General features: G+C 39.8%; 3 gene segments (V, D, J or C); all 3 read left to right on the top strand.

The window, feature by feature from the left end:
* The first annotated feature begins 10,917 nt into the window (after positions 1-10,917).
* Positions 10,918-11,797, top strand: LOC139185130 (T cell receptor alpha variable 21-like). The segment is given in 2 exon segments: positions 10,918-11,053; positions 11,251-11,797. Coding segments are annotated over 2 exon segments (474 nt in total).
* A 43,286-nt stretch (positions 11,798-55,083) lies between these two features.
* On the top strand, positions 55,084-55,979 carry LOC109564262 (T cell receptor alpha variable 26-1-like). The segment is given in 2 exon segments: positions 55,084-55,123; positions 55,567-55,979. Coding segments are annotated over 2 exon segments (453 nt in total).
* A 2,359-nt stretch (positions 55,980-58,338) lies between these two features.
* Positions 58,339-59,333, top strand: LOC109564473 (T cell receptor alpha variable 22-like). The segment is given in 2 exon segments: positions 58,339-58,424; positions 58,617-59,333. Coding segments are annotated over 2 exon segments (372 nt in total).
* The last annotated feature ends 2,583 nt before the right edge of the window (positions 59,334-61,916 follow it).

Here is a 61,916-nt window from a genome sequence, read left to right as displayed (position 1 = left end):
GCGACCCCTTGGACTACACAGTCCATGGAATTCTCCAGGCCAGAATACTGGAGTGGGTAGCCTTTCCCTTCTCCAGTAGGTCTTCCCAACCCAGGGATCGAACCTAGGTCTCCGGCTTTGCAGGTGGATTCTTTGCCAACCGAGCTACAAGGGAAGAAAACGGGGAATGGATTCGAACAGGTGTTTCACCAAAGAGGGGATATGAAGATTGCAGATCAGCACCTGAAAGATGGTCAACAATATTAGCAGCCAGAGAAATGCAAATTAAAGCCACAATGAAATATCACTACACAAATCTCAGTGGGGCTAAAATAAAAAATAGTGATAACACTAAATTCTGGCAAACATGTGGGAAAAACTCAATCATTCACAAATTGCTGATGAAGATATAAAATGATACGGGCATTCTGGAAAATAGCTTGGCAGTTTCTCATGAAATTAAACATGCAGTCACACATTTGGACACTTATTCTAAATAAATAAAAGATTTTATTCACATAAAAACTTGCGCCTAAATATTCATAACAGCTTTATTCACAGCAGCCGAAATGTGGAATCAACCCAGTGTCCCTCAGGGGTTACTGGCTAAGCAAACTCTGGCGCATCTATACCATGGAATACTATTCAGAAATACAAAGACCAACAAGTTGGACACATACAGTAACTTGGATAGATCTCATGATTTTACTACTTATGCTAAGTGAAAAAAATCTCATTGGTTACTTCTATATAATTCCATTTCTAGGGCATTGGTGCTGGTTAGTTGATAAGTCATGCCTGACTCTTTGCAATCCCATGGACTCCCGCTGGGCTCCTCTCTCCAAGAGATTTCCCAGGCAAGAATACTGGAGTGGGTTGCCATTTCCTTCTTCAGAGGCTCTTCCTGACCCAAGGAGTAAGCCTGCATTTCCCACATTGGCAGGCAGATTCTTTTACCATTGAGCCACCAGGGAAGCCACTCTATGACATTACTAAACAACAAAATTGTATGGATGAAGAACAGATTAGTGATTGTCTGGGGTTAATGATTAGGGAAGGGGGTCAGTGTGGCTACAAAGGTGTGCATGGCCTAGGGAAACCTTGTTATGATGAAACAGTTGTGCATCTTGATTGTGGTGATGAACCTATACATGTGATATACATGAATACAGGAATCTGTAGGTGTGTAACATTGAATAGAGTGACACACAAGCACACACACACACACACACACACACACACACATGACTACATGTAAAACTGGGGAAATCTAAAATTGAAACCTGTGGATTTTACTAATGTTAATCTCCTGGTGTAGACACCATGGAGGAGACCGGGTAAAGAGTACACAGAGCCTCCTTGTACATTTTTGGAAACTTCCATGAATCTATAGTGATTTCAAATTAAAAGTATTTTAAAAATGACATGCAATTTTCATAAAGTTCAAACTGTAAATCATCTCTTGAGCTTCGTTACACATTCCTCATCCAGCTCCTGGATTCATTTAGTGTCTATTCTACAAAGAGCTCCTGCATTTATCTTGCAGTTATCTTTCTTATCTTCTTTCTGAGATACACATTCAGGAGCAAAGAAAAGCTGCCTTCTAAATATGATTGTAAGAGAGCTTGCTAAGTGTGGTTAAAATGAATTAAATCAAAGGATGCTACAATGGATATGTTAGTTCAGTGACTTTTAAATCACTGAGAAATTACCAAATTTTCAAATAAAAAGCCTAAGAACAACAAACTCCAAACACTGTTAGTGTAAGAACTTCTGTGCTGCTTATTCTTTCTTGTCACTGAGTGGGTAAAGGATAAGGTGACATCAAAACAGTGCAGCTGAGAGCTGATGCTCTTTTTCCACATTGAAGCTAATGGGGTTGGGGCAGAGTGTGCCATTCAGACAAGTCTTAAGAAAGCTCCTAAAAATGGTGGTCAACTCCACAACAGAGACACACGTTCAGTGACAAGATCCAACGGGGTGTCATAGAACCAGGCACATTGAGCAATGCTAGTTTTGCTGTACTTATCTTCTGCTACCCACTCTGCCCTGTGGCTTTCTGACCTGTCTGATGTCTATATTGGAGAGCTCTTCTTTCCTTCTGCATGGTAGCCTGTTCTGTCCTCCTAAGATCTATTGAGTTCTTGACCCTGAGTTTTAGTTATGCTTGGTCCCTGAAGCCAGGCATAAAATTATTTGAAGAAATAGATTTCTTAATTTATATTCCCAATTCTCTGTCAAAGAGGTTTCCAGTCAGATGCACAACTATTGTATCCCTCTGCTTCTCTCAGCACTCTAGTCTTTTTAAGGTCTCACCTGCTGAGATTCTTGTGTACCGTAGAGGGAAACACAATCCATTACACCAATGCCACTGCTACTGAGTCCCTTCAGTCGTGTCCGACTCTGTGCGACCCCATGGACTGTAGCCTGCCAAGCTCCTCTGTCCATGGGATTCTCCAGGAAAGAATATGGGAGTGGTCTGCCATGCCCTCCTCCAGGGGACCTTCCCGACCCAGGGACTGAACCCATGTCTCTTGCATCTCTTGCACTGGCAGATGGTTCTTTACCAGTAGTGCCACCTGGTAAGCCCCATTACAGTGATGCTTGGGCTCAACTCCTATAACCCTTGGTAGCAGTTTAGCTTTAAAGTACATTCAAGGAACAATGACATGATTAAAATTGCAGGCAGAGAAGGCTTTTCTGATTACTGCATCAGACCTCCTATGTACTGTGGCCACTAACATAAAAGATGTCCTTCCCTGAATATTTGTCTTTGTAGGTGGCATAGTTGGTCCTGTGAGATGTTTGTGTTTGTGACCACCACGTGGCAGTGATTCCATTCTTTTCATTTTTCCAGTGCCTTAAAAGTCAAAAGCATGACAGCTACTAGAGGATTTGCTCGTGACTGGCTGAGCCTGGAACAGCAAGGCTCTCCTGTGCGTTAGAGAAGAACTAAGACACAGGAACAGCTCTTCAGGGGAGAAGACTTGGAATCATTAAGATTTCATCAAGAGTGAGATGGCAGGATGGAGAACATGCTGGAATGTGCATTCATAGTCTTGTGGCTTCAGCTTGGATGTAAGTTGCAGGTTAAGAGATGAGGCCCTATGGGCACATTTTCCCAAAGATGGGGAGGAGAGAGAGAGGAGTTTAGACACTGCTTATCCCAAGCTTTGTGTTGGAATTTTTAAGTACTGCTGAACTGAAAGCTTTGTGTTGTTTCTGATTTTGTTTTCCTGAACAGGGTTGAGTGGTGAAGACCAAGTGGAGCAGAGTCCTCAGATCCTGAGAATCCAGGAGGGGGACAGTCTCAGTCTCAACTGCAGCTACAGCAGTTTTAGAGGGCTACAGTGGTACAGACAAGATCCCGGGAAGGGCCCTGAACTCCTCTTCCTTCTTTACTCAGTTGGGGATGAAAAGCAGAAAGAAAGACTGAGAGCCACCTTGTTAAAGATAGGAAGTTCTCTGCACATCGAAGCCCCAAAACCCGAAGACTCAGCCACTTACCTCTGCGCTGTGCAGACACAATGCTCCCCAGGCACCTGCAGACTGTACCCAAACCCTGAAGCTGGGGCTCTAGAATAAGGGCGTCTTTGCTGTTTTCCTTCCTCCTGAGCACCCAGAGCCTCTTCCCAAGTGGTCCTATGGAGAACGAAGTCTTGTGACGCAGCCAGACAGCAGAGATTACTGGGCATTCTGTCCAGGATCCTAGACAGTGCCCCCTGTGTGTCCATGGATCAGTCTGCTCTTTTAAACAGCCCAGAGCTTCCCTCGTATAGAGTCAAAAGGGATAGTGGTGGTATGGAGTCTTGGTTTCCAGTCTTGGGCCCCTTGAAAAGACGCCACAGGAATTTACCTTCTTCCCTGAAATAAGTTTTTTTTGCATTCTCTTATGATAATCTGGCCACATGTGTGTAAGAGAATCTTCCCATTTTAATATATTCTTGAAGGTCATATCTCCACCAGCCCTATTACTACATTTGTCTTCTCCTTAATAATCAAATTAGCTGACTGTATAGACTTACTGTCTCCATTTCTTCAAGTCCAGTCCTCCCCTCCTTGAACTTGACTTCTGTGAGCATTACTCTCAGAGATGCTCTCACTTAAACCAGTGGCTTTGGTGGTGATAAAGCCAATGATTATTTTTCAACCTTGTCTCATCTGAGATTCTCACTTTCTCATCCTTTTTAAAAATAAAATTTCTTTTTGTTTAATCAAAATAATACTCTCATTTATTTACAAAATCAAATAGCACTCTCTTTTTCTTCCCACTCTTCTACATAGTTTATTTTTGCCTCCTCAGGTGATGACACTGACATTTATCTCAACATTCAAAATGATTCTTGGCTTTCTCTTCTCTCTCTCTCTGTAACTGAGGTTCAGTTCAGTTCAGTTCAGTCACTCAGTTTTGTCCAACTCTTTGCAACACGATGAATCACAGCACTCCAGGCCTCCCTGTCCATCACCAACTCCCGGAGTTCACTCAAACTCATGTCTATCGAGCTGGTGATGCCATCCAGCCATCTCATCCTCTGTCGTTCCCTTTTCCTCCTGCCCCCAACCCCTCCCAGAATCAGAGTCTTTTCCAATGAGTCAACTCTTCGCATGGGGTGGCCAAAGTAGTGGAGTTTCAGCTTTAACATCATTCCTTCCAAAGAACACCCAGGGCTGATCTCCTTTAGAATGGACTGGTTGGACGTCCTTGCAGTCCAAGTGACTCTCAAGAGTCTTCTCCAACACCACAGTTCAAAAGCATCAATTCTTTGGCGCTCAGCTTTCTTCACAATCCAACTCTTACAATACACATAATAAAGTGTACAAAACTGAAGCTTAGAACTCAATGAAAGTTTACACTTGTTAATATCTACATGCATAGTATATATTATATCTGGTTTTCCTCACTCAAAATAATATATTTGCAATTCATTGGTGTCACTTTGCTTATGTCTTATTTGTTCTTTTTTTAATTGATGTGTAGAGTTCCTCTATATGAATATCTAACAATTTAATTATCCATCCTCCCAAAAATAGATATTTGGGCTGTTTGGATTGATTACAGTTTTGTGCTATTGTGAAAAAAGCTGTGTGTGAGGGGAAAAAAAAGAACATTTTTTTTCCTTCTTGTATAGGGAAAAATCCAGTTCTGCCCTATTATGTCCTTCTTTCCTATGAGTCTCCTTTACTACTTGCACAAAACATTTCTGGTCAACAAATGTGTATTTTCCCACACCAAGCAATTATCTGCAATCCCACCCGAGTATCCTATCATTCTACTTGAAATGACACTTTCTACTTGAAAAAAGCATGACAGTCACAAGCCCAAGGGATCAACTGTGCTTCTGAACAAAAGACTGTAGATAGAAGATTCCCAAATCAAGATAAGACAAAACAAAACAAAACCCTGGGCTCAATTAATTCACTAGAGTGACTCACAGAACTAGGAGAAATATTCCACTTATTTTCACCTGTTTGTTATAAAAGGCTATGATAAAGGATACAGGTGAATATCCAGATGGCAGAGGCGTGTAGGGTCAGGTTTGTGAGTGGAACTGTAGAGCTTCTGTGTCCTCTCCAGGGACCACTCGCCCAGCACCTCTGTGTGTTCACCGACTGAAAGCTCTTCAGTAGGTCTGGGGTCTGGGCAGTGGTCCTACGAGATGACTCCCCAGCCCACTTGGCTTTCTGCATTTTCATTTCAACTGCACCCCACAAATGATGCAGCAAGTCCTACTTAACTGGCTAAGATCACCTATAAAATGTTGAATAGAATTCTTATTCCCAAACTCAGAGGTAAAGCATTCACTATTTCACTGTGACTATTAATTATAGTGTTTTTGATAAATATTCTTTATTTATTTAAATTGATTTTTAAATGTGAAACCAACTTTCACTTCTAGAGTTAAGTGCTCTTAGGAATGTTGTTTTGTCCATTTTACATAATGAAACATTGATTTGCTATTATTTTATTGAGCACTTCCCCCCATTTTCCTGAATGATACTAGTATTCAACTTTTTCTTTTCCATGTTAATGTCAGATTTTGGTATCAAGATTGTAATGATTCATTAGGTAACTTGCAATTTAAAGCTTCTTTTCTACCTATAGAAGACTTTGTGTAGGATTTTTAATTTAGAATTAATTTAGAAACAATTTTCAGAAAGTTCACTATAGTGAGGTCATGTAAGCATAGCCTTATGGGAGAAACTTAATAACCCTTATTATGGTTTCAGTTAGTCTAACAGATAAAGGGTTATTTATATATTTATTTTTCTCTTATGATGGTTGATAAACTGTGTTTTTTTCTGCTCATGTTTTATTATTTGCTACCATTAGTTTCTTTTATTTTAACTTGCTACTTTTTCTAGTTCTTTTAGTTGCAACTTTGCCTGTTAAGTCTCAACATTTCTTCTTTCCTGACAAATATAATTTAAATTCATAAATTTGTCTCTGATTACAAATATTCCTTGACTTACAATGGTGTTATGTGCCAAAAACTGATCATAAGCTGATAATATCTTTAGTCAAAAGTTCATTTAATACACCTGAACTCTGAACATCATAACTCAGCCTAGCCTACCTTAAACATGTTCAGAACACTTATATTAGCCAACAGTTGGGCAAAATTATCTAATAGAAAGCCTATCTTATAATTTGATGCTGGCTACCATGTGTAATTTATTTGGCACTGTGCTGAAGATGAAGAGCTGAGTGGCTGTCTAGGTTCAGGATGGTTGTGTGTTGCTTGTTTACCTTTGTGATCGAGTCACTGACTGGGAGCTGCAAGTTGCTGCTGATGTTCAGCATTAAAAGACAGCATCATACTAGCCCATGAAAAGATCAAAATTCAAAACTAGAAGTGCAGTTTCTACTGAATCCATATTATTTTTGTACCATTGTAAAGTTGGAAAGCCATAAGTCAGGGACTTTCTGTACTGCTTTTGCTGCATCTTGCATGTTTTGATATGTCATATATTCATTATTATTCAACTAAAATATTTCCATTTGAAGTGGGGATTTAATATCCTATGGGGATATTGTCAGGGACCTAAGAATGGCCAAATCCTGCCCTGCTCACCACTGGGAAGATTCCTGAAGATGCTGTATATATAGGCTTAATACAAACAGAAAGTGAAGAAGGACTTTTAGCTGACCCCTGGACCTAATTTCCTCCAGGACCTAACATCACTGGTCCTCTGATTACCTCTAGGAAAGGTGGGTTTGAGGTTCATGCCTAAGTAGACTTTTTTACTTTCTTCTGAATCCAGAAAAGCAAGCTCAGAATTCCTATAAGGATGAGGTGGAACGATAGGACACACCTCAAATTGGCCAAGAGTTGATTTACTTTTCAGGCATCTGGGCTGAAAGAGAAAGAAGAGGCAGCCATTCCCAGGGCACTAAATTAGCCCTCTATAGAAATGCATTATCACAAGTAGGCAAAGACTTCAAAATGCAGGAGCTATTAGCAGAATAAGTGGACTCTGGAGTCCTATGTTTTAAGTTAGACTGAGAACTGATCTCCTGGGCTTCTCTGGTGGCTCAGATGGTAAAGAATCCTCCTGCAGTGCAGGAGACACGGGTTCAATCCCTGGGTCAAGAAGATCCCCTGGAGAAGGGATTGGCTACCCACTCTAGTATGCTTGCTTGGAGAATTCCATAGACAGAGGAACCTGGCAGGATGCTGGCCATGGAGTCGCAAAGAGTTGACATGAATGAACGACTAGCATTTTCACTTTTTTTTCAATATCCTACTCATAAATGGACTCTGAATGACAGAATCAGCCCTCCTCACTCTTCCTTTGTGGGTAGAAGAAGAGATAAGGTTTACAAAGAAGGGAAGAAGAAGTGGAAGCTTCCTGATTCATGGAGAGAGACACAGGTATTCTTATCCATACCATCTGGTTTTGTTCAGTTTTAATCTTTTGGGTTTATAGCTGTATAGTCTGCCCAATGTCTTCAGTGGAATAGATCAGAGAATTATCATGAGATTCTTATTTCTACCTGTCTTTTTGTCATTCTCATCTTCAACATCAGAGTCTTTATTATCATTTATTGAACCACTACCATATGCCAAGTCCATTGCTCAGCACTTTAGATACTCCATCTGTAATCTAAAACCCATAAAGTAATATTAATCTATCCTCAGGTAAGGAAACTGAGCCTTAAACATGTTTAAAGATGAAGGGATTTCTGAGATAAATGCTGCAGGCAACATAAAATGAGAATTAAAAAAAATAAAAACTCCAGAGTTAAACAGTTTGAAAGTATTTCTGCTATACAGCAGAAAGTAACATTGTAAATCAGCTATACTCCAACAAGAATTAATTTAAAATTTAAATAACCAGTTTGGATAAGTCCCCAAAATCTTTGCAAGTCAGAAATAAGTCTACTTACTCTTTTGACAACTATACAGTATCTTGCCCCCTCTAGACCTGGAACACTACCACAAAGCAATGAATCCCCAGTTCATAAACCTGCCCAGAGGGCAGTCCTGAACACCAGTCTCTTGTACCTTCCCAGCTGCCTCCCTCACACTCCACGTGGACTCTCACGGGCCCCTCTCCCTTGGCATCGCCCAAATCCAGCCTCTGACTGGCCCCAAGCCTTTTCTGCCTCTACCTTCCCCATGTCAGCCAACGGCAGCTCTGTCCCTGGGCAGTGCCTTCTTGTCCTCATATCCACAGCTGCCAAAAGTTTGGTCCCTCTGTTGGAATCCATCCCTTCCTCCTCTGTGTCCTCAGCCCCACCACTGCCCACCGGGGCCAGTCTATCATCATGTATTGAATATTTGTATTGAAGGATATTTAAATATCCTTGCTGCATACAATATGCAATTTCATAATGTATTTATTAGGCTATTTCTTAAAAAATTCTCAGACAAGTGAAATTTCTGGCCAGTGATATGTAAATAACACCTATGAATCTTATTTAGCTTATACTTCAGTTCAGTTGCTCAGTCATGTCCAACTCTTTGCGACCCCATGAACTGCAGTACGCCAGGGCTCCCTGTCCATCACCAACTCCCGGAGTCCATCCAAACGCATGTCCACTGTGTTGGTGATGCCATCCAACCATCTCATCCTCTGTCGTCTCCTTCTCCTCCTGCCCTCAATCTTTCCCAGCATCAGGGTCTTTTCAAATGAGTCAGCTCTTTGCATCAGGTGGCCAAAGTATTGGAGTTTCAGCTTCAACATCAGTCCTTCCAATGAACACCCAGGAATGATCTCCCTTAGGATGGACTGGTTGGATCTCCTTGCAGTCCAAGGGACTCTCAAGAGTCTTTACCAACACCACAGTTCAAAAGCATCAATTCTTCTGCGTTCAGCTTTCTTTATAGTCCAACATTCACATCCATACATGACCACAGGAAAAAACCATAGCCTTGACTAGATGGACCTTTGTTGGCAAAGTAATGTCTCTGCTTTTTAATATGCTGTCTATGTTGGTCATAACTTTCCTTCTAAGGAGCAAGCGTCTTTTAATTTCATGGCTGAAATCACCATCTGCAGTGATTTTGGAGCCCCCAAAAAATAAAGTCTGACACTGTTTCCACTGTTTCCCCATCTATTTCCCATGAAATGATGGGACAGGATGCCATGATCTCAGTTTTCTGAATGTTGAGTTTTAAGCCAACTTTTTCACTCTCCACTTTCATTTTCATCAAGAGGCTCTTTAGTTCTTCTCCACTTTCTGCCATAAGGGTGGTGTCATCTGCATATCTGAGGTTATTGATATTTCTCCCGGCAATCTTGATTCCAGCTGTGCTTCCTCTAGCCCAGCGTTTCTCATGATATACTCTGTACATAAGTTAAATAAGCAGGGTGACAATATGCAGCCTTGATTTACTCCTTTTCCTATTTGGAACTAGTCTGCTGTTCCATGTCCAGTTCTAACTGTTGCTTCCTGACCTGCATATAGGTTTCTCAAGAGGCAGGTCAGGCGGTCTGGTATTTCCATCTCTTTCAGAATTTTCCACAGTTTATTGTGCTTCAGTTATATAATGTGAAAGTGCCCATTTCCTGATTTATCACACACATTGAATGTGAATATTATGATTCTTAACTCTTTTTGCTACTTGATGGCTGAGAAATGATAGAAAGGGATTTTCAAGAAAGTGTGAATTAAAGAAAATAATTCTTAAGAACTGAAGTGGCAAGAGGGAGCAGTTACAGGAATCTGAAGAGGTTCAGCTACAGCTGTGCAGTAAAACCTATGATTTCTTCTTTTCTTTTCTTCTTTTTTTTTTTTTTTTGTACTTCAAATTGCAAACTTACTTTTTTTTACTGTGTAATTTTTTTCTTTTTTAAAAAAATATAAATTTATTTATTCTAATTGGAGGTTAATTACTTTACAATGTTGTATTGGTTTTGCCATACATCAACATGAATCAGCCACAGGTATACACATATTTCCCATCCCGAACCCCCCTCTCTCCTCCCTCCCTGTACCTACGCTTACATTTCTCTCTAGGTACTTGTGTGTATTAGTTACTCATTAGTGTCTGAGTCTTTGCCACCCCATGGACTGTAGCCCACCAGGCTCCTTTGTCCATGGAATTTTCCAGGAAAGAATACTGGAGTGGGTTGTCATTCCTATCTCCAGGGGATCTTCCCCACCCAGAGATCGAACTTCGGTCTCCTGAATTGCAGGCAGATTCTTTACTGTTTGAGCCATCGGAGAAGCCCCTCTATGTACATACTTAACCACATTCTACAAATCTGATGTGTTAAAAATTGTTTTCCCTAGGAGGAGGGAAAGAGGAGGGAAAGAGATAACCATTTGTCTGGCAAGGCTGGGCTTGGTCCTGAGATGGTGGTGTTTCCATTGCAACCTCCCACTCTTGGCAGATGGGCTTCTGGCGCCGGCCTCCTCCATGCCTATGTGGCTTGCTCTGATTGGCTGGGCTGACGCTGTGTTTCCTGTAGAAAGTTTTGAAAACAAGAGGCAGCAAAGTAGATCTTTTATCCTATGAGTCCTTGAACATTTTACAGACACAAGAACTCAGTTCTCAGTGAGTCTACATAACAGAAGGAATGGACAAATCCCTAAGCCTGCTCATCCTTTGGTTACAACTAGACTGTGAGTTAGAGGGATTTGGAAATGGGCAAAGAATGGGCAACTACCAGATATTCCTCCCCAGGGAAGAGAGGAAGTCTGGGAGTTGTACCTGCATGGTTTCTGGGAGTTCCTGTAGACAGCGAAAAAGTAAACTTAAAATTAGTTTTCAAAGAATAATCAGCCACTAACCAGCCTGTCTGTTTTCTCTTTCTGAACAGGGGTGAGCAGTAAACAGGACGTGAGTCAGAGTCCTGAAGTTCTGAACGTGAGAGAGGGAGACAGCATGGTTCTCAACTGCAGTTACACTGACAGCGCTCTGTACTTTCTTCAGTGGTTCCGGCAGGATCCCGGGAAAGGGCTCACATCTCTACTGTCAGTTCAGGCGAATCAGAAAGAGCAAGCAAGTGGAAGAATTACAGTCTCGTTGGATAAATCTTCAAGACACGGTGCTTTATACATTGCAACTTCTCAGCACAGTGACTCGACCACCTACCTCTGTGCTGTGAGGCACAGTGCTCAGAGGGAACCTGTTCCCAGTACTGAAACTGCAGATGGGGCTCCAACCACGTCCTGTCTTGGCGCTGAGGAAACTTTTTCCATTAAGGGGTTTTCTACGTTGACTTTCCTTCCAGACAGAGGCAATTAGCAAGGGTAGGATGATTTGAGAGAATAGCACTGAAACATGTACATTACCATAGGTAACATAGATGACCAGTGCAAGTTCCATGCATGAAGCAGGGCCCCCGAAGCCCATGCTCTGGGACAACCCGGAGGGATAGGGTGGCAGGGGAGGTGGGAGGGGTGCTCAGGATGGTGGGGACCCAGGTATACCTGTGGCTGATTCATGTTGATGTATGGCAAAAACCGTAACAATATTGTAAAATAATTATCCTCCAATTAAAATAAATAAATTAATTTTTTTAAAATCTGATAAAATGATCTAAAATTATACTATGAATACTTTGATCATTAGATTTTCATCAACTTCAACTTAAATAATAGTTTTACAAACTAAATGGGAAAAGAATTTGAAAAAGAATAGACACACGTATGCAGGTCAGGAAGCAACAGTTAGAACTGGACATGGAACAACAGACTGGTTCCAAATAGGAAAAGGAATTTGTCAAGTGTCAAGTGTCTGCTGCTGCCCTCCCTGTACGACAAACACTGTCCCAGCGGCCTGATTCCTGCTGCCTCCCTTCTCTCTGCAGGCCCAAGCCAGGGCTGGCTCCCTGTCCCACCCCACTTCAGCAGCAGCTTATGTTCTGTCCTGCTGAGGCCCAGGCCAGTCTGCTGCAGCGATGCCTCCCACCCTCCCATCCCTGACCCTCACCCCCGGGTGGACAGCGCTTGTTAATGCCCACTCGGCCTTGTGACACACGGTGGCCTGGGCCAGATGACCCTCCATTAACCTCAAATCTCACTCTCTTGTTTACAGTCTGTTTTACATGTGGGTCACCAGGGTATTTATTCTCTCCTGTGCAACCTTAATCGTGGTTTTTATTCTTTCTTCCTGAGCTCAGAAAGAGTTCCCATTTCCCTATTCAAACTGTATATTGTCACCCTGTTTATTTAACTTGTATGCAGAGTACATCATGAGAAACGCTGGACTGGAAGAAACACAAGCTGGAATCAAGATTGCCGGGAGAAATATCAATAACCTCAGATATGCAGATGACACCACCCTTATGGCAGAAAGTGAAGAGGAACTCAAAAGCATCTTGATGAAAGTGAAAGTGGAGAGTGAGAAAGTTGGCTTAAAGCTCAACATTCAGAAAACAAAGATCATGGCATCTGGTCCCATGTCAGACCCTTAAAAATAAAGTGTCAGACTTTATTTTTATGGGCTCCCAAATCACTGCAGATGATGACTGCAGCCATGAAATTAAAAGACGCTTACTCCTTGGAAGGAAAGTTATGACCAACCTAGATAGCATATTCAAAAGCAGAGACATTACTTTGCCAACAAAGGTCCATCTAGTCAAGGCTATGGTTTTTCCTGTGGTCATGTATGGATGTGAGAGTTGGACTGTGAAGAAGGCTGAGCGCCGAAGAATTGATGCTTTTGAAGTGTGGTGTTGGAGAAGACTCTTGAGAGTCCCTTGGACTTCAAGGAGATCCAACCAGTCCATTCTGAAGGAGATCAGCCCTGGGATTTCTTTGGAAGGAATGATGCTAAAGCTGAAACTCCAGTACTTTGGCCACCTCGTGCAAAGAGTTGACTCTTCGCATGGAAAAGACTCTGATGCTGGGAGGGATTGGGGGCAGGAGGAGAAGGAGACGACAGAGGATGAGATGGCTGGATGGCATCACTGAGTCGATGGACATGAGTCTGAGTGAACTCCGGGAGTTGGTGATGGACAGGGAGGCCTGGTGTGCTGCGATTCATGGGGTCGCAAAGAGTCGGACACGACTGAGCGACTGATCTGATCTGATTCTAAAATAATTTTCTTTATTATTTCCTCCATGTATGTTTAGAGCCTCATTAGACAGTGTTATAATTTATACCAGATATATAATTATATTATTATATATATAATATGCTGTATTTTCACCAAATATAATTGAGGAAATTCAAGAGGAAAAGTCTATTGTATTTATCCATAATTTTGCTTATTGTATTCTTTATTCTTTCTTGTTGTTTCAAGACTCCTTCTTTTATAATTTTATTTCTGTTTATAGAGCTTCCTTTAGACATTATTAGGATAGGTCTTCTGGTGACCACTTTTCTTAGTTTTCCTTCATCTGAGAATGTCTCAATTTCACCTTTATTAGTGAAGTCTTCTGGATTAATGGTATTTCCTTCTGACTCATAGTTAAATCTGGAAACTAAAAAAATTGTAACGTGATTTTGTTTCATTCTAAAAATTATTTTGTATCCAACACTTAAAAGTTGAAGTATAGCTGATTGACAATGTTATGCTAATTTCTTCTGTAGAGCAAAGTGACTCAGTTATACATATATAGACTTTCTTTTTTATTTTCTTTTCCATTATGGTTTACCCATGGATATTGAATATAGTTCCCTGTGCTATTCAGTAACACAGGGAATTTTAAAATCACAATTCTGTGTTTTTTAAAAAAGCCAAATTTAATACAGTTCAAGGCTGACAACATATAAATCCTCTTCTGTACATAATCATAATGCTTTGGAATTCAACCACAGAAGGGAAATAAAAAGGTGGGGCGTGTTAATGAAAACAGTGAACTTCTCCGTAGTTATCTATTTGGCCTCTGGAGGGCACTGCTGCTTAAATTGGAAATTGCTTTTCTGTAAAAGATCATAAGAACCTCACAAAACCCCTATGGTTTAAAGAGATATTCTGATCATTTTTTACACAGTAAGATGTAAAGCATTTTGTTAAGACAGCTTCTCTTCCTAACAACCTCCCTACAACCTCCATCAGAAGAAATATAAATCCTTTGTCATTCTTATTCAGAGAAACCTGGGTTCAAGTCAGCCAGTCTTCAGACTTATTTGTGGGGAACCTGTTAGAAAGGAGCTCACTGCCGCTTCACTGCTCCACTATGACCTTGGTGTTCACCTTGATGCTTGAGATGCTCCTGTTTCTGAGTGAGTACTACTCCATTTTATTCCTTTGTCCACACGTGGAATATTGCTCCGTGTTGAATAGAGACTTTTTGTTTTAGCTGAGTTCACTGATTCAGCATTGATGTTTCAGCAGGAGCTGGAGCCCAGTCAGTGACCCAGCCTGATGACCACATTGCTGTCTCTGAAGGAGCCCGTCTGGAGCTGAAGTGCAACTACTCATCTTCTGTTTCACCGTATCTCTTCTGGTACATGCAGTACCCCAATCAAGGACTCCAGCTTCTCCTGAAGTACATGCCTGGAGACAATGTTGTTTCAGGCATCAAAGGTTTTGAGGCTGAATTTAGGAACAGTGAGACGTCCTTCCACCTGAGGAAAATACCAGCTCATTGGAAAGACTCGGCCAAGTACTTCTGTGCTCTGAGTGACACAGTGCCTGGGACTGCAGGAGGGGCTGAACACAAACCTCCTGGGACACTGTAGCTCAGTCTTTGTTATATTTAGGAAGTTGGCATGCTCTGTGAAGGCAAACAGTACAGACAATACAGAATCCTGGAAGTGTTTGGTTCCCATGGGCATCTTAGATTTTTCTTTTCTTCATTTTTTCTTTCTTTTTTTTTTTTTCTATTCTTTTTTCTTTATCATTTTACAAAGAAAGGACTCCTATTTTCTGAAATTTGGAATTTTTGTCCTCCAGAATCAGAATTCTAAGGAAAATGAGGCCATAGAATTTTCAACAAGCTGGAGAAAGTTACTTACTCTGGTGTCATTTGGAATAGTGATGGGCTGAATTATAATAGTTTGAGATTGGCCATGTGAGTTGATATAACACAAGTCAGAAAATTTGCTTTACAATATTGATCTCATCTCTCAAGCAAACAAAAAACCCAGGACAATGGCTTATTTCTAACTGCATTATCTCCAGACTACTTTTCTAGTATCCTTAGAGGCTTCTTTCCTTAAAGGACTTCAACTCTTTGACTAAGCATTTAGGACTGGTGCAGCTAATTACTGCTGGCACTAAAGAATGTATATCAGTGACCTTTCCAAAAACAGTATAGTGTGAAACAATAAAAGGCTTCCTTTATTATCAGTCCCCAGTAATAAGCTTCCCAGGTGGTGCAGTGGTAAAGAATCTGCCTGCCAATGCAGGAGACACAAGGGCATCCTCCCTAATGAGGAGGAAGATGAGGAGTGCAGTGAAGAGGTGGTTAAATCATCTTTGTGGGGCAGTTCTTCTGGGTCTGTGTTTATCTTTGGCCAGATATCTCTCTCCTTTTCCCACATCAGACCTGTTTTAGGACACTCTGGAAAGATGCATGGGCATCTTTTGCATCTTGTGCTGGATCCCAGCACAGAGCTTTGTGGGATGCTTGGCATTGTCTGTTATGAGGTTATGCCACCTCCTTTTTGAGCACCATGGAGTATTTCTGTGCCTGTGCAGTTTTCCTTGACCTCTTGACCTCAGAAGTCCTCACTTTTTTACTCTAGCAGAGCTCAGCTCTTGCTGTTAATTGTCTTAGTTCAGTTCAGTTCAGTCACTAAGTCGTGTCTGACTCTTTGTGACCCCATGACCGCAGCACACCAGGCCTCCTTGTCCATCACCAACTCCCAAAGTTAACTCAAACTCATGTCCATCGAGTCGGTGATGCCATCCAGCCATTTCATCCTCTGTCGTCCCCTTCTCCTCCTGCCCCCAATCAGTCCCAGCATCAGAGTCTTTTCCAATGAGTCAACTCTTTGCATGAGGTGGCCAAAGTACTGGAGTTTCAGCTTTAGCATCATTCCTTCCAAAGAACACCCCAACTGATCTCCTTTCAGTCCAAGGGACTCTCAAGAGTCTTCTCCAACACTGCAGTTTAAAAGCATCAATTCTTTGGTGCTTAGCTTTTTTCACAGTCCAACTCTCACATCCATACATGACTACTGGAAAAACCATAGCCTTGACTAGACAGACCTTTGTTGGCTAAGTAATGTCTCTGCTTTTGAATATGCTGTCTAGGTTGGTCATAACTTTTCTTCCAAGGAGTAAGCGTCTTTTAATGTCATGGCTGCAATCACCACCTGCTGTGATTTTGGAGCCCCCAAAAATAAAGTCCAAGGTAAGAGAAGCCCAAGTAAGATGGTAGGTGTTGCAAGAGGGTATCAGAGGGCAGACGCACTGAAACCATAATCACAGAAAACTAGTCAATCTAATCACACAGAGAACAGCCTTGTCTAACTCAATGAAATTAAGCCATGCTGTGTGGGGCTACCCAAGACAGGCGGGTCATGCTGGAGAGGTCTGACAGAATGTGGTCCACTGGAGAAGGGAATGGCAAACCACTTCAGTATTCTTGCCTTGAGAACCCCATGAACAGTATGAAAAAGCAAAATGATAGGATACTGAAAGAGGAACTCCCCAGGTCAGTAGGTGCCCAATATGCTGTTGGAGATCAGTGGAGAAATAACTCCAGAAAGAATGAAGGGATGGAGCCAAAGCAAAAACAATACCCAGTTGTGGATGTGACTGGTGATAGGAGCAAGGTCTGATGCTGTAAAGAGCAATACTGCATAGGAACCTGGAATGTTATGTCCATGAATCAAGGCAAATTGGAAGTGGTCAAACAGGAGATGGCAAGGGTGAATGTCGACATTCTAGGAATCAGCGAACTAAAATGGACTGGAATGGGTGAATTTAACTCAGATGACCATTATATCTACTACTGTGGGCAGGAATGCCTTAGAAGAAATGGAGTAGCCATCATGGTCAACAAAAGAGTCCGAAATGCAGTACTTGGATGCAATCTCAAAAACTACAGAATGATATCTGTTCATTTCCAAGGCAAACTATTCAATATCACAGTAATTCAAGTCTATTCCCCAACCAATAATGCTGAAGAAGCTGAAGTGGAAGGGTTCTATGAAGACCTACAAGACTTTTAGAACTAACACCCAACTGTCTTCGTTACTGAGTCTAATTAGCATGACAGGTTAATGAATCTGAGAGACGAGGTGTTGGGGCAAGGACTTTATTTGGAAAGCTGGCTGACCAAGAAGATGGCAGACTAATGTCTCAAAATAATCATCTTGTCTGGGTCTGAATGCCAGGTTCTTTTACAGAACAGGGAAGGGGAAGATGAGGAAACAAAAAGGCAAAATTAATCTGGCAAACATCTCCTAGAATGGCAAGCCTCAGGCAGGGGATGTATTAATTTCTTCTTTCCTACCATCCACAGGTGGACAGGCCATGAACAAAAGCACTTTAGCAGTCAGGCAGAGGGGTTGATTCTCTGAGGCAGCCCATTATGTATGATTATAATAACAAAAGCAATGAAAAGCAAGTCAAAGGAACAGTTCCAACAGGTAGAATTGGTTCTTCCCTCAGTGCTTGGAGTGTGTAGGAAAAACAAAGCTTGAATATTACTCTGCTTGACACATACCAGCTGTCTAGCCCAGGGGCCCATCTACCTCCTGCCTCTGAAACTCATCCTGAGTTTTCGAGTGAGTGCTCAGTCGCTCAGTCGGGTCTTATTCTTTGCCATCCTGTGGACTGTAGCCCACCAGGCTCCCTGGCCATGGGATTTTCCAAGCAAGAATACTGGAGCTGGTTGCCATTTCCCAGGGGATCTTCCCAACTCAGGGATCGAACCCCCATCTGTTTCGTCCCCTGCATTGGCAAGTATATTCTTTACCGCTCCATCCCCTGGAAAACTCTTTCAAATGGGGGTTAGTAATAATAGAGAATAATTTTGTGTGAAGGAAAGCTAAATCATTATCGGCATATAAGAAGCATGCTTTTGGATGAATATTCCTTTCAATTAATAGCTCTGCCTTATTCCTGATTCAAGCACTAGACATTTATGACCACAATGCAAAATATCTATATTTGTATTGATTGTTATTATCTTTATCTATGTCATTATCTTTAACCATAGCTCTCAGGAAAGTCCCCTGGATCAAACAGGGACTCATACCAAACTCATAAACAAAAGGTTAGATGGAAAATTTTGAAGTATAGGTATCAGCTTTTTCTGACTTTTTTCCTCTTTTATTGCCTAAGATTTATTTATTAATATATATCAGGAGAAAATACGAACGTCCATTTCACAAGTTCAAAATTATGTGTAAAACATTGAATGTCACGTTTTTCCTCCACTCTCACCCCTCTTTAATCTGTTTTTAGTTCAGTTGAGATGAAAGGGTGGGGCTTCCTGTCACAGAGTGTCAGCTGAGCAGGGTTTGTTGGCTAAGCTGATTGGCTGCAGGAGCTGAAACATCCAGACAAGTCATGACACTCACCACCCTGGGTTTGCTATGTATTTTGTGAATGTTTTCCAGCAACAAGGCAAAGAGTCATGAAAAGGCTAGTGGACACTGTACTGGGGCTTTTGTTTGCCCAGGTTTGCTGTGAGTTGGGGCTGCCCCACAGGGGAATCTGAAGGAATGAGCAGCTTCTCTTTTGTTGAAGGAGGGAGAGGAGCTGACAAGTCCTGCAGACTTTCTATCCTTATCATTTATGGGGTTGGGGGTGTACTTTCCGGGTTTTGCAGGAGCTCTGTGACCCTCACCTGTGACTGTTTCTCTCCTTCTCATCAAGTGTGAGAGGGATGGATGTGGCGCAGAGTCCCCCAGCCCTGAGTCTCCAGGAGGGAGCCAGCTCTACTCTGCGGTGTAACTTCTCCACCTTCGCAGACAGTGTGCAGTGGTATCTTCAGAATCCCCCGGGCCGCCTCATCCACCTGTTTTACGTTCCTTCAGGGACAAAGCAAGATGGAAGATTAAACACCACGACAGTCCCTACAGAACGCCGCAGCTCACTGCACATTTCCTCTTTGCAGACCACAGACTCAGGCACTTACTTCTGTGCTGTGCAGCACAGTGCTCCCCAGGCACCTGCAGCCTCTACACAAACCCTCCGCGGGGCTCAGCCCCTCCTCCAGCCACAGTCACACCATGAGGCCACCACAGGGCATTTGCAGTGCTTAACGTTACTCACTTACATCAGTACAGTTTAAACCACAGATACTTTTTGGCCCTACAGATTACGGACTTTAGTCTTTATCTTCCCTTCTCAATCTGTGTCTCCTTCTGCACTAGAAACTTCTAACTGGGAACCATTAGAGTAGTTGATAAGAGGATAGAATTAAAATAAATATTTAACCACATCTTCCCAGGTGGCTCAGTGATAAAGAATCTACTTACCGATGCAGGAGACGCAGGAGACATGGGTTTGATCCCTGGGTGGGGAAGATCCTCTGGAGGAGGAAATGGTAACCCATTCCAGTATTCTTGGGAAATACTGGGAAATCTCATGGACAGAAGAGCCTGGCAGGCTAACAGTCCATGGGGTCTCAAAGAGTTGAACATGACTGAGTGACAGAGCATTCTTGCTGAACTCAAAAATGTTAAAAAGTGAAAGGAATTAAATGAAATCACTCCAATAAAGATGTTATCCAGCTTCTCCAGAATGTTCACATCTGCCTCACCATGAAGTGTTCCAAGAGACAACTGCAAATATTTACATGCCATCCTACTACTGTGAAAAGCAAACAAAAAATGTTTGCTCAATGTTTAATATGAACTTGATAAGTTAAAACAAATGAATTCTCTCATAATTCTGGGTTGAAGAAGTATGAAATCAATTTTACTGGTTACAGTCATGATCTTGGCTGGTTGGTTCCTTCAGAGTCGGACCCGACTGAAGTGACTTAGCAGCAGCAGTAGCAGAGGCTTTAAGGAAGAATCCATTTCCTTGCATTTTTCTAGCTTCTGGAGGTCACTTGGATTCCTTGGGTCATAGCCCTTCCTTGAATCACTGCAACCTCTCACTTCTACCACCTCAGCTCCTTTCTCTTCTGGAGTCAAATACTCTTCTGCTTCCAAGGTGTAGGAAATTAGTAAATAAACAGAAACTCATTTAAATAGAGTTGGGAGACAAGGGGAGCTCTCATACTCTGTGAAGATAACAGGATTAAAGGGCTGAAGAAATATGCCACCTCTTTTCCAGGCAAACACTGAGCCAGTGAAAAACCATGGACTCTGTTCACTCTGTGTGTGTGTGTGTGTGTGTGTGTGTGTGTGTGTGTGTGTGTGTGTGTGCAGGGGCTTCTCTTGTGGAGCACTGTCTCTAGAGTGCATGGGCTCAGTGGTTGCAGCACATGGGCTCTATAGTTATGGCACATGGGCTTAGTTGCCTGGCGGCTTGTGGGATCTTAGGTCCCTACCAGGAATTGAACCGCATCCCCTGCATTGGAAGGCAGATTCTTAAGCCCTGGACCACCAGGGACATCCCAAAGTAAACAGATGTAAATGTCTGTTTACAGTAGCCCTCCCAACTTCCTTTTCTTTTCTCTTGTCCTGTGGGGACTTGCATGAGGCTTGCCATGGTTGCTGACCCCAAATTACAATCCTTTGCTGATCCCAAATAAACTCGTCTTTCTAGAGAAATATCTGATAGTCTTTTTTTTTTTTTTATGTCAGCAAAGGATGCATGGTTATGTATAGGACCTACCCAGATAATCTGGAATAATTCATATCAAGATCCTTCAACTAATTCCACACCCAAAGTCTACTTTGCCACATTTTAATCTAAAACTTTTAAAATTGAAACATAGTTGACTTACAATACTATATTAGTTTCCGATGTACAGCATAGTCATTTGATATTTTTGATAAATTGCATACCATACAAAATTACTTTAAAATATTGATCATATTTCCTTTGGTGTGCATTACAAACTTGCAATTTGTTTATTTTATACCTGAGAGTGTGTGCCTCTTGATTCCTCTCACCTGGTTCGCACCTACACTCCTCTCCCATCAGTGACCACTAGTTGTTTCATTATGTCTATGAGTCTGTTTCTGTTTTGTTATATTTGGTTTTTTTTTTCAGATTCCACATGTATGTATTAAAACATACAGTTTACTTGTCTCACTCTGACTTATTTCAATAAGTATAATACCCTCTGGGTCTATCCATTTGTCCCAAATGGCAAGGTTTTACTTTTTTATGGTAATATCTCACTATTTATATCTATATATTTTTTTAATTTAATTTTATTTAACTTTACAATATTGTATTGGTTTTGCCATATATCAAAATGAATCTGCCACTGTATTGATCTATCTCTTATCTAGATCATCTTTATGCATTTGTCTATGATACAAATGAACACTGAGATGTCTTCAAGATCTTGACTATTGTAAATAATGTTTCTGTGAGCAATGGGGTGCCTATCTATTTTTGAACTAGCTCTTTTGTTCTCTTTGGATAAATACCCAGGAGTGGAAGTTCTGGATCATGTAGTAGTTCTAGTTTTAATTTTTGTAAAAAAATTGTCAGTCAGTTTGCTGTTTTCTTTCCCACCACAGCCACCAAAACTGGATAGGATCCCAGTGGCTATCTCTCCCCCTCAAAGTTTCTGCCTCCTTTCTGAGCATCTGAAGAAGGATAAGACTCCAGGTCGCAGGCATCATTCCACTTTTAATCTAGGGAGGGCAGAGCGGGAGAATCTCCATACTGCTTTCCACAGAGGCTGCCAACTTATATTACTACCAGCAGTGCACAAAGATTCCCTGTTCTCCACATCCTCACCAACCCTTGTTATTTCTTGCCTTTTTGATGACAGCCCTAGTAAAGTGATTTGCTCATTTGTTGTTCTGATTTGCACTTTACTGATGACTAAAGACATTGAGCATCTTTTCATGTGCCTGTTGGCCATCTGTATACCTTTTTTGGTAAAATGCCTATACAGGTCCTCTGCCTAATTTAAAATAAGATTATGTATTTGATATTAAATGTACAAGTTCTTTATATATTTTGGATATTAAATCCTTGTCAACATGTTGTTTGCAAATATCTTTTCCCTTTCAGATTTCCTTTTCTTTGTGTTAATGGTTTTCTTCTCTGTGCAAGAGTTTAGTTTGATTAGAAAAAAAAATATTATAAAGATGAATGTCACAAAGCATACTGTCTATATTTTCTTTTAGGAGTTTTATGATTTCAGCTCTTACATTTTAGTCTTTAAAACATTTTGAGTTATTTTTATTCATGCTGTGAGAAAAATTCCTAGTTTCATTCTTTTATATGTAGCTGTTCAGTTTGCTCAAAACCTACTTATTGAAGAATCTCTCTTTGCCCCCACTGTATATTCTTGCCCCTTTTGTCATAGATTGATTGATCATAGGTGCATGGGTTTATTTTGGTTCTATTTTGTCCCATTTATCTTTGTCTGTTTTTGTGCCAGTACCATACAATTTTGGATTACTATGACTGTGTAGCATATTTTCATATCAGAGAGTGTAGTATTTTCAACTTTGCTCTTTTTTCTCAAAATTGCTTTGGCTGTTGAGGTCTTCTATAGTTCCATACAAATTTTAGGATTATTTTTTCTAATTCTATGAAAAATATCATGGGTAATTTGATGAGGATTGCATTGAATCTGTAGATTGCTTTGGGTGTATGGATATTTTAGCAATATTAACTCTTCCAGTCCATGAACATGAGATATCTTTCTATTTATTTGTATTGTCTTAAATCATTTTTATCAATTCTTAAAGTTCTCAAAGTACAGGTCTTTCAATTCCTTTGTTGAAATTATTGCTAATTATTTTATTCTCTTAGATTCAATTGTAAATTGGATGTTTTCTTAAATTCTTTTTCTTATAATTCATTATTAGTATATAGAAATGCAAAAGATTTCTATATATTAATTTCATACTCTGCAACTTTATTGAGCTTTACTTTAATTTATTTATCCTAATAGCTTTTTGATAGTACCTTACAATTTTCTGTACACAACATCATGTCATTTGCAAACAGTGGCAGTTTCTTTCTTCAAATTTGGATGCCTTTTCTTTCTTTTTCATATCTGATTGCTATGGCTAGGACTTCCAGTATTATGTTAAAGAGAAGTGGTGAGATTTGCAGACTTGTCTTGTTTAAGTTCTTAGAGAAAAAGCTTTCATTTTTTAAAACAATTGATTGTGATGTTAGCTGTTGGTTTGTCATAAATAACCTTCACTATTTTGAAGTACATTTTCCCCATATCAAGTTTATTGAGAGCTTTTATCATGAGTGGATATTGACTTTTGTCAAATGCTTTTTCTGCATCTGCTGAAGTAACTATGTGGTTTTTATCTTTCATTCTGTTGTTGTGGTGTATCACATTGATTTATCTGAGGATACTGAATCATCCTTGCATGCCTGGAATAAATCCTAGATAATCATGATGTGTGATTACAAAGGGTCTTTTTAGAATAGTTCTAGTTCACTTGCTTATTGTTTCATTCTGTTGGGGTCTTAAATATTTCTGTACAGTTGCTGTCTCAATAATAGATTCAATAAATAATGCAAAAACAAAAACAAGCTGAACTCACGTCATCAGTGTGCAAACAAAAAATAAAAAGACAGCAGTATTAAGTGTGTATTAAGCAGTATTAATTTAGAATCTATTTAAAGACATGATCTCTTCAGTATAAAGGGCTCTTCTTGATTTGATGTTGCCATTACAGGAAGAAAGACAGCTCCTTACAGTGACTCAGTCTGAGGGTCAATATTTCAAAAAAGCAAAATCTCCTTCTGTCTCAAGAAATCACTGGTTCAAGATGAAGACTTGCTTACTTATTTCAGTGCTCTGATTGATGTTCATAGGTGATGAACATGAATTTTTAAGAAGCTATATACATCTTTTTCTGGGTAACTTCTTTCTATGGCCACAAAGGGGCAATGCTGCTTCGGAGATTACTGTAATGCTTGTCCCACAAACACATATTCTTCAAGTAGCCATAAAGGATCCCTTAAAAATTTACTAAATTATTATCTCCTATTACGGTTCTGTTTACATCTATCAATCCTGTATGAATGTATGTATGTTTCTATCTATTCATCCCTCTACCTAGGTAGTATCTATATGTATTGTAGTCTAATAGTTTGAAAATATGGGTTTGAAAATCAACACTTCTCTTAATGATACATGTTGTCCTCAAGGATATGGCCACATTTAGCTTCTCTAATATAAATATATACCACACTTAGTTAATCTGTGCCTAGAGTTCATGTCCTCCATCTTTATGGGAAATGTAGTAGTGGTGTAAGTTCCAGTTCAAGTATCGCCTCCATTAAAACTGTTATCTGGCTGAGTTAAGAGGCAGAGTTTATTACTTTTTTCTTTGTCATATCTTAGAGATACACATTTCTCCTTAGTAGCTTTTACCTGATTGTACTTGAGTCTTGGGCCTCAGTTGACTGAAGATGGGAACTGTCTCTTTCCTTCTTGAGATCCAAGCATTGAATATTAAGTAGCCACTTAGCTGCTGCTGCTGCTGCTAAGTCATTTCAGTCATGTCCGACTCTTCGCGACCCCATGGACTGCAGCCTCCAGGCGCCTCCGCCCATGGGATTTTCCAGGCAAGAGTACTGGAGTGGGGTGCCATTACCTTCTCTGAGTCACTTAGCAGCACTCACTAAATATATATTCAGATGCATTCATGAATGAATAAATTAAAAAGAAAACATCAGAAGTCTAACAAACAATAAAAGTTCCCCTTAGAATGATGGGGTAGATGGGATTAGACTGAGGAATGAGAACTTTTATTATTTCTCCTGTTGGACTATAATGATATTTTCTTTGATTGAATTTGAGATGACATCAAATACAGAGACAAAATTCTGGGCTTCAAAAACATGTGCTCCTTATTTATTTTAACTTTACAAATAGATGGGGAAACAGTGGAAACAGTGTCAGACTTTATTTTTTGGGGCTCCACAATCACTGCAGATGGTGACTGCAGCCATGAAATTAAAAGATGCTTACTCCTTGGAAGAAAAGTTATGACCAACCTAGACAGAATTTTAAAAATCAGAGACATTACTTTGCCAACAAAGGTCCATCTAGCCAAGGCTATGATTTTTTCAGTAGTTATGTATGGATGTGAGAGTTGGACTATAAAGAAAGCTGAGTACCCAAGAATTGATGCTTTTGAACTGTGGTATTGGAGAAGACTCTTGAGAGTCCCTTAGACTTCAAGGAGATCCAACCAGTCCATTCTAAAGGAAATCAGTCCTGAATATTCATTGGAAGGACTGATGTTGAAGCTGAAACTCCAGTACTTTGGTCACCTGATGCAAAGAACTGATTCATTTGATGCTGGGAAAGACGGAAGGCAGGAGGAAAAGGAGACAACAGAGGATGAGGTGGTTGGATGGTATCACTGACTCAATGGACATGAGTTTGAGTGAACTCCAGAAGTTGGTGATGGACAGGGAGGACTGGTGTGCTGCAGTCCATGGGGTTGCAATGAGATGGAGATGACTGAGTGACTGAACTGATACCTTCAATAAACTTTAATTTGTATTTGTAATTAAAAAAAAGAGAAATGCTCATCTTGTGATTTCATGGGAGCCCCTCTCTTCTCCATTGTAAAATAATGTCATCCCTGTTAAGATATCAAGTTGTCCTGCTACATGATTTTTAACCTTCTTGGAAATGTGAAGGAAAAGAAGATGAGGAATAGTGGAGAGAAATTCTAAACTAATCATATTCCATGTGTAAGGAGGGGATTTCTGCTTTTCAATGAAAGTAATTTTGAGCAAGTTTAAGATAGAGAAAATTGAGAAGTGCTTGCTTTGAAAAAAATAGCTTTAGTTGAAAGTACTTGTGAGAAGGTGGGGCCTCTTGAAAGAATTAAAGCTCATGTGAATCTTAAGTCAGAGTTCTAGCTGGCTGAGTAGACCAGAAGAAGAACCTGAGCTGTCATTGAACTTTGGTGCCGGGAACAATGAACAAGATATTGGAAGCATCATTCTTAATTCTGTGTCTTCAAGTAGACTGTGAGTTATGATGGAGAAACCCTAGGATATCTCATAATTTGAGGGAATGAGAAAATTGGAGTATGGACAAATTCATGCAGATATAAACTTTAAGAAGGAAATATCAGTTTGTGGACCTAATGACTTTTTATCTCTTTAAGCAGGGGTGAGTGGACAACAGAAGGAAAAAAGTGACCAAGAGCAGGTGAAACAGAGCCCTCAACCTTCGACAGTCCAGGAAGGAGAGATTTCCATTCTGAGCTGTAGTTATGAGAAGAGTGCATTTGACTACTTCCCATGGTACTGGCAATATCCTGGTAAAGGCCCTGCATTCTTCATAGCCATACGTTCAGTTGTGAATGAAATGAAGGATGGAAGACTCACAGTTTTCCTCAATAAGAGTACCAAACAGCTCTCATTGCACATCGCAACTTCCCAGCCTGGATACTCAGCCACCTACTTCTGTGCAGCAAGTACACAGAGCTCCCCAGACACCTGCAGCCTGTACCCAAACCTGCAGCTGAGGCTCCAGACACACCCTGAAGTGCAGGTGAAATATTCACACAGACATATACAGTTTGTTTGTGCATAAAAAGTCTTAATATAAGAAAATTGAAATTATACAGAATTTATTCTTTCACCAAAATGGAGTTGATATAGAAAATCAATTGTGAAAATAAATCTCTAAAAACTCCCAAACATTTGGAATTTTGGCACTAAATTTAAAACAACTCATATGTATGTTTAATAAGCAATTACAATGACTATTAAAAAGTATTTGAAAGAAATATAGAGAGAACACAAACATATGTATGAGGCACAGCTAAAATAATACATAGAAGGAAATTTATCTTTTTTAAGTACTTTCTAAAGTGCTGCACCCAATATGCCAGCAAATTTGGAAAACTCAGCAGTGGCCTCAGGACTGGAAAAGGCCAGTTTTCATTCCAATCCCAAAGAAAGGCAATGACAAAGAATGCTCAAACTACCGCACAATTGCACTCATCTCACACGCTCGTAAGGTAATGCTTAAAATTCTCCAAGCCAGGGTTTAGCAGTACATGAAACATGAACTTCCAGATGTTCAAGCTGGTTTTAGAAAAGGCAGAGGAACCAGAGATCAAATTGCCAACATCCACTGGATCATCAAAAAAGCAAGAGAGTTCCAGAAAAACATCTATTTCTGTTTTATTGACTATGCCAAAGCCTTTGACTGTGTAGATCACAATAAACTGTGGAAAATTCTGAAAGAGATGGGAATACCAGACCAACTGACCTGCCTCTTGAGAAACCTGTATGCACGTCAGGAAGCAACAGTTAGAACTGGACATGGAACAACAGACTGGTTCCAAATAGGAAAACGAGTACCTCAAGGCTGTATATTGTCACCCTGCTTATTTAACTTCTATGCAGAGTACATCATGAGAAATGCTGGGCTGGAAGAAGCACAAGCTGGAATCAAGATTGCTGGGACAAATATCAATAACCTCACATATGGAGATGACACCAGCCTTATGGCAGAAAGTGAAGAAGAACTAAAGAGGCTCTTGAAGAAAGTGAAAGAGGAGAGTGAAAAAGTTGGCTTAAAGCTCAACATTCAGAAAACTAAGATCATGGCATCTGGTCCCATCATTTCATAGCAAATAGATGGGGAAACAGTGGAAAGAGTGCTGACCTTATTTTTCTGGGCTCCAAAATCACTGCAGATGGTGATTGTAGTTATGAAATTAAACAACACTTTCTCTTTGGAAGGAAAGTTATGACCAACCTAGACAGCAGATTGAAAAGCAGAGACATTAATTTGCCAACAAAGGTCCGTCTAGTTAAGGCTATGGTTTTTCCAGTGGTCATGTATGAATGTGAGAGTTGGACTACAAAGAAAGCTGAGCACTGAAGAACTGATGCTTTTGAACTGTGGTGTTGGAGAAGACTCTTGAGCATCCCTTGGACTGCAAGGAGGTCCAACCAGTCTATCCAAAGGAGATCAGTCCTGGGTGTTCATTGGAAGGACTGATGGTGAAGCTGAAATTCCAATACTTTGGCCATCTGATGCGAAGAGTTAACCCATTTGGGAAGACCCTGATGCTGGGAAGGATTGAGGGTAGTAGAAGAAGGGGACAACAGAGGATGAGATGGTTGGATGGCATCACTGACTTGAGGGACATGGGTTTGGGTGGACTCTGGGGGTTGGTGATGGACAGGGAGGCCTGGCTTTCTGCGGTTCATGGGGTCGCAAGGGGTCGGACACAACTGAGTGACTGTACTGAACTGAACTGATTACCAAAGAAAAAAGGTTGAAAAAAATTTTCTAACCTTTCAACAAAAGAAGGTAGAAATGGAACAAATAAAACCCAATATAATCTAAAAGAAGGATAAAAATTAAAATTCAGATTGGTGAACTCTAAAGCAAACAATAGAAATAACCATTTAATATAGTTAATTTTACTAATATTATTAATAACATTGATCTATTCCTAGCTCGAATCATCAAGGGAACAATCAATATAATAAAAGAAAACACGAATTATACACATGAGAAAGTCATATGCAGATTCTGCAGTGTGAAAATGGTAATAAAGCAATATTATTAATAAATTTATGCTGCTGGGTAACACTATAGAAGTAGACTCACAAAGGGAGAAAGCTGATTAATAAAATTGATCTGTTTCTAGGTAGAAGTATCAAGGGAAAAAAATCAAAAGCATAAATTATGAATATAAGGAATGAAAAAGTAAACCATGCTACAGATGCTAAAAGGATAATTAAAAAATCATTGGCAAGTTCATGTCACTGAATAAGAGTATAGAAGTCAACCCATACAAGTGGGGAAAATTGATTTTTTTTGACAAAGGTGCAAAGACAATTGAACAGAGGACAGTTTTATCAGGAAATGATACTGGGACAATTGGATATTTATAAGCAAATAATTGGAACTTGGCCTAAATCTCACATCTTATATAAAACATTGAATTCAGTCTCCAAATGGATCATACATTCAAATGTAAAACTATAAATATTTTAGAAGAAACCATAAGAGAAAATCTTTATAAAGTAGGGTTAGGCAAAAAGATTTTTGACATGACACCAAAAGTACAATCCATGAAAAATATTACATTTCATTAAAATGAAAAACGATTGCTCTGTGAAAGTTACTATTAAGAGAATGAAAAAGACAAAGCACTGAATGGCAGGAAATGTTTGCAGACTATTTTTCCATCAAAAGAGTGGTATTCAGAATATAATGGACTCCTAAACTCAACAGGAAGAAAACAAACAATCCAGTTGCGAAATGAACAAAAGACTAACACAGGCACTTTACCAAAGAGGATATGTAGTAGGGATAAAAGCATATAAATAAGTATATGAACAAATGTTCAACATCAGTAGCAGTTAGGGAATGTAAATTAGAGACACAATGAGATAGCACTCCACAACTGTCATAAAGGGTAAAACTAAAAGTACTGACCATACCAAGTTCTGGCAACGATGCAGAGAAACTGGATCACTCAGGCATTGCTGGTGGGTGAATGGTATAGTCATTCTAGAAGACGGTACATCACTTGCACATAAACTTAAATATCCACTTTCCTTACAACTCAGCCATCACACTTGTGGTACTAATGCTTGAGAAACAAAAAACTTATGTTCATACAAAAATCTGTAGATGAATATTCATGGTAGCTCTATTTGTGATGGCCCTAAACTGGAAACATCATCATTGGGTAAACTGATGAATAAACATATTATTTATAGATCTTCCTCAACTTATGATGGAGTTACATTCTAATAAACCATTGTAAGTTGAAAATATTGTATTAAGGAGAAAAAGCATTTACTACATCTAACCCTCCAAACATCTTATTTTAGCTTTATTAGGCTCAACAGTTACATTAATTTAGAGTTGGGAAAAATCATCTAACACAAAGCTTATTTTATAGTAAAGTATAGAAAAATCTCATGTAATTTATTGACTGCTGAGCTGAGAGTGAAAAACAGAAAGGCTGTATGGGTACAGAAAGGCTGTTTATGCTCCTGATTTTGGGGCTGACTAGAAGCTCAGCTCAGAGAAGGCAATGGCAACCCACTCCAATACTCTTGCCTGGAAAATCCCATGGACAGAGGAGCCTGGTAGGCTGCAGTCCATGGGGTCACTAAGAGTCGGGCACGACTGAGCGACTTCACTTTCACTTTTCACTTTCATGCATTGGAGAAGGAAATGGCAACCCACTCCAGTGTTCTTGCCTGGAGAATCCCAGGGACAGAGGAGCCTAGTGGGCTGCCATCTATGGGGTCGCACAGAGTCAGACATGACTGAAGCGACTTAGCAGCAGCAGAAGCTCAGCTCACTCCCAGCATCACCTGAGAATATCATGCTGCATGGTGCTAGCCCAGGAAAATATCAAAATTCAAAGTATGTTCTCAACTGAATGCATATGGCTTTCTCACCACCATAAAGTCAATAAGCACAAGTCAAACCATCCTTAGTTGGGAAAAGTCTGTAGTGATTAAAAGGAACAGACTACTGAGACATGCAATAAGCTAGACTGACCTCAAGAGTGTTATGCTGAGTGGAAAAAAGTCTATCTCAGAAGGCTGCTTGATGTATAACACATTGGATAGTATGGTTATCATCCATAATGATCCCATACATAAGGTATAATTCTACTTGCATGACATTCTTAAAAAGAAAACTATAGAAATGAAAAGGAGATCAGTAGTTGCCAGGGGTGATCAGGGATTGCAGGGGTGAGAATGCGTGCAAAGGGACAATTTTTAGAGTGATGGAAGTTCTGTATTTTCATTTCTGTGACAGTTACAAGAACCCACATGTGATAAAATTTCATAGAGTTATGCATCAAAAAAGTGCCTGTAAAACCAGAGTAAGTTCTGTGTTTTGATAAAAATTTATCAATATCAATTTCTTTATATTTATATCTGTAGTTATTCTGTTTATATATATATATATATATATATATATATATATATATATATATTTCACTTTATCATGCTACTGCCTAGGCTGCTGTGGGCATCATGGTCTCTTCTACTTAGTTATAAATAATTGCAAACCAGGGCATCAGCTGCCTGTCAGCACTCCGAGGTGAAATGAGACAGAGGAGTAGACATCTCAACTAAATATACACTTTTATTCCTGCATCACTAGTTATCTTGTCTTAAAATTAAAGGACTGGCACTGTTTTAGAGAACTTGTCTGTACTTTCCTTTCTACTTGTCTATTTGCCTTTGACTATTTTATGTTAATTCTTCCATTAAAACAAAGAAACCAGATAGAAGATTGACAGTTTCATTCTATATGATCCTGTAACAGTATACAGAACTTCAGTCACCAGCTTCTGTGGTATTGACAGGTACTAAGTGTCTGCAGCCTGTAGATACCAAGTTTGGCAGGAGTGCATTATAGCATTGTGTCACAGAAAGATCTGGCATGCTTCTATTGACTTTATTTCACAAAGAGAAAAATAATGAGCCACTAACAAGTGAGACTGAACTCTTTGGGCCAATGACATAGAAAACGTGACGTGAGGACAACTCTAGGACACATGATCTAAGAAGTATGATTCTAGTTTGGGAGGCAGCAGGTCTGAATCCCCTGATCCTTCTCAAAGTCTAATAAGTAAGACTCAATGTCAGCCTTACAGCTGGAAGACTCTGCAAAGTACTTTTGTACAGTCTGGGAACTCACAGTGCTTGAGGTAATGGGAAAAGCTGTACAAAAAATATTTTATTCCTGTTATAATTTCATAAAAACATAGATATTGGAATAGATTCTGAAAGTCAGAAGGACTGATTTGTTATTGTTTGATCTTGAAGTAACTTATTTACAGGAAAACCTAACTAGAGCCCTAGAACCCAGTAAACAAGAGATATACTATTTGGAGAAGATTGCCTTTCACCAAGAAAGCTGAAGGTCTATGAGCTTCTTAAAAGAGTCATTAGACTCTGGATGGAGGACAGTAGGCATAGGCTAAGTGATGACCAGTAAATAGATTATAAGAAGGGTTCATGGCATATACTAAATTATGTTTTAAATGGGCTGGTAAAGTTATTCTGCTGAATAATTACCAATACATGTCAACTTGTTTATTCTTCTGTTCTGCTCAACTCAAACCTTTCATGAGGATTGTTTTTTTCAGGCCCCTTTCAGATATGCATAGGTCATTAGTGACCAGGTAATTCATGACCAGAGAAAGACAAGTAGACAAAATAAAGGTTTGTGGTGAGTCAGACTTTTTCTCATCTGTGCACAGACCACGTGGTCTATAAACATGACAACTCCTATTTCCTGTTGGGGGGAGTCACACAGGTACTGGGTACTATGTATTTGGGCTGCCAGGCATTCAAAGACATTGAACTCTCAGCTTGAGGCAGAGTTGATGTTCTTTCCTCTTCTAGAGAGCCTCATGCCACTCTCTCGTCTGCTCTGGGTGTTCCTGGCCGTCACCTTCTCTGGTAGGGATGCTTCCAATCATGGGTGTGAGTGTCTGGGGTGAAAGGCCTGCACACAGACATGTGGAGCTTCACAGGGACTTGGGGAGGAAAGGAGGTTTGGGGAAAAGCATATTTATTATGATTTCAATTTGGGTTTTCTTTGGGTGCCAAATTAGCCTAATTCCTACATTATTTTGTTCACTACTTCAGCTCAGTTTTCTGATTTTTTTCCACAGGATCTGGTGTGGCCCAGAAAGTTACTCAAGACCAGCCATACGTAACCAGTCAAATAGGGCAATCTGTCATTCTGAACTGTCGGTATGAAGTAAGTTTGAGTCGGTACACGCACTACCTTTATTGGTACAAGCAGCTTCCCAGTGGAGAGATGACTTTCCTTATTCGTCAGGAATCTTCTGGCCCAAATGCAAGGAACGGCCGCTACTCTGTAAACTTTCAGAAAGCACAGAACTCCATCAGCCTCACCATTTCAGCCTTACAGCTGGAAGACTCTGCAAAGTACTTTTGTGCAGTCTGGGAACTCACAGTGCTTGAAGTAATGAGAAAAGCTGTACAAAAACCCCAGAGCTTAATAAGAGAGAGCTCCCCTGCTGCAGAACCCCAGTTGAAATGCACACCTGCAGACCTCAGACAAGAAATGGTACTCCTGTGGTTGCTTCATCTGTGGTCTAGATTAGAGGATTTAATTTTAAAGAAAAACTCCTTCCATGTCATTTGGAAACAGGTGTCCAGAGTAACTTTCTACTAATACATTCTCGGTCTTGAATTTTTGACTTTCAAACAATCATATGGAACATGCGTTGTCTAAAGTTAAATACTTGCCCCATAATACATCAAACTGGCAGCTTCACCTAAAGACCCTCACATGACAAACATGGGTCTAGTCATAGTTATCTGGAATCACCATGAAAATCATTTCCTTAGTCCTTTCCTCTTAGACTTTGTGTCACTGAAGTTACAGTCAGAAAAGCAGAACCACTAATGGTGTCGAATAGGACATCAGTTATTGAGATTAGAATTCAGGCAATTGCTAGAGCTGGAGGAGTCTATACAAAGCTGTTATCTTTGTATCTGGTGTTGAGGCTGAATTCACTGTTAGCCAGCAAGAGTAACATTTGAGGGAAAGTTGGGTGCAGACAAAAGCATGGATGAACTGTGACTCATAAGGACATACTAGAACCATGAGGATAACAGAACCTGCATAACACACTAAAACTTGTCTCTCACCTCCTTTAGTGTCTCACAAGAACGAGGGACCTTGAGGAGAAGAGTGTCACCTGCTGTTATGCTACATGCATACTTGGCCCAGGATGAACAGAAGATTTGAAGATCTGGTGGGAAGTAGAAGAGTTGTGTGTCATCAATAAGATGATGTAGTTGATCAGCAGCAATGTGTGTGAGTTGCCACAGTGCCTGGAGCCCTGTACCAACCAGCAGAATTTAAAATATGGCTACTTCATGACAAGTACCTTCCAAATAGATTTCTAGATAGTTAGGTTAGGGCAGTACAAAGTTACTGCAACAGCTTAACTATTTAATTGATTTGTTAACTAGGCATCCATCAGTACCTCTTTTAACAACACAACTTTGTCATAAAGTCAACAGGAAAACTATTCTTCCTGCTGATATGATGCAATAATTCAACCAATATAAGTTAACTCCCTCCTGCAAAGATTATACCAAGTTCATTTATCCATTTTTTGGGTGATGTTCTTTCCTCTTCTAGCTGAATCACATTCTTGCATTGAATCCTGTATCTTAATAACTGAGATACAATGAGATATTAGCACATTTTATTGAAGAAGGCAATGGCACCCTACTTCAGTATTCTTGCCTTGAAAATCCCATGGACGGAGGTACCTAGTAGTCTGCAGTCCATGGGGTCACTAAGGACACGACTGAGCGACTTCACTTTCACTCTTCACTTTCATGCATTGGAGAAGAACATGGCAACCCACTCAGTGTTCTTGCCTGGAGAATCCAGGGACGGGGGAGCCTGGTGGGCTGCCATCTATGGGGTCGCACAGAGTCAGACACAACTGAAGTGATTTAGCAGCAGCAGCAGCACATTTTATGTTACTACAGGCAAGCAAATGAGACAGGGGATTTAAAAATAATTAATGTATACGTATCAATAACCTCAGATATGCAGATGACATCACCATTATGGCAGAAAGTGAAGAAGAACTAAAAAGCCTCTTGAAGGTGAAAGAGGAGAGTGAAAAAGTTGGCTTAAAGCTTTCATTCAGAAAACGAAGATCATGGCATCTGGTCCCATCACTTCCTGGGAAATAGATGGGGAAACAGTGGAAACAGTGTCAGACTTTATTTTGGGGGGCTCCAAAATCACTGCAGATGGTGACTGCAGCCATGAAATTAAAAGACGCTTACTCCTTGGAAGGAAAGTTATGACCAACCTAGATAGCATATTCAAAAGCAGAGACATTACTTTGCCAACAAAGGTCTGTCTAGTCAAGGTTATGGTTTTTCCTGTGGTCATGTATGGATGTGAGAGTTGGACTGTGAAGAAAGCTGAGCACCAAAGAATTGATGCTTTTGAACTGTGATGTTGGAGAAGACTCTTGAGAGTCCCTTGGACTGCAAGGAGATCCAACCAGTTCATTCTGAAGGAGATCAGCCCTGGGATTTCTTTGGAAGGAATGATGCTGAAGCTGAAACTTCAGTACTTTGGCCACCTCATGTGAAGAGTTGACTCATTGGAAAAGACTCTGATGCTGGGAGGGATTGGGGGCAGGAGGAGAAGGGGACGACAGAGGATGAGATGGCTGGATGGCATCACTGACTCAATGGACGTGAGTCTGAGTGAACTCCAGGAGTTGGTGATGGACAGGGAGGCCTGGTGTGCTGCGTTTCATGGGATCACAAAGAGTCAGACATGACTGAGCAACTGAACTGAACTGAACTGAATGTATACGTGAATATATTCATATCAAAATGAAAAAACATTAACATTTTTTTGTTACTGCAAATGACCACATAACTGTAGCTGGTATTTATAACTACTTCTGTTATCCATTCCATAACCTATTTGCTTATATATAGGAAGCACCTCCACTCACTGCTGTATTGAATTCCTATACAACAAGCACCTTATTCAGCAGCAATGTTATGTACAATGCTATAAAGATGAATAAGGAATTCTGCAAGAGGGCCATCATGGTTTTGGCAGAAGTTTGCAAGACATTGAAGAAGAATCCCAGGGTCTATTTAAGTGGAAATAATCTTTCCAATACTCATGGAAGATTGATATATTGTATTCTGGGAAATATCATTTGAATGATACCTGTTTTCTTATCAGAAGCAATAGCAGTCACCCAAAGAAAGCAGTTCTACAGTTCTTAAAGAAAACAGACAAAACTTTCAAGCTAGCTTCTTATGAACACGAAAGTGTATTTTTAAATAGTCTTTATTAAAAAAATAACTGCCAAGAGGGTAGAAAGTCAATTCCAGACTGGTAGACCATATTTGCAATGGATATTTCTAAAAAAGAACTCAAGTGCAGGATATATGAAAAGCTCATAAATCAAAAAGAAAAGAAAATAGTTAAACAGAATGGAAAAATCTTGGAGATTCAATTTAGAAATATTATATCCAATAGCCAGTAAACATACAAAAATGACCTTGATTTTATTATTCATTAGAGAAATCAAAATAATACCTGCCTCCTCTGGGTGTTCCTTTCGTGTCTTTTCTGCATGCTGAGAGTGTCAGTGCATCACTGTAGCTAGTAGATATAACCCTAAAAATATAGAGAAGAGTAATGAGTCTCCAGGAAAATAAGTGATTAAGCATCTTTCTAGAAACTCCCATCACTGACCTGATATGGAGGGGAAAAAAAGGAGTAGAAGGTTACAGAGCTGGACATTGAAGGAAAGGTAGGTTTTAGTAGAAAAAAGAAAGTTGATATTTATTGTGCTTACTATAATTCAGGCAATGTAGGATGCATTTCAGATTCATTATCTAATTTAAATATCAAAACTCTGATTTTATTGTTCCCAAGTTTTTAATCTGTGAGAAATGCGACATAATTTTTCTAACTGTGATAAGCATCTCTAATTTTTATTGCCAGGCAGTATGTAACATCTTAGAGGGCTTCTAAAGAGAAAGACTTGGACTATGGAGAGGCACTTGACCCCAGGGTGGCTGGATGTCTTAATGGTGGTGACATTTCTGGTTAAAACTGGAAGTTAAAGGGAACCAGAAAAGAAGATGCCAAACCATAGGTACAATTGCCCCAGGATCAGTATATGAGGAAATCATCCACTAACCAGTTAACAGTGCTGAATGCTTTGTTCTTGTTCAGTTGCTCAGTCGTGCCCAACTCTGCGACCCTATGGACTGCAGAACGCCAGCCTTCACTGTCTTGCACTGTTTCCCAGAGCTTACTCAAACTCATGTCTGTTGAGTCGGTGATGCTATCCAACCATCTCGTCTTCTGTTGTCCTCTTCTCCTCCTGCCTTCAATCTTTCCGAGCATCAGAGTCTTTTTCAGTGAGTTGTCTCTTTGCATCAGGTGGCCAAAGTACTGGAGCTTCAGCTTCAGAATCAGTCCTTCCAATGAATATTCAGCTGAATGCTTTAGCAAGTTTCTTATGCAATAGTGTCCTAGGAAGAATAAGTGGCTCAGAGAAAGAAGAGATATTATTACTTAAACACTCTAAACATGTTTCTATATCAATACCTGTGTCCCTTGCCTTTGCTCTCTCTACTGTAACGCTATTACCCAAAACACCTACATGGTGTATCTCTGAACTTCCCTTACATCTTTACCAGAATGTCACCCCTTGGTGAAAGCTTTATCTAAATGTTTCTGTTTTCCCTCCTAGAGAATCAGGTTCCAGCACAGTGGATGCAGCAAGCATGAAAGCTGAAGCACTGCCACCTGGTGTCCCACTCAAACACTTTGTGGGGCCTACACCAGCCTCCTTGCTCCCCACAGTGATCATGGGTCAAATTGTGCAGAAGCCCAGTCACCATAGGAGCTGCCACTGCTGAAGCAGTTAGTAAACTTTGGCAATGCAGAAATCAGGAGTGAGGGGATTCAGGAGCACTGGCTGCTTTTTAATCTTTTGCCTGCCAGATGTGAACTTGATTGACTTCAAATGATATATTGAAGCTGGAGAGTAATAAGCTACCTTGGACAGAAAGTTTGGAATTGTTGCACAAGGTGGGAGTTTTTTCCTCTGAAAAGTGAATTTTGTCTACTGCTCTGTCTCTCTTGTAGTATAGAAATATGATGAGAAGTGGGAGCAGGACTCAATAATGGGAAAAAAACAAACAATCATAGCAAACATGACTTTGTATATTTATTTAATATTATAATATTAGTAATACACCCAATCTCTCAACATAGCACTCTAATGAACAAACTTCCCATTAACAATAAGAACATGATTAGATACTTATGTGCTGTGTTAGCAGAACACAACAACTTAGGTTATATTTCCAGATCTGCCACTCATTAGTTGAGTGATCTTGGGAAAGTGACTTAATAATTTTTATGCTTCAGAATTCTGTTTTACTAGCTGCAGGAATGCCATGGCTGTTGGAAATATACCTAGGTTGTTCTGCATATAGATCCTCAAGTAGATGTGAAATAGAAACAGACTGTTTAATTTTGATAATTAATAGAGATACAGCCATGCCCTTTTAAATAGCCCTATTAGAATAAACATACTGTCTATGGCAGATGGGTACCAGAGTGTAATGAAGTACATACACCTTCAATAAACATCAAGGTCATGTCAGCTTATCTCTTGTATAGCACCCACATCCATTTCCTCATTTCTAAACTCTTTGCTACTCTTCTAATTCAGCCATTGGGTACATCTTTCTTGTATAACTGCAGGGACCTCTTAGGTTTCTTCCTGGCTTTACTCTCAACTCCTTGAATCTAATTTATACATGACCTGGAGTAACAGGCAAATTTGGCCTTGGAATACGGAATGAAGCAGGGCAAAGGCTAATAGAGTTCTGCCAAGAGAACGTACTGGTCATAGCAAAAACCCTCTTCCAACAACACAAGAGAAGACTCTACACATGGATATCACCAGCTGGTTGACACCAAAATCCGATTGACTTTATTATTTGCAGCCAAAGATGGAGAAGCTCTATACAGACAGCAAAAACAAGATCAGGAGCTGACTGTGGCTTGGATCATGAACTCCTTATTGCCAAATTCAGACTGAAATTGAAGAAAGTGGAGAAAACTACTAGACCATTCAGGTACGACCTAAATAGAACCCCTTATGAATATACAGTGGGAGTGAGAAATAGATTTAAGGGACTGGATCTGATAGACAGAGTGCCTGATGAACTATGGATGTAGGTTCGTGACATTGTACAGGAGACAGGAATCAAGACCATCTCCAAGAAAAAGAAAGGCAAGAAAGCAAAATGGCTGTCTGAGGAGGCATTACAAATAGCTGTGAAAAGAAGAGAAGTGAAAAGCAGAGGAGAAAAGGAAAGATATACCCATTTGAATGCAGAGTTCCAAAGAATAGCAAGGAGAGATAAGAGAGCCTTCCTCAGCAATCAATGCAAAGAAATAGAGGAAAACAATAGAATGGGAAAGACTAGAGATCTCTTCAAGAAAACTAGAGATACCAAGGTAACATTTCATGCAAAGATAGGCACATTAAAGGACAGAAATGGTAAGGACCTAATAGAAGCAGAAGATATTAAGAAAAAGTGGTAAGAAGACACAGAAGAACTGTACGAAAAAGATCTTCACGACCCTGATGGTGTGACTACTCACCTAGAGCCAGACATCCTGGAATGTGAAGTCAAGTGGGCCTTAGAATGCATCACTATGAACAAAGCTACTGGAGGTGATGGAATTCCAGTTGAGCTCTTTCAAATCCTGAAAGATGATGTTGGGAAAGTGCTGCACTCAATATGCCAGCAAATTTGGAAAACTCAGCAGTGGCCACAGGACTGGAAAAGATCAGTTTTCATTCCAATCCCAAATAAAGGCAATGCCAAAGAATGCTCAAACCACACAATTGCACTCATCTCACACGCTAGTGAAATAATGCTTAAAATTCTCCAAGCCAGGTTTCAGCAATACGTGAACCGTGAACTTCCAGATGTTCAAGCTGGTTTTAGAAAAGGCAGAGGAACCAGAGATCAAATTGCCAACATCCGCTGGATCATCAAAAAAGCAAAAGATTTCCAGAAAAACATCCATTTCTGCTTTATTGCCTATGCCAAAGCCTTTGACTGTGTGGATCACAATAATCTGTGGGAAATTCTGAAAGAGATGGGAATACCAGACCACCTGACCTGCCTCTTGAGAAATCTGTATGCAGTTCAGGAAGCAACAGTTAGAACTGGACATGGAGCAACAGACTGATTCTAAATAGGAAAAGGAGTACGTCAAGGCTGTATATTGTCACCTTGCTTATTTAACTTATATGCAGAGTACATCATGAGAAACGCTGGGTTGGAAGAAGCACAAGCTGGAATCAAGATTGCTGGGAGAAATATCAATAACCTCAGATATGCAGATGACACCACCCTTATGGCAGAAAGTGAAGAGGAACTAAAGAGCCTCTTGATGAAAATGAAAGTGGAGAGTGAAAAAGTTGGCTTAAAGTTCAATGTTCAGAAAACTAAGATCATGGCAACTGGTCCCATCACTTCATGGGAAATAGATGGGGAAACAGTGGAAACAGTCTCAAACTTTATTTTTTGGGGCTCCCAAATCACTGTAGATGGTGATTGCAGCCATGAAATTAAAAGACGCTTACTCCTTGGAAGGAAAGTTATGACCAACCTAGACAGCATATTAAAAAGCAGAGACATTAATTTGCCAGCAAAGGTTCGTCTAGTCAAGGCTATAGCTTTTCCAGTGGTCATGTATGGATGTGAGAGTTGGACTGTGAAGAAAGCTGAGCGCCGAAGAATTGATGCTTTTGAACTATGATGTTGGAGAAGACTCTTGAGAGACCCTTGGAGTGCAAGGAGATCCAACCAGTCCATTTTAAAGGAGATCAATCCTGGGTGTTCATTGGAAGGACTGATGCTGAATCTGAACCTCCAATACTTTGGCCACCTGATGGGAAGAGCTGACTAATTTGAAAAGACCCTGATGCTGGGAAAAATTGCAGGCAGGAGGAGAAGGGGATGACAGAGGATGAGATGGTTGGATGGTATCACCGACTCGATGGACATGGGTTTGGGTGGACTCTGGGAGTTGGTGATGGACAGAGAGGCCTGGCATCCTGCGGTTCATGGGGTCGCAAAGAGTTGGACACGACTGAGTGACTAAACTGAACTGAACTGTACATGACCATAGAGTTATTATAAAATGTATATATAATCTTATCACTTCCTGTTCATCTTTGGGTAATGAGGAACCATTAGAAGATATAAAGATAAAATTCTATATTAAGAAATAAAGACAATGTACAGTTTTCCCCTAAATTACTTCTAGTTTTGTCATTCCCCCTTTTCCACCACATACTCTCTAACGTACATCAACCACTTTAAAATTCTAACCATTTATAGACATATTAAACTCTTTCCTTAATCAAAGCCTTTGCAGATGCTGTCCTCTTTGGCTAGAATGAATTTTTCATGTAATCGTGAAAATGAACATGTGTATTCATTATTCAAGGTCAGTTCAGGCAGCATTATTTGTTTCTTATCTAAAATCTCATAGGATAATAATTGTAACAGTTTATTATAAATATTCTTCTATCTGGTCCTCTTTTAAAATTGCTTTGACAAGAATATTAGCGAATAAGGGCTATCTTATACATGTATTCTGCAGAGTCATTTCCTGCTAAGCATGTTGAGATCCCTTTTTGCCCATAGACCAAAGCAAAGCTAGGTCTCTTTCTCTTCATTTAGCAAATTTCTATTTCTCACCCCAAGATCCAGAGATAACATACAGTAAATACAATGGTGTGAGTTGGGAAAGGGCAACCTTCTCCAGTGGGTGACCATTCTGTCTTGGTTTGCATCCTTCTGTGTAAACTGCAGCAGGGCTCCTGATGTGCATGTAGGTCAGGGAACTGTAAAAGCAACCCCAAGTGCTCTCCAGACCCCTTGCTCTTTTAGGATGGGGCAGAAGCCTTCATTAACATAACATTGCTAGATTTGTCTTCATTTTGGTGTCCAAATCCCACATGCCTGAGAAGAAAAAGTTGTCCCAACAGTGTGCATTTCAAAAAACTTTGTTATCTCATGGTATTTTCATTTTCCAGCCATCCTAAACTTGCTTCTCTCTCTCTTTCCATATTATACAGTAATTCAGATTCAAATTCACTTTTGACTCTGAAAGAAATGTTGAGATTTCTATCATTCATATATTTTCATGACAATTCTGCAAAGACATTAAAAACCATGTATTGGGATGGAGAGCAGGCTCCCAAATGATATGCCCACATCCTAATCACAGAATCTGTGAATGTGACTTATTTGGACAAAAAGACTTTGTAAAAGTAAACAAAGTTAAGGATAGAAAGATAAGGTCGTCCTGGGCTATTCAGGTAGGGCCTAAATCCAGTGACAATTTTTCTTTTAAGAAACACACAGGTGAGAAAGCCTTGTGAGGTCTTCTCGATGGAGAAAGAGGTTGGAGGTATACAGTCACAAGTGAAGGAACACTTGGAGTCACCTAAAGTAGAAGAGACACTGAAGAACTCCCTTTTAGAACATTCAGAAGGAGTATGTTTCTGTTGACACCTTGTCTCAGACTTCTGACCTCCAGATTGGTTTAGTCGTTAAGACTCTTGCAGCCCAATGGACTGTAGCCCACCAGGCTCCTCTGTCCATGGGATTTTCCAGGCAAGAATACTGAGTGGGTTGCCATTTCCTTATCCAGGGAATCTTCCTGACCCAGAGATCGAACCCAGGCCTCCTGCACTGCAGGCAGATTCTTTACCAACTGAGCTACCAAGGAAGCCCTTCCAGATTGTAAGGGAACCACTTTTTTTTTAAGAGCCATCAAATCTGTGATAACTTGTTATGACAGAACTGCAGTTTTAACACAATTTTCCAAAAGCAACATTTCTAAATAGCTACAAGCAACTCCAGATTACAGTCATGGAAGGGTGTTTTTAGACTGATCTTTGGAATATTTTGAGTTCAAACTCACACATGCAGGCACATACACTTATGTATTATACTACAAATACTTGAGTATCTACTATTTATAAGGTATTCAAGTTGTTTCTGGGAGCACGGTGATGTTAATATACAAACACTTATTAAGTGCATACCACATATCTAGGCCTTTAATTGTGACACCAAACAGGCAGAGTTCCTTGTTTTCATAGACCCTACATTGTAGAGAATCACCATTCAGTGGAACTTTATGAGATGGTGGAAACGCCCTATATTTGCACTATTCGATAGCCTCTGGTCAGGTGTGGGTACTTAGCCCTTGTTATATGGCCAGTATGGTTGAGAAACTAAAATTTTAATATTATTTAAGTTCAATTGATTTAAATTTAAGTAGCCTCATGTGGCTAGTAGCTGCTGTATAGGACAGCTCAGTTCTTGCAGGTGATCCAGTACACACCCTCTAGATCATGAGGCCAGCCCTCTCATTTAACAGATCATACTATGGGCTGGTAAGTGCTGTGATAAGCAACAAATTCTGTGGAAATTGTTTTCAGATAGAAAACAAATGTATTCTATCTGAGAGTTTTGCTTAAGGAAGTCTTAGAGAAAGTCATATCTGATAGATAAGGCTTCCTGTCAAATTATACTGATTTTTAAAAATCACTAGTATGTGGTACAGTAACACAGTGGGACAATAAATATGAGCTCCAAATTGTATAATTCACAACCAGAATAATATGTATGACAACAGAAAAATAGGTACTTATTATCTTCCATTTCATGATCTTAGGTTGTCTAACAATAAATTATGAGTCTTTTCTATACTTCTTCAACTGTCTATGATCTAATACATTATATTAGAACATGCAGAGACACGCATGTATAATTCTGATGAAACTGGAAATGCGAAATGAAACATTTTATTTCCTCCTAATGTCCTCAGTTCAGTTCAGTTCAGTTGTTCAGTCATGTCCGACTCTTTGTGACCCCATGGACTACAGCACGCCAGTCTTCCCTGTCCATCACCAACGCCTGGAGCTTACTCAAACTCATGTCCATTGAGTTGGCGATGCGATCCAACCATCTCATCCTCTGTCATCCCCTTCTCTTCCCACCTTCAATCTTTCCCAGCATGAAGATGTTTTCCAATGAGTTAGTTCTTCCCATCAGGTGGCCAAAGTATTGGAGTTTCGCTTCTGCATCAGTCCTTTCAAATAATATTCAGGACTGATTTCCTTTAGGATTGACTGGTTGGATATCCTTGCAGTCCAAGCTCAAGAGTCCTTGCTCAAGAGTCTTCTCCAACACCACAGTTCAAAAGCATCAATTCTTTGGCACTCAGCTTTCTTTATAGTCCAACTCTCACATCCATACATGACTACTGGAAAAACAATAGCTTTGACTAGATGGACCTTTGTTGGCAAAGTAATGTCTCTGCTTTTTAGTATGCTGTCTAGGTTGGTCATAGCTTTGCTTCCAAGGAGCAAAGGTCTTTTAATTTCATGCTGCAGACACCATCTGCAGTGATTCTGGAGCTCCCTAAAATAAAGTCTCTCATGGTTTCCATTGTTTCCCCTGATGCCCTAGTTTTAAATTTTAAAAAATCCCATTTTAAAAGGCAAATTGTTCCTCCCCAAACAATATTAGTGTGAGTAAACTCTTTCTTTTCAAGCTTTGACAAACATATATACCACTTAAATTAGAAATCATTCTGTGAAGAATTGGTTATAAAGTCAGCAATTTTAGATTCAGCCACAGCAGGGCAGCATCCGCAAACCCGCCCTGCTTTTTAAGATGTGTGAGTAAAATAGGGGTAAGTCTGATTGGCTGTCTCAAATGGCAGTCACTCCTTTCTTTTTTCTTTGCAAAAGGCAGTGTAGACCACAGAAACGTGTGTGGGGCTGGAAAAGCTTGTCCCAGGGAAACCCTTTAGGAGGAGGCAGATTCAGCAACTCTTCCTGATGAGGGAGAAGAGGGAAATGCTGCTCATAGCACCAGTGTTGATCTTATGGATGCAAATACCACGTGAGTTTGGGGTTTCCCTGATTGCTTCCAGAGAATTCTGCACAGTGAAATATTATCTGCAGGAAACTGTAAGAATGAAATTTTCTGATAGAGAGCAGGATGTTGAGAAAAACTCAGAAACTAAAAAGTGGAAAGATGGAGGGAGTTGGGCAGGGACACATGGAAAGAAGGAGAAAAATACACAAGAAGAATGAGAGAGACCGTTGGAGCTGAGAAAATAGACATCTGATTAGACTTTCTCTGATACTTCTCACTGTTTTCTCAACAGAAGTGAACGGACAACAGATAAGTCAAATTCCTAAATTCTTGCCTCTACAAGAAGGAGAGAACTTCACCACGTACTGCAATTCCTCAAGCATTTTAAGCAGCTTACAGTGGTATAAGCAGAGGCCTGGGGGAAGTCCTGTCCTCTTGATGATATTAGCTAAGGGTGGAAAAGTGAAGACGGAGCAGAGACTGACAGGTCGGCTTGGAGAGACCAGAAAGCACGGCTCCCTACACCTCGCAGCTGCCCAGCTCTCAGATGTAGGAACCTACTTCTGTGCGGGGCACAGTGCTCTGGAAGCACCTGCTGTCTGTCCTCAGACCTCACTGTGGGCTCCAGGGGTCGCTCCTCCTCATCTCTCCTCAGGGCAGGGGCCAGAGAAAGCTGATGTCACCATATCTATGAAGAAATTGAATTTTTAATTAAAAAAAAATCCCTGGATTCAGACAGTATTACTAGATAATTCTTTTGAAGTATTAGCATGAATTATACACTATTTCTTCCAGAAAAAAAGGAGAAAAGAATTCATCACTCATTTTATGAAGCTAGTGTTCCCCTGAAATTAAAATCAGACAAAGATCATAACAGAAAACTGCAGAGAAACATATTTCATGAATACAGACATAAAGTTTCTTAAAAATATTAGCAAGTAAAATTCATCTATATTAAAAGAGTAATATACCAAGCACAAATGGATTTTTTTCAAGGATGCACATTACTTCAAATTGAAAATCAGTTGATGAAATTCACCATATTAACAGGATAAAAGAAGAAAAATTACATCATGTTAATCTATGTAGAATAAACTTTTGCCAAAATTCAACAGTCAACTATGGTGAAGACTTTGAGAAACACAGGCAGAGTGGGGAAGTTCCTCCATAGCTAGCAGTATGCTTACTAACAAAAGACTGTATATGTTTCCCTAAGAAACAAGGGGAACAAGGCAAGCACATCCACTCTCATCCCTCTCCTTCAGCACAGAGCTAAATGTCAGAGTCAGTGCAATAAAGAAAGCAGATGTAAAGACAGTCTTGGACCAGAAAAGAAGCAAAAATGCCAGGCAATATGATTATATATATAGAAAATCTCAAAGAACATACCCCCCAAAACTCTCAGACCTATTGAGTTCAGCAACACCATAGGAAATAAGATAAATGTATGTAATCAATTTTATTTCTACATATTAGCAATGGACATGTGGACCTCAAAATTAAAAGTATAATACCATTTATAATGACTTGAAAAAAGACCCTGAATGGTCTTTTTTGTACTGAAAACTTGAACAGAATTTTTAAGCTGAAAACTACACAACACTGATGAAATAAAGAATACAGATGAAGAGACATAATGAGTTTGCAAACTGGAAGTTTCAAAGCACTAAACATGACAGGTCTCTCCAAATTTATATACACATGTTATAAAACTCCTGCTAAAATCCATCAGGATTTTAAAAAACAAATACAGGCAAGATTATTCTAAAATTTATATGTACAGGGAGAGACACTGGAATAATTTTTAAAATCTTGAAGAAGTAAGAAGTCAAAACAATCGGTCAATCTGATTTCAGGCTAGAGTCATCGAGGTTATTTGGTACTGGTGCAGGGATATACACACAGTTCAGTGGAAATAAACAGAAAACCCATAAATAGATCCACACAAATATACCCAACTGACCTTTTCTGGCAAAGTGTCAAATAAATTCGATAGAGGAAGGATAACCCTTTCAACAGATAGTGTTGGAGACAGTTGAAATCCATTGGCAGGAAAAATTAACCTTGATTCAGGTGTCACACTTCATACATACATTCTTTAAAATGGATCACAGACTTAAATGTAAAATGTTAAATTATAAAAAATTTTAGGGAAAAATACAGGACAAAAGTTTGATATGTGTATGGGCCAAGAGCCTTTGGACTTGACAACAAAACAACAGTCTATAAAATTTTTTAAAAATGACAAGCTAGACTTCAAATTAAGATCTTTTGCCCTGCAAAACAACTGTAAGAGCATAAAAGACAAGCTACCAACTGTGAAAAACTATTATTTGGAAACCATATATTCCACAAAGAAGTAATATTTAGAATATATAAATAACTCTCAAAGCTAAACAGTATTTAAATAAGGCAAACATTTCACTTAGACCATGGGCAAAGAGCTATTTCACCACAGAAGTATACAGATAGCAAATAAGCATATAAAAATATATTCAACATCATAAATCATTGGAGAAATACAATTAAAACCACAGTAAGATATCACTAAGAGCACAGTCTAGTGTGTGTGTGGTAGCAGCACAAGGTGGGGGCTTCCCAGGTGGCTGAGACGGTTCTGCCTGCAGTGTGGGAGACTTGAGTTAGATCCTGGGTGTGGAAGATCCTCTGGAGAAAGGAATGACAACCCACTCCAGTATTCTTACCTGGAGAATTCCATGAACAGAGGGGCCTGGCAAACTACAGTCCACGGGGTTGCAAAGAGTTGGACAAAACTGAGTGACTCAGGGAGGAGAGAAGGCACGCAAGGTGGATTTAATTTACATTTGTTGATGAGTAATGGTGTTGACATCAGCTGGATCATTGAAAAAGCAAGAGAGTTCCAGAAAAACATCTATTTCTGCTTTATTGACTATGCCAAAGCCTTTGACTGTGTGGATCACAATACACTGTGGAAAATTCTGAGAGATGGGAATACCAGACCACCTTACCTGCCTCTTGAGAAACCTGTATGCAGCTCAGGAAGCAACAGTTAGAACTGGACATGGAACAACAGACTGGTTCCAAATAGGAAAAGGAGTATGTCAAGGCTGTATATTGTCACCCTGCTTATTTAACTTCTATGCAGAGTACATCATGAGAAATGCTGGGCTGGAATGAAGATTTCCGGGAGAAATATCAATAACCTCAGATATGCAGATGACACCACTCTTATGGCAGAAAGTGAAGAGGAACTAAAAAGTCTCTTGATGAAGGTGGAAGAGGAGAGTGAAAAAGTTGGCTTAAGCTCAACATTCAGAAAAGGAAGATCATGGCATCTGGTCCCACCACTTCATGGGAAATAGATGGGGAAACAGTGGAAACAGTGTCAGACTTTATTTTTGGGGGCTCCAAAATCACTGCAGATGGTGATTGCAGCCATGAAATTAAAAGACGCTTACTCCTTGGAAGGAAAGTCATGACCAACCTAGACAGCATATTAAAAAGCAGAGACATTGCTTTGCCAACAAAGGTCTGTCTAGTCAAGGCTATGGTTTTTCCTGTGGTCATGTATGGGTATGAGAGTTGGACTGTGAAGAAAGCTGAATGCAGAAGAATCAATGCTTTTGAACTGTGGTGTTGGATAAGACTCTTGAGAGTTCCTTGGATTGCAAAAAGATCCAACCAGTCTGTCCTAAAGGAGATCAGTCCTGGGTGTTCATTGGAAGGACTGATGTTAAAGCTGAAACTCCAATATTTTGGCCACCTCATGGGAAGAGTTGACTCATTGGAAAAGGCCCTGATGCTGGGAGGGATTGGGGGCAGGAGGAGAAGGGGACGACAGAGCATGAGATGGCTGGATGGCATCACTGACTCGATGGACATGAGTTTGAGTGAACTCTGGGTGTTGGTGATGGACAGGGAGGCTTGGCATGCTGTGATTCATGGGGTCACAAAGAGTCGGACATGACTGAGAGACTGAAGTGAACTGAACTGAACTGAATGGTGTTGAACACATTTTCCTAAGCTTTTTGGCCATTTGGGTGATTTCTTTTGAGAAGTTTCACTTTGCACCATTTGCTTATGTATTTTTAGGTTGTAGATTATTTATTTTTACCACTGTAAAATGTATAGGAATGTTTGTAATTCTGTATTCAAGTTGTTTATCAGATACATGCATTCATATGCACTCAGTCCACTTCAGTCATATCCTACTCTTTGCCACCCTATGCACAGTAGCCTGCCAGGCTTCTGTGTCCATGGGGATTCTCCAGGCAAGAATACTGGAGTGGGTTGTCATGCTGTCCTCCAGGGGATCTTCCCAAGCCAGGGATTGAACCCACGTCTCCTGTATCTCCTGTATTTCAGGCAGATTCTTTACCCACTGAGCCACCTGGGAAGCCCTTATCAGATATACACAACATAAATATTTTAACCCAGTCTATAACTTGTGTTTTCATTCTCTAGGTGGTGTGTTTGGGGAACAGGTATATTTAATTTTGAAAGAGTGAAATTTAATATTTTTCCTTTTCTGATTGGGTTTGTATGTATGCTTTTGAAGGAATCTAAGTTGTCAAATTTATAAAGAAATTCTCCTGTATTTTTAAGAAGTTTTATAGTTTCATCGATCACATTTAGATCTTGTATCCATCTAGAGTTAATTTTTTTATGTTATGAGGAAGGAGTCAAGGTACTTTCAAAAGATGCAAATAGCCAGTTGCCAGAAATGCAATTAAAACCACAATAAGATATCACTGAGAGCACATTCTAGTGTTTGTGTGGTAGCAGCACAAGGTGGGGGCTTTCCAGGTGGCTAAGATGGTAAAGAGTCCACCTGCTATGTGGGAGACCTGGGTTCAATCCCTGGGTCAGGAAGATCCCTTGGAGAAGGGCATGGCAACCCACTCCAGTATTCTTGCTTGGAGAATCACATGGACAGAGACTGACTAGTTACAGTTCATAGCATCACAAAGAATCAGACACACTCAGACATGACTGAGCAACTGACACTAGCTATTATCCCAGAAAGACCATCTTTTTCCCCATAGAATTGCATAGACAGTTTTGGAGAAAATCAATTGATGATGTGTACATATGGACCTATTTTTGGATTTGATCCTGCTTACTCATCTTTATTTTATCCTCTTTCCAACAGAACATTCTGTCCTAATTACTGGGGCTTCATATACATTTTGATATCTGGAAATGCAATTCAAACTTTCTTCTTTTTCAAGGTTTATTTTAGGTCTTTGAATTTCCACCAAACTTATAGAATTAGCTTCTCAACGTCTACCAAAATTCATTGCTAATATTTAGATTGGGCTTGTGTTGAATTTATGGATTCATTTTGGATAATTTACATCTTGATATATGGAGTCTTATGTTATTCCCTTTTATGTAGATCCTGTCTATTTTTTTTTTTTTGGTAGAGGACTGTATACCTTTGTGTTAAATTAATTCCCATGTATTTAATAAATGAAATTTAAATTTCACTTTCTAATGATTTCACTAGTATCTAGAAATAAAATTTATATTTGTGTTTATAGTGACTGTATCAGAGAAGGCAATGGCAACCCACTCCAGTACTCTTGCCTGGAAAATCCCGTGGATGGAGGAGCCTGGTGGGCTGCAGTCCTGGGGTCGCGAAGAGTCGGACACGACCGAGCGACTTCACTTTCACTTTTCACCTTCATGTATTGGAGAAGGAAATGGCAATCCATTCCAGTGTTCTTGCCTGGAGAATCCCAGGGACGGGGGAGCCTGGTGGGCTGCCGTCTTTGGGGTCGCACAGAGTCGGACACAACTGAAGCGACTTAGCAGCAGCAGCAGCAGCAGTGACTATATTAATTTCCCTATTGGTTCTAGCTCTTGTAGTTTGCTTATAGACTCTTTTGCATCTTCTACATGCATCTATGAATAAAAATGGTTTACTTCTCCCTTTTTAGCCTTAATACATCTTATTGCCTTTCCTGGTTTGATGCCAGGCCCTTCAGGAAGATGGTGAATAGAAGCAGTGATAGTCTACCTGTCTTGTTTGTGATCCTTTAGAGACTAGTATTGATTTTTGATATTTTCATTGATACTCTTTATTAGATTCAGGAATTTCTCTTCCATTTCTGGACTGTTAAAAGTATTCATCATACAGAGGTATTAGCCTTTTGTCAAGTCATCTGGATTTTCTGAAAGTAAGTTATGGGCATTATTTTGGTTTTCATCAAGCAAAGGAAGATAACTTCACCTCATATGGTCTTAGAGATATAATCCTATAAAATTAAGAACTCTGAAAAGAGCCAATAGTCAAGAATACATTTTTAGATTCCTCATGGTCATACAGAGTAATTTTTGTTTTTCAGTATTGTTTCAAAGGACGTTTGGTAGTGGTTTTTACCATCTTCTAAAAACAAAGGCGAAGAACCCAACAAACAAAAAATGTACTAGTAATTGCTTTTCTTCTGCTTTTTGCTAGTATAATGAAAGTGAAAGTGAAGTCGCTCAGCCATGTCCGACTCTTTGCGACCCCGTGGACTGTAGCCTACCAGGCTCCTCCCTCCATGGGATTCTCCAGGCAAGAGTACTGGAGTGGGTTGCCATTCTCCTTCTCCAGGGGATCTTCCTGAGGGATTGAACCCGTGTCTCCGGGCATTCCAGGCAGACACTAAACTAATACACTCATACTTACTTTAAATAATTCATTTTTTTTGTTCTTATATTTTCATTAGTAGTGCTTGTTGGCTGACGTGTGTGTGTGTGTGTGATTTACCACAGAACAGGCTCCCAGTGAATACTTATGAATATTTGTTAAATGAATGAAGCATGATTACCATGATGTTTACTCCCATGTCTTAAATATAATTTTCCTCCATCTTAGATTTTGAATGTTTTTTCCCTATTGTTGAACTTGCCCATAATTATAACCCTTTATTTATCCTGTTAGAGTCTTTTTAACATGCTTTCCATAAAATTGGAAGATTGTTTTCAGAATAGTGGCTCAGCACAATTTCTTTCTTTCACTAAACTCATGAATAAAGATTCAACTATTCACTCAGGAAACATTCTTGAGTTTCCAGACTGTAACAACCTCTCTTATAAATGCTTGAATTATGTGGACTTTTGAAGTAACCTTTAAATATGGGAAGGTTAAAGACAAATGGAAAAATGAAAGAGACGTCAACAATGGAGAATCATAATAGGGGTTTTACTGAAATAAAACAGTCAAAAATAATTTATGGCTAAGCAAACACAGGTGAGTACAAAGGTTTTACAACTAAGTTTTTTTTTTTTTCTTTTGAACTTTTGGTTTTGTACTGAGGTAGAGCCAATTAAGAATGTTGTGATAGTTTCAGGTGAACAGTGAGGGGATCAGGCATGCATGTACATGTATCCATTCTCCCCCAATTCCCCTCCCATCCACGTAATGTTGAGCAGAGTTCCATGTACTACAATAGGTCCTTGTTGGTTATCCATTTTAAATATAGCAGTGTATACATGACCATCCTAAATTCCCTAACTATCCTTTTCCCCTGATTACATAAGTCTGTTTTCTAAGTCTGTGAGTCTTGTTCTGTTTTGTAAGTAAGTTCATTTGTATCATTTCGTTTTAGATCTCACATACAAGGGATGCCATATGATATTTCTCTGTCTGACTTACTTCACTCAGTATGAAACGCTCTAGGTCCATCCATGTTGCTACAGATGGCATTATTTTATTTCATTCTTTTTAATGGCTGGGCAATATTTCATTGTATATATACATCACATCTTCTTTATACGCACCTCTGTTAATGAACAATTAGGTTACTTCTTTTACCTTCAAATTTGAGCTTTCCAAAACGTTGGATGCTCAGAAGTGTTCGAGTTTGGGAAATCCCATGGGCAGAGAAGCCTGGTGGTCTACAGTCCATAAGGATACTGGAGTGGGTTGTCATCTCCTTCTACAGGGTATCTTCCTGGTCCAGGGATCGAACCCATGTCTCCTGTATCTCCTACACCGGCAGGCAGATTCTTACTGCTAAGCCATCTGGGAAGCCCCCTTTTAAGAGATCATATAGTAGTACTATAGTGCTCAGTCATGTCCAACTTTTTGAGACCCCATGAACTGTTGTAGACTCCCAGGCTCCTCTGTCCATGGCATTCTTCAGGTAAGAATACTGGAGTGCATTGCCATTTCCTCCTCCAGGAGATCTTCCCGACTCAGAGGCTAAACCTGCATCTCCTGCTTCTTCTCCATTGGCAGGCAGACTCTTTACTACTGAGCCATACTTGTGAACTTTTGGCCTGGGTTTAGTTCTGCAGTTCAATTACTCAGTCACTGGAGGGGGCTGCTTCAACTGAAAACAGCTGTCCTTTCTGGGAGAAAGAAAGGGAAAAGTGTTTTCCACTGATGTGCCAAAGAAATAGGAAAAATGACATACTTCCATTCTCTCTCTCTCTTTTTTGAACGCTTAAATATTCATTTCCTGTTAAAAAGAACGAGTTACCCTGTGGTTCGAATACCTTTATGCTGAACTACAAAGTCACTTTTATTTCTGAAATAGTTCCAGAAAAAAAAAAAAGAAAGAAAGAAAGAAAAAAGGAAATAGAAATCTAAAAGTAAGGAAGAGTAAGATCAAAATGTTCTGGTAGATTCCATCCACAGTCCCAACAGAAGCCATTCCCTCTAAAGGCTGCATCTCTAATTCAGTGCATTTCACGATATCAGGTCCTTATGTTTCCCACCACCAATTTAGATATTTCTGAGAAGGCTGTCTCTACATTTAAAAGCTACAGCTTTGCATACTTTTATTTGAAAAGGTATTTATTCCAACACACCTTTCAGTGTTTTAGTATATTGCATACAAAAAATATCTGCTATCCATGTTTGAGCATAACTTTTCCACCACCCATACTGTTCCTTTACATAACGGGTGACACGCAATATATTACACATAGTACAATTTTGAGGGAGGAGATGGTTGTTGGGTTTATAGACCACCTATCTTTCCATTTGCAGAGACTAGAATGGAGAACTGAGGCTGTTTTTGAGTTGATGAGAGTAGATAGGTGATGAAGGAAGGATTCAGATGGAACCACCCTCTGTGGTCAGTGGAGTTGGAATGAGTGATCTTCCCTGACAGAGACTTTACTATGGTCCCAACATCCCAACATTGGGAAGATGTTATTCTCTTTTGACAACTTGTACTTTATAATCCCTGGCTGAGTGTCTGTGGTCAAGGATTTTGGATATCTTAGCCCAACAGCCTAAGCCCTTTCCATGTACCTTCCTGAACACTACTTTCTCTGTTTGCCTCCTCTGATTATCTTTTCCCTTCCCTATTACTTATGCTTTTATCCCTTCCTCTGACTTTTTCTGCCACTTACATCCACCCTACACTCCACCCCGACTTTGTTTGCATTCCTTCCTGTCTTTTCTCTCTGCTTCAGCATCCTTGGTGCACAGCACCTACAAGCAAGGGCATAGAGAACATGAGGATTAAAGATCACTCTTCAAGAAGAATGAGGTGAACACCATCTGAGTCATCAGTTACTATATCAAGAACAGATGCACTGAGAAATGTTTACCTAGATGGTGGTAGACACGTGATTCCAAGGACCTTTACAGGAGCCCAGAACTCCAGGTTGTATAGCTTTCATCTCAACGTTACTAATATTTTCTGTCCTCCAGAGAACATCACTGCCTGATCTGGAGTTTCACATACATTTTCTGGAATATGGATGGAAATTTTCATCTCCTTAAAACACAGAGCTCAGTACAGTTTTCTGGTATTAATTAATGTTTTCCATAAGCTTCATAGAACACCAATTTCTTTAAGGAACCAAATGATAGAACAATGGCTCTGGATAGATGGATCATTGTGATTGGTAAAAGTCATTGTAAAAGTCATTGTTCCTTTTACAGAGCCAGACTTTAAACTTCACAGAGGATGGCAGCAGACACCATGTGAGTTGAGGATGTCTCTCCTTCTTTGGAGGACATGACTAAAACAGGGGAGGAAGAGCTAGACAAGGAAATGCTTGATCATTGGCTAACAGATCCTGGCAACAACACACTGATACCTGCTCTGGTTCTAAGTCTCTACCAGCAGTAGTTCTTTCTGTTTTGTGGAAACAAGCCTAGGAGCAGACACAAGTCTGAGCTCTGAGCCCATGATCCTGGTTTCTCCTTGAAGTATGAGGCTGGTGACTGTAGTAACCGTGTTTCTGACCTTGGGTAAGTGTTCTGTGTCTACAAGAGATGACTTGAGGTCAAAGGGCCATGAAGTGTTATTTGCTCTCTACTCTCCCTGTGCTCTATTTAGCATTATAACAATGGAATTGAGAACTGATCTATGCATTTGCTAGGGAGCACAAACTTCTACATGACAGGTTAAATCATAGCCATGGTCCCAGAAGAGCACTTAGCAGTAAGCAGTTTGTAAGAAATCCCTGGATTTACTGAGCAAAGGACCCATGAGATAAAGGCTATAGAGTCTCAGATTCTTGCCATGTGTCTTTGGTATCTATATAATAAACACCAATGATATTTTGCAAGACATAGATAAAAACACTGGAATAGGGGGTAGGTTCAGACAGTTATGGGAATGTTATAGGCTTGATCCACAGAATTACACTGATTTGTGGTCAGGGGCTAATTTTATTTTCTTGACCCTTTAGGGACTGTGGTTGATGCTAAGACCACACAGCCCAATTCCATGGATTGTGCTGAAGGAGAAAATGTAAACCTGCCTTGTAACCACTCTACCATTGGTGGAGATGAATATATACATTGGTATCGGCAAAATCCCAATCAGAGTCCACAGTATGTCATTCATGGCTTACGAGGCACAGTGAACAGCAGCATGGCCTCTCTGACCATAGCTTCAGACAGAAAGTCCAGCACCTTGGTCCTGCCCCAGGTCACCCTGAGAGACACTGCTGTGTACTACTGCGTCCTGAGAGAGGCACAGTGGGACAGATGGGGCTGCACCTGTGCAGTATCTCTGGTGGGAAGAAGTGGGGACAGAGTGGGAAGAGCAGTCATGAGAGCAAATCTAGAGTCATCTGGAAGGAGAGTCAGAGAGCAGTAAGAGATGAGGAAAATGAAGGGAAAGGAAAGGGAAGAAGATGGATAAAGAAAAGAAGAGAAAGAGGACAAGGAATAAGCACCTAGTTTATTGATGTAGCTGAGAATAATTTTGAGGAATGTCAGAATCATAATTTTAGCATAGCAATAAAATAAAGAGGTGTTAATAATTTGTTATGGCTCCTCCTCATGTCAATCAAATGTTGGTTTCAGTGCGCTAGTCCCAACATAAGAAGTGGGAAACATACAAATAATTCTCCCTGTACCAAAGGCTTCTTTCATTTGGATCCAGGGCCAAATCTGGACTCTGACGTGTTATAGTTCTTCCACTTGTCAGAAACAAACTACTCTTTCTCTGAGAAAAATCTGAAATGTTATTGTTTCTAGTCTAGAACATTCATATTTCCCAGAAGAAGTTTTTTGAAAGAAACAAAAATTAAGTGAATAATAATTTTTCACTTTCTAGGGAAGTCTGGAAACCCTGCTTCTATAAAGAGTTTTCATCATTTTTGATATTCCCTAACAGCACATGGAACTTCCCCTTTGGCTCAGCAGTAAAGAATCTGCCTGCTGCAGAGGCTGCAGGAGAGAGACGAGGGTTCAATCCCAGGGTTAGGAAGATCCCCTGGAAGAGGGCAGGGCAACCCACTCCAATATTCTTGCCTGGGGCATCCCATGGACACAAGAGCCTGGCGGATTACAGACCCTAGAGTTGCAAAGAGTGGGACATGACTGAAGCGACTTAGCATGCAGGCATGCAAGCAGCATGTGGGGCTTACCCTGGTGGCTCAGTGGTAAAGAATCTGCCTGCCAGTGCAGATTCAATCCCTGGTTGGAGAACTAAGATCCCACATGCCTTGGAGCAACTAGGCTTATGTGTTGCTACTACTGAAGCATCCTTGAACTGTCCATCTGAATGCTAGTGTCTGCAGATCACTTCACTTTCACTGCAGTGAAAATATACAGGTCCTCCTCTTCCATCCCTTTTACCCCCAAATCTACTGACAGAGAATAGATATTATTTACAGAGTCTGAGATAAGAGCACCATCTAAAATTATCTTCACATGGCTTCAAAACTACTTATTTTTCTCTAAAATATCTTATTAAAATTAACAAGCAGAATACAAAACTAGTAATCAACAGTTTAAAAAATATATTTACAATAAAAATTTTATTTAAAATAATTTATTTTAAAATTAAAATTATAGATGCTTTAATAAAAATAAAACTATTACAATTAAATTTTCAATGTCCAGCTAGTGGTTAAGATAACTAATATTGCTCTTTATGCAGCCCTAGTCTAAAATAAATATATATCTTTTAAAGTAATCAGTACCATTTTTACAGAATCCATATATATACATTAATATGCGATATTTGTTTTTCTCTTTCTGACTTACTTCACTTTGTTTAACAGGCTGTAGTTTCATCCACCTCACTAGAACTGTCTCAAATGTGTTTTTTTATGGCTGAGTAATATTCCATTGTATATAGGTACCACATGTATATAGGTACCACAACTTCTTTATCCGTTCATCTGTTGATGGACCCTATTTGCAGGACAAACATAGAGATGCAGACATAGAGAACAGACTTTGGACACAGTAGGGGAAGGAGAGGGTGGGATGAATTGAGAATAGCATTGAAACATATACATTACCCTATGCAAAAGAGATAGCTAGTGGGAAATTGCTGTATGATGCAGGGAGCTCAACACAGTGCTCTGTGACAACCTATAGGAATAGGGGGAAGGTTCAAAGGGAGGGGACTTATGTATACTTCTGGCTGATTCACATCATTGTATGGCAGAAGCCAACACAACATTGTAAAGTAATTATCCTCCAATTAAAAATAAATTAATTAAAAAATAAATTTAAAAATACTGTTTAATACAGCAAAGTATTCCAGCCAATAGGAGCAACTTCTGATACTGTGCTGATTCATGAGCACCCTTTAGAACCACAAGTGAGAGCATAAGAGAAGCAAAAGCTGGATCCTCAGCACTTCTGGGAAAAAGCATTTCACTACGGAAGAATCTACTGCATTCATGCCATGTGAGAGGAGGACGGGGCTATACAGTTAATTTTTGCTTTCTTTTCCCTAAAATTCACCCAAATTCCAAATCAGAGTCTGTTCTCCAGTATGTTCTCAGAAAGTATCCCTTAAGTCATAAAATAATAATCTTTCTATTTCCTTCTCTCACTCTACCCCTGGCAGCACATTCTGAGTTGGTTGCGATGGGAGGGTGGGGCGTCAGGTCAGTGTTACCTGAGCAGGATTTGTTGGGTGAGCTGATTGGCTGCAGGAGCAGGAACGACTTACGTAGGACACTCACTCCCTCGGGGTTCTGTTAAGTGTCTTACAGTGAAAATGTCCCAACAAGAAAAGGAAGCATCATGAAAAGGCTAGCAGGCACTGTGCTGGGGCTTCTGTTTGCCCAGGTTTGCTGTGAGTTGGGGCTGCCCCACAGGGGATCTGAAGGAATGAGGCGCTGCTCTATTGTTGGGGGAGGGAGAGGAGCTGACAAGTCCTGAAGACTTTTTATCCTTCTCATCATCTATGGGGATGGGGAGGGCACTTTCAGGGTTTAGTAGGAGTTACAGTGACCCTCACCAGTGACTGTTTCTCTTTCCTCATCAGGTGTGCGAGGGGTGGATGTGGAGCAGAGTCCCCCAGCTCTGAGTCTCCAGGAGGGAGCCAGCTACACGCTTCAGTGTAACTTTTCCACTTCCTCACGGAGTGTGAATTGGTATCTTCAGAACTCTGGGGGCCGCATCATACAGCTGTTTTACATTCCTTCAGGGACAAAGCAGGATGGAAGATTAACGGCCACCACAGTCCCTAAAGAACGCCGCAGCTCACTGCACATTTCCTCTTCGCAGACCACAGACTCAGGCACTTACTTCTGTGCTGTGCAGCACAGTGCTCCCCAGGCACCTGCAGCCTGTACTCAAACCTGAAGATGAGGCTCCAGCCACACCTTGCTGTGTAGATGAAACACATACAAACAAACACACACACATCAGTGTGTGCATAACAAGTCTTAATATATTTAATAAAACTGAAATTATACAGAATTTATTCTTTGACCAAGATGGAAATGATATAGAAAATCAAGTGCAAAGAGATGTCTCTAGAAAGTCCAAAATATTTGCATTATATGTACTAACTTTAAAATAACTCTAGGTTAAAGAAAAAATTACCATGGCTATTAGAAAATATTTTGAAAGTAAATATTGTGAGAGCACATTATATAAATATGTGTGAGATGGAGCTCAAATAATACATAGAAGGAAATTTATCTTTTTAAGTACTACTTATATTACTAAAGAAAGATGTTAAAAAACTGTTATGAGGACTCAGCAAAAAATGATAGAAAAGCAAATTAAACCCAACATAAAATTAAAGATGTAATAATAAAATGTTCAGTTGGTGAAATATAAATAAAACTATAGTGATAACCATGAAATACAAATTTAATTTTGTTAAAATTATCAATAAAATTGATATATTCCTAGGTATAATTATCAAGGGAAAAAAGAAAAATTATTAATATAAATATAAGTAATAAAAAGGAGAACCATTCTACAAGCTCTATAATGTTATAAATGTAATGAAAGAATATCATTAACAAGTTTATGTCACTGAGTAAATGTGTAGAAATAGATCCACACAGGAAAACTTGTTTTTTGACAAATGCAAGGACAGTTCAATAGAGGTAACAACATAGTCTTCTGAGCAAATGAGGTTGGGATGATTGTATATTCTTCGGAAATAATTGAAAATTGACCTAAATATCACATCTTGTACAAAAAATTGTGTATAGTCTCAAAATGAACTATACATCCAACTATAAAATGTAATATTAAACCTTTTAGGAAAGACATAAGAGAATATCTTCATGACCTAGGGTTAGACAAAAAGATTTTTTACATAACACCAAAAACACACAGTCCATACAACATAAATAGCTTAGATTTCATCAAAAGTAAAAATGTTTGCTCTGTGAAAGAGACTATTAAGAGAAGGAAAAAGATAAACCACAGAATGGCAGGAAATATTTGCAAAATAAATTTTCATCAAAAAACTATTTAGAATACAATGTACTGTTCTAAACTCAGCAGGAAGAAACAAACAATCCAGTTGAAACATGGACAAAAGATTCAGACACTTTACCAAAGAGTATGTGGTAAGGAAATAAGCGTATAGAGAGATGGTCAGTGTTATTAGTAGTTAGGGAAGTGCAAATTAAGCCACAAAGAAATACCACTTCACATCTATCATAAAGGCTAAAATTAAAAATACTGACAATACCAAATTCTGGCAAAGATGCAGAGAAATTGGATCACTCATATTGCTGGTGGGCGAATGGTCCAGTAATTCTGGAAAACATTCCAAGACTTTTGCATAAGCTTAAATACTCACTTACCTTACAACTCAGCAAAGCACACTCCTGGGTAATTATGCTTGAAAAATGAAAAACATTCGCACAAAAATCTCTACCTGAATATTCATGGCAGCTATATTTGTGGTCACCAAAAACTGGAAATCAGCCAAGTATCTTTCACTGGGTAAATGCAACTGTAATACATCTTCTGTACAATGACATCTTACAGATTTTTCTCAACTTTCAATAGAGTTGTGTCTGAATAAACCATTTTCAGTTGAGAATATCGTAGGTGGAAAATACATTTAATATACCTAACCCAGCCTCTCCTGAAGGTGCTCAACATTTACATTAGCCTACAGATGGGAGAAATCATCTAACACAAAGTCTATTTTATACAAAAGTGTTGAAAATCTCATGTAATTTATTGAGTACCTTACTTAAAGTGGGGCTTCCCAGGTGATGCTGATGGTAAAGAACCTGCCTGCCAATAAGGGAGACACAAAAGACACAGTTCAGTCCCTGGATGGGGAAGATCCCCTGGAGGAGGACATGGCAGACCACTCCAGTATTCTTGCCTAGAGAATCCCATGGACAGGGGAGCCCACTGGGCTACAGTCCAGAGTGTCACAAAGAGTTGGACACGACAGCAGAGACTTAGCACACACACACTGAAAGTGAAAACCAGAATGGTTGTATGAGTACAGAATGAATGTAAGTGTGTCGGTTGTTTACGCTCATGATTTCAGGGCTGGCTAGGAGCTCAGCTCACTGCTGCCAGGAACTCAGCTCACTGCTGCTGCTCAGAGTCATCCAGAATGGTCCAGTCATTCTGGAATATATGCCACATGTTGCTAGGATGGGAAAAGATCAAATTTAAAAATTCCAAGTATGGTTTCTACTGAATGTGTATTGCTTTCTTACCACTGGGAAGTAAAAAAACCCGAAATCAATACCATAAATTGGTGACAGTTTGTAGCAATTAAAAGAAACAGATTACTGATACATTTAGCAGCCTAGATGGGCCTTCCTAGGTGAATCAATGGTAAAGAATCTGCCTGAAATGCAGAAGACCTGGGTTTTATCCTTGGGTTGGGAAGATTCCCTGGAGAAGGAAATGGCAACTCAGTCCAGTATTTTTGCCTGGGAAATTCCATAGTCAAAGGAGCCCGGCGGGCTACAATATATGGGGTCATAAAGGAGTCAGACAGGACTTAATGACTAAACAAATATAGCTTAGATGGATCTCAGGATGCTATGGTGAATGAAAAAAAAGTCAATCTCAGAGGTGACATGGTGTATAATTACGCTTATTGGATTATTATGATTATATACCTAGTATGATTCTACTTATGCAACATTCTCAAAAGGACAAAATGCAGAGATGAAAAGGGGATCAGTAGTTACTGGGGTTATAAAGAATTGCAGGGATGAGGAGGGTATGCAAAGAGGGTTTCTTTAGAGAAATGGAACAATTCTGTGTCATGATTTTAGTGGTGGTACAAGAACCTATATATGTGATAAAACTTCATAGAGCTTCATATCAAAACCAA

Source organism: Bos indicus, chromosome 10 (assembly GCF_029378745.1).
Source record: "Bos indicus isolate NIAB-ARS_2022 breed Sahiwal x Tharparkar chromosome 10, NIAB-ARS_B.indTharparkar_mat_pri_1.0, whole genome shotgun sequence".
NCBI classification, from domain to species: Eukaryota; Metazoa; Chordata; class Mammalia; order Artiodactyla; family Bovidae; genus Bos; species Bos indicus.
The sequence above is the reverse complement of the archived record's forward strand: the minus strand, read 5'-3'. Positions and strand labels throughout refer to the sequence as shown.